At 39.3% G+C, this 72,089-nt stretch overlaps 3 protein-coding genes across 3 annotated transcripts; 1 reads left to right on the top strand and 2 right to left on the bottom strand.

Moving 5' to 3' along the window:
* Positions 1-13,928: 13,928 nt before the first annotated feature.
* LOC100929646 (zinc finger protein 454-like) lies at positions 13,929-45,294 on the top strand. The gene is made up of 6 exons (XM_031949171.1): positions 13,929-14,125; positions 15,029-15,080; positions 20,268-20,394; positions 21,842-21,937; positions 34,671-35,348; positions 45,038-45,294. The coding sequence occupies exons 2-6, from the start codon at positions 15,051-15,053 to the stop codon at positions 45,292-45,294; spliced, it is 1,188 nt and encodes a 395-aa protein (XP_031805031.1). The 5' UTR covers positions 13,929-14,125; positions 15,029-15,050.
* Positions 45,295-46,656: 1,362 nt separating this feature from the next.
* Positions 46,657-51,476, bottom strand: LOC100928722 (zinc finger protein 2 homolog). The gene is made up of 2 exons (XM_031949170.1): positions 51,417-51,476; positions 46,657-49,249 (listed from the first exon to the last, which is right to left on the bottom strand). Exons 1-2 carry the CDS (start codon positions 51,474-51,476, stop codon positions 48,482-48,484), a joined length of 828 nt encoding a protein of 275 aa, XP_031805030.1. The 3' UTR covers positions 46,657-48,481.
* Positions 51,025-58,809, bottom strand: LOC111719541 (putative protein ZNF720). Its single transcript, XM_031949082.1, has 4 exons — positions 58,528-58,809; positions 57,584-57,635; positions 54,330-54,456; positions 51,025-52,902 (listed from the first exon to the last, which is right to left on the bottom strand). The coding sequence occupies exons 1-4, from the start codon at positions 58,542-58,544 to the stop codon at positions 52,799-52,801; spliced, it is 300 nt and encodes a 99-aa protein (XP_031804942.1). The 5' UTR covers positions 58,545-58,809; the 3' UTR covers positions 51,025-52,798.
* Positions 58,810-72,089: the final 13,280 nt, after the last annotated feature.

The raw sequence follows: 72,089 nt of genomic DNA, 5'->3' as shown, positions 1-72,089 counted from the left end.
CAGAGAATCCACACTGGAGAGAAATTTTATGAATGTAACTAATGGAAAGGGTTTTCTACAAAAATGGGATATGTTACTGCCAGATCTGTAATGAAATGGAAAGGCATTAAAATAAGGAGAAAAATGAATTAGGGAGAGAACATTGGGGGAAGATGAAGTGCTGCTGATGTTTTCCATACTTAGCTTTCTTTCTACATATATGAAAAGTGAAGAAGGGAAAATGAAAGTGGCCTAAGGATAGCAGACAGCTTCTTAGGCATATTGGATCCTTCTTTTCTACCTGATCATCTACTTGAAAGGCAGCCTGATGGAATGGAAAGACTGCTACCTTTGGAGTCAAGAGAGCATGGGTTGAAATTCTGATTCTGTGCCTCTGTGAACTTGGCAAAGTAATTTAACTTTAACGATGTATTCAGGTTAGGATTGGGTCTCTTCCAGATCTAAATCCTTTGAGAAGCCAAAGAGGAGCTTGAAGATGAAACCTACCCTTCAATGCCACATTCCTGGGTCCTCAGCTTCAGATTAGATATAATAATGAGGTGAGTTCACTAAACTTTATGGGTATTACTGGCAATTTGGAGACTCTGCAAGATATGAGAAATTCTGAAATTAGATGTTTTTTTGAATTAGGAAACTAGCACATCAGTCCTAAATGAATGATTCTGTGCAGCTAGTAAAATAGGTTTCTTGTCATATTCATTTAGGCAGAAAATATTTTTCCTTAAGATGCTTTTAAGAATGAAAGATTTCAACTCTGAGGTTTCAACTTATATTCATTTTGGGGTCACAGTGATGACCCCAAAAGCTGGAAACAGTATTGAGGGTGTGTAGAATTAAAAGCCCAGCAATACAATGTATGTAATTTTGATTGATCCAACTGTTCTGAAAAGCCATTTGGTATTAGGATTTATTTAAAGGTGAGTAAATGCCCATATTTATTGACACATAGATCCTGCTGCAAGGCATAAAGTCTAAGGAAGTAAGGGAAAGAAAGATGCCAGTTACACTAAAATATTCATTGCAATGACCTTTTCTTGTTTCAAGTAGTAAAAAACAAATGTAGGTCTAAAAAAAACCAAAATAAAATAGATGATATTTAGTAGGAGAATTCTATACAAATTGATCTTGCCCATTTAAAATTTTGCTCTTTATCTGGGGAAATAGAAAATAGCTGAGTTTCTGTTCTACTAATAGATGGAAGAAGATGTGTGTGTGAGTGTGTGTATGTGCACACACATGCACATATGCAAATAGTGTCTATATTTGTTTTATTCTTTGTTGTCTTTTTTTTTTCCAGATAGAGAGATTAGACTTGAAATGAAGGAAAGTACTACAGAGAAAATCCTTTTTGTGGTAGAAACTTTCAAGCCAAGATTCATCAATGATGGTCCTGCTAACTTCACTTGGAAAAAGATTTGTGATAAATATGAGAAAAAAATCCTCATTGCAGAGAAATCTTATGAACATAACTACAATGGAAAGACTTTCAGAGAAAGGACAGCTCTTACTTGACATTTACATTGAATTTTCACTGGAAAGAAACCTTATGAAGGTAACCAGTGTGGAAAGACTTTTAAAGAATGGAGAACTCTTACTGGACATCAGAGAATCCACGCTGTAGAGAGATCTTATAAAGGTGACTAGTGTGGAAAGACCATTAGTCAAAACTCTTGTTGTACATCAGAGAATCCAAACTTGAAAGAAACCTTATAAATGTAACCTGTGTGGAAAGACTTTTAGACAAAAGGGAGGTCTTGCTAGACTTCAGAGAATCCACACTGGGTAGAAACTTTATGTATATACCCTGTGTGGAAAGGTTTTGCTAGAAAAGGGAAATCTTACTTGACATCGAGAATCTACACAGGAGAGAAACCTTGTAAATATAGCCCATGTGGAAAGACCTTTACAAAAAAGGGATTATCTTCCAATACATCATAGACTCCACAGTGTAGAGAAATGTGATAAATGTAACCAGTGTGAAGAGACTTTTAGACATAACAGTGTTCTTACTGTACATCAGAGAATACACACTAGGGAGAACCCTTAAAAATGCAAACAATGTGGAAAGGCTTTTCAGAAAGAGGCTTTTCTAGAAAGGGGAAATCTTGATCAACATCACAGAATGAATCTAAACTGGAGAGAAACCTTATGAATTTAACCAATATGGAAAAGCTTTTACCAAAAAGGAATTTCTTACTGGACATCAGAGAATCCCAAATGCAGAGAAATAATATGAATGTAACCATTGTGGAAAGGTTTTTAGAAAAAGGGAACTATTACTGTACATCAGAGAATCCACACTGGAAAGAAACTTTATAAATGTAACCAATGTGAAAACACTTTAATGTAAGCATAGTCTTATACATTGGAGAATTCACACTGAAGTGAACTCTTATAGATGTAATCAGTGTGGAAAGACTTTTACACAAAAGGGAACTCTTATTGATCATGAGAGAATCCATACCAGAGAGAAATCTTACAAATGGGATCACTGTGGAAAATATTTTGGATATAAGGGTTCTCTTATTGGACATCAGAGAATCCATCCTGGAGATAAACCTTTTGAATGTTACCAGTGTGGAAAGACTTTCAAATATAAGCATGGTCTCCCTGTACATCAGAGAATCTACAGTGAAGAGAAACCTTATGGATGTAAACAATGTGGAAAGGGTTTTATAAAAAAGTAGATATACAATGTAGAAAAATCTTACAAATGTAACCAATGTAGAAATACTGTTATAGAAAAGGGAACTCCTTCTATACATCAGAAAATCCATGCTGGAGAGAAACCTTAAAAATGTAACCAATGTGGAAAAGATTTTACAGAAAAAAAAGAGCTCTTACCAGACATCAGAGAATCCACACTGGAGAGAAACCTTACGAATGTAACTGATGTGGAAAGATTTTGAAATATAACAGTCTTCCTCTACATCAGAAAATCAAGGCTGGAGAGAAACTATGAATGTAACTAATCTGGGAAGATATTCAAATATAAATGTAGTCTTCCTCTTCATCATAGAGTCCATACTGGAGAGAAACCTTATAAATGTAATCAATGTGGAAAGACTTTTCAATATAAGCATAGTCTTCCTCTTCATCAGAGAATCCATACTTGAGAGAAACCTTATGAATGTAACCAATGTGGAAAGGGTTTTTACATTTAAAAATCTTGGCTTTTTTTTTGTTTTTGTCAGATTTATAATGAAATGTAAAAGCATCAAAATAAGGAGGAGACTGGATTGGTAGAGAACATTGGGAGAAAGTGATGTGCCACTGGTGCCTTCCATACTTAGCTTATAGAAAGGGCAAGGAAGGGAAAATTAAAAAATGCTTAAGGATAGCAGAAAAGCTTCTTAGCCATATTGCAGCTTTCTTTTCCACCTGGTCACCTACTTGACAGGCAACAGGATGGAATGAAAAGATCACTAGATTTGGAGTCAGAGGACCTGGGTGGAAATTGTGATTCTTTACCTCTGGCCTTGGGAAAGTAAATTAACTGAGGCCCAATGCACTCAGATTAGATTTAGGATCTTTTCCAACTCTAAATCCTTTGAAAAGCTAAAGAGAAGCTTGAAGATGAGCCTCACCCTTTAATACCCCTTATTCTTGGGTTTTCAGCTTCAGATTAGGTCAAATAACTCACATATTTTCACTAAGCCTTCTGGGTATGATTGGCAGTTTGGACAGTGAGCAAAATATGAGAAATTCTAAATCTAGAGCTTTTTTTTCTTCAGATATGTGCACATCATTCCTAAATGAACAACTCTCTGTGCAGCTAATGAAATAGGTTTCTTGTCATATTTGTTCAGGCAGAAAATATGTTTTCTTAAGATGCTTTTAAGAATGAAAGATTTCAGCTCTAAAGTTTCAGCTTACATCCATCAAATTGTCAGAGATGACCCCCAAAGCTGGAAATAATGTTGGGTGGGCTAAAGAATTAGAAGTGCAGTAATACAATATATTTAGCTAAAAGTTAGCCAACTGTTAGGATTTATTAAAATGTGATCAAATGTCCATATTTTGTAACACAGAGACTCTGCCCCGAGGCATGAACTCCAAGGAAATGAGGGAAAGACAGGTTCTACTACACTAAAATATTTGTTGTAATGGCTTTTTTTTTGGCAGAAAAACATAATGTAGATGCAAAAAAGAAACAAAATAGATGGTCTTTAGTAGGACAATGAGTAAACAAATTGTGATAATGAATATATTGGAGTAATGTATCGTGAGATAGTGGATACAAAGAATTCAGAGAAGCATGGGAATATATAAATGAATGGAGATATATTGAGGTGAGCAAAAGAAGAGAAACTATATACCTAATGACTTTTCAAATGCTCAGAAAGCCTAATCAGTGATCTCTTCAATTTGAAATGCCTTTCGACAAAGTACATGCATGTCTGTCTATCCATTCTCTAATTCTTGCCTATGTTTCACAGAAGGTCACACAGGATCTATCCAAAATGATGGAATCTTTCTTTATTTACTCCTACCAACTGAAGGGTTTTTGTCCAGTATTGTGGCTGTCTACCCATCAGTACTCTTCCTTACCATGTGACCAGCTAATCTCCACTTCTTGTTCTACAATTCTTTCATGTGAAGTATGATCAGTGTCAATTATCTCAACAGAGGACACCAAGAAATTTCAGAAAATACTTTGATCAGCCAACATGACTCCCTTGACAATGGAGAGAGGCAACTGCCAAAGATGACACCAATTGAAGTATAAATTAGCTTGTAAAATACTTTACTTTTATGATGTTTGTGTTAACAATGACAACTCTAGGATTTTACAAACTGTCATGTTGGATAGGTTTATACATTAGGCAGAAATGGGGACCATCACCAGTTGCCTTAGTCTGTCTTTTCCCACTGGGCTCAGATGACTCTTGATGTATGGAGTGAGGCTGTTGACTCTCCACAGTCTCACTGAAATCCAACTCACTTGCAAGTCAAGACCTCACCTGCTGAGGGCATCAGTGCTCTTTGAGAACAAAAGACCACCACCAACAAGCTTCACTTGAAGACACTCAGGAGTTCAAAAGTTACTTAGTGTTGCTCTCATTGCAAGAAATTCAATTTTTCCTCAGTCACTTTTACTTGAAGAGAAACTCTGAGCTAAGTTACAAGTGCAGCATTTTCATAAAACACTCAAATTCAAAAGGAATTTTTCTCTCTGTACCACTTATAAATGATTTCATGTCAAGGAAATATATTATATTCTGTATGTTTAACTGTTCTGATTCACTTGTAGACCATCCTTTGTTGACTGTACTAGTCAAAATGATACCATTCCTGGAAATACTGTCCCTAGATATTTTTATACAATTAGAGGAAATTTGTTATCTGTCAGTAATTTCTGCAAGATCCAGGTGTAAAGTATCAACATTTTCAAGATGAAAAGAGGGATTGTTAGCAGCTCCCATTTCAGACTTTCAGCCAATCATGTTGTCCCTGCCCCCAGGATGATGTCAGTCCTTTAAGCAATTATATTGTTTTTCCCACCTCCCAAATTCTGTTTTTTGTTCTATCCTTAAATGGGGACCAGGGTGACCTTTCATGCTCCAGTCTTTAGCTCCACAGTGAAGCCATTGGTCCTCTTTACTATTAAATTCATGCTTAACTAATAAACTGCCAGTGTTCAGAGCTTTGGGCTTCAATTGAGGGGACTGAACTTGTGACAACTGGGCCTGGTGCTTTTCTCCTGAAGGAAGGCTTAAGCTTATAGAATCTGTGCATGGAAGTCATTGTCATCCCATTAAACCTGATTGTTTTCGGGGCATCTCAGCAGTGTCACCTAGTCTGCTGCTCAGTCTCTTCAGTGGGAACAAAGATCTTCCAGTGTTTGTAGTTTCCTTCTTCAGCTCATTTTATAGAAGAGGGAAGAGACAAAACAGGGTAAGTGACTTGTCCAGGTCCAAACACCTAATCAATGCCTGATGCAGGATTTAACCACCTGAAGTTGAAGCTTCTTGATTCCCCAGCCAGGGCTCTGTGCACTATGGTGCCCCCTAACGCCCCTTGGTCTCACTTTGAGGGATACTGTGTGCTTGGAGATCATTTGTTATTATGGAGTTCTTCAATCATGTCCAACTCTTGAGGGCGAGCAAAATTATGTCATCCAAACAACTGCCAGAGCATCAACTTTACTCAAGGAAGAAATTCCATTTTGAATCCAGGTCAGAGACTACTGAGACTAAAGGTAGCTCAGAAATATGACTTTTACACAAACTCTTCCAGATTTGATTGTATAATTTTTATCATCAATGATCAATCTATCATTTAAAAATAATTTCTATATGAAAAATAAATGTCTCCAAGACCTTGAATACTGAGAGGTCTGTCATACTTAGTCAAAAATGGACACTTTTTAAAAATTGTTTTTTTAGCAACTCACCCTTCCCCAAGGCCTTAGTTATTTGTGACTTTTTCCAAAAAGTTCCTTTTAAATCCCAGGTCTTTGCACATAAGGGGAATTTACAAGTTCTTTTGTGCTTTTCCCAAATTCTAATCACTATTTGTTTTACAATAAAACAAGCTCAAATAAATGCTGGAGTGGATAACCCTACTCTTGAGTAGCTTAATTCATCATTTGATATCTAAATCCAAAGAGGAGTTTATTTTGTAAAGGCATAACTGCATTATCCTCTAGAAATCATTTGTTCATCAGTAACATTTATACACAAGAGTTTCCCCAAAATCCCAATACAAGTCATATTAGAAGATGAAAAATGATAAAATGGCATCAGTTCAGTCGAATGTATTTCCAAATCATGTGACATAGAAAATCAATGTCAATTACAAACCCTGGACTGATTGAATTCAGCAACCAGTGTAGCAGATATTTTTATTTCTTATTTTGACATTTCTAAATAGATCATCCTATAGATCATAAAGTAGAGAAGGCATCAATGAGTTGTCGAGAGATTTGTATATCTGTTTGTGAATCTGTGATATGTGTGTGTGTGAGGGTAAAAATAGAACAATGTTTAAAAAGAGCACAGCAGAGAAAAAATGAATAACATGTAAGGAAGTAAAGATGGACCTCATGAATATAATTTTTTTTACTATTGTATATCCTTTTTCCTCCTCTATGATTTCTTTGGGGTACAGACCCAGTAATGGTACTGCTGAGTCAAAAGGTATGCACAGTGTGATACCCTTTGATCCAGCAGTGTTACTACTGGGATTATATCCCAAAGAGATTATAAAGAAGGGAAAGGGACCTGTATGTGCATGAATGTTTGTGGCAGCCCTTTTTGTAGTGGCTAGAAACTGGAAACTGAATGGATGTCCATCAGTTGGAGAATGGCTGAATAAATTGTGGTATATAAATTATGGAATATTACTGTTCTGTAAGGAAATGACCAACAGGATGATTTCAGAAGGCCTGGAGAACTTACACAGACGTGCTGAGTGAAATGAGCAGGACCAGGAGATCATTATATACTTCAACAACAATACTAGATGAACCAGTTCTGATGGATCAGGCCATCCTCAGCAACGAGATCAAAAATCATTTCTAATGGGCAGTAATGAACTGACTAGCTATACTCAGAAAAGAACTCTGGAGATGACTAAAACCATTACATTGAATTCCCAATCCCTATTTTATCACACCTGCATCTTTGATTTCCTTCACAGCTAATTGTACAATAATTCAGAGTCTGATTCTTTTTGTACAGCAAAATAATGTTTTAGTCTATTATACTTATTGTGTATCTAAGTTATATTTTAATATATTTAACATCTACTGGTCATCCTGCCATTTAGGGGAGGGGGTGGGGGGGTAAGAGGTGAAAAATTGGAACAAGAGGTTTGGCAATTGTTAATGCTGTAAAGTTACCCATATATATATCCTGTAAATAAAAGGCTATTAAATTAAAAAAAAAAAAAAAAAAAAAAAAAGGTATGCACAGTGTGATACCTTTTGGGCATAGTTCCAAATTGCTCTCCAGAATGGTTGGATTATTTCCAAGTCCACCAGCAATGCATACCCTCTACAACATTTATCATTTTTTCCCCTATCATCTTAGACAATCTGAGAGTTGTGAGATGGTGCCACAGAGTTGTTTTAATTTGCATTTCTCTAATCATTTGTGATTTAGAGCATTTCATATAATTATAAATGTTATTAACTTCATCATCTGAAAATTGTTCATATCCTTTCATCATTTATCAGTTGGAGAATGGCTTGCATTTTTATAAAGTTGACACAGTTCTTTATATACTTGAGAAATGAAACCTTTATCAGACATACTGGCTGTAAATATTTCCCCCCAGATTTGTACTTCTCTATTAATCTTGTTTGTGCAAATCCTTTTTAATTTAATGTAATTGAAGCTGTCCATTTTACCTTGCATAATAATCTCCAGTTCTTTAGTTATAATTTCCTCCTTTCTCCAAAGATCTGATAGGTAAATTATCCATTGTTCTCCTAATTTGTTTATGGGATCATCATTTATACCCAAACCATGCATCCATTTTGAACTTATTTTGGTATGAGCCATGAGTGTAGGTCTATGCCAATTTTCTGATATATTTTCCATTTCCCCCAGCAATTTTTGTCAAAAAAGTGAGCTCTTATTCCAGAAGTTAGAGTTTGGAGGTTGATCAAATAATAGATTGCTATAGGCCTTGATTACTGCAGCATGTATAGTTAATCTGTTCTACTGATCCACCCCTTTATGTCTTAGCCAATAGGCTAAGACATAGTTTTGATGACTACAAGTTTAAAATATAGTTTTAGGTTTAATACTTCTAAGACACCTTCTTTTATTTTTTTCATTAATTCCCTTGATATTATTGACCTTTTGCTCTTTGATGAATTTTGTAATTTATTCTAGTTATACAAAATAGTTTTGGCAGTTTGATTAGTATGGCACTGAACAAGTAGACCAATTTAGGCAGAATTGTCAGTTTTCTTATAGTACTTTGGAAGCCTAGCCATGAACAATTGATATTTTTCCCAATTGCTTAGGTCTGATTTTATTTGTGTGAGAAGTGTTTTGTAATTGTGTTATTAGATTTCTTGGGATTGTCTTGGTAGGTAGACCCCCAAGTATTTTATTTTGTTTACATCAATTTTAAGTGGGATTTCTCTCTTTGTTGCTAGGGGACTTTGTCAGTAGTATATAGAAATTTTGATGATTTGTGTGAGTTTATTTTTTATCCTGCAATTTTGTTATAATTTGTTTCCAGTAAATTTTTGGATGATTTTCTAGGATTCTCCGTCATCCTATCATCTGCAAAGAATGATTGATTTATTTCTTCACTGCCTATTCTAATTCCTTTTATTTCTTTTTCTAAAGCTAACATTTTGGCTGAATAATAGTGGTGATAATGGACCTCCCTGTTTCACCCCTGATCTTACTGGGAATGAGTCCTGCTTCTCTCCATTACAAATAATGTTTGCTGTAGAATTTTGATACATATTGCTTATTATTTGAGGAAAGTTCTCTTTCTCCCTATGTTCTTTAGTATTCTTAATAGGAATGGGTACTATATTTTGTCAAAAGCTTTTTCTGCATGTATGGAGATTGTCATATGATTTCAGTTGGTCTTGTTATTCATATGATCAATTATAGAAATACATTTACTGCTCTTGAACCAGCCCTGCATTCCTGGCATAAATCCCACTTGGTCATAGTGTATTATCCTACCAATAAGTTCCATTAATCTATTTGGTAATATTTTATTTAAAATTTTTCATCAATATTCATTAGTGAGATTGGTCTGTAATTTTCTTTTTCCATTTTGGCATTTGGTTTAGGTATCAGTGCCATATTTATGTCATAGAAGGAATTTGGCAGTACTCTACCTATTTTTCCAGATAGTTTACATAATATTGGAATGAACTCTTCTTTAAATGTTTGGTAGAAATCACTTATGAATCCATCTGGCACTGGAAATTTTTTCTTAGGGAGTTCATTAATGACTTGTTCAATTTCTTTTTCTAAAATGGGACTATTTAAATACTTTATTAACTTTTATATTTTTGTAAATATTCATCTATTTCAGTTACATTGTCAGACTCGCTACCATAGAATTGGACAAAATAGCTCCAAATTATTGCTTTAATTTCTTTTTCATTGATAGTAAGTTCACTCCTTTCAGTTTTGTTACTGATGATTTGTTTTTTTTTTTTCCCCATTACTTTGTTTGATCAAATTAACCAAAAATATATCTATTTCATTGGTTTTTTCCATAAAACCAACTCTTAGTTTTATTTATTGGTTCAATTGTTGTCTTAGTTTCTATTTTGTTCATCTCTCCTTTGAGTTTCAAAATTTCTAATTTGATATTTATTTGGAGTTTTTATTTTTTTTGGTAGCTTTTTTAGTTGCATGCCTAATTCATTGATCTCTTCTTTCTCTATTTTATTTATGTAGCTATTTAGAGATATAAAAATTTCCCCAAGAACTGCTTTGGCCGCATCTCATAGATTTTGGTATGCTGTCTCATTGTTTGTTATTTCATTGGATGAAATAATGGATTATTTCTGTGATTTGTTTTTTTATTCACCCAGTCTCTATAATTAGATTATTGTTAAGGATCATGCCTAAGTATTAAGGGGCAGAATAATTCTTCTTAAGTCCCCACAGCTGTGAATCATAACACCTGAAAGAGTTGCAAAGGAGCCTTCACAGATGTTCCTTGTGGATTGGGGATGAAATAAATTGGAGGCAAGAGGGAAGAGAAGAGAGGTCAGAGAACACAACTGCCTCTCAGTCTCCTTATATCCTCCTCCTCCTCCTCCTCCTCCTCCTCCTCCTCCTCCTCCTCCTCCTCCTCTCACTTGAAAAGATCCATTCTACAGGTCTGAGTTAGATCTCCAGCAGCCACTGGAAAGTGGCTGCCATAGCACCACAGATTATTTAATTTCCCATTGGTTTTTATTCCATCTTTCCCTGGCCCTTTTTTGAATATAACTGTATTTCATTGTTGTCTGAAAAGGAATCATTTACTATTTCTGCCTTTCTGCATTTGATTGTGAAGTTTTTATGCTCTAATACATGGTCAGTTTTTGTGTAAGTGTCAGGTACTGCTGACAAAAAGATGTATTCCTTTCAGTCCTTATTCAATTTTTTCCAGAGATCAATCATATCTAGGATTCCTGGGATCGTATTAACCTCCTTAGTGTCTTTCTTGTTTATTTTATGGTTAGATTTGTATGATTCTGAGAGGGGAAGGTTGAAGTCCCCCACTAGAATAATTTTGTTGTGTATTCCTGTAATTGGCTTAAAATCTTCTCTAGAAATTTGCCTGCTCTACCACTTTGTGAATATACATTTAGTATCCTTACTACTTCATTATTTATGGCACCCTTTATTTATGTACTTTCCCTCTTTATCGCTTTTAATAAGATTTATTTTTTACTTTTACTTTATCTGAGATCAGAATTGCTATCCCTGCTTTTTTTTTTTTTTTTACTTCAGCTGAAACATAATAAATTTTGTTCCAGCCTTTTACCTCTACTCTGCATGTGTCTCTCTGTGTCAAATGAGTTTCTTGTAAAGAACATATTATAGGATTCTATTTTTTAATCCACTCTGCTATTTCCTTCCATTTTGGGGGGAGAGTTCATCCCATTCACATTCACAGTTATGATTACCAACTCTATGTTTCTTTCCGTTCTAGTTTCTCTCCTGTATATACTTTTTTTCTCTCTGTAGGGAATAGCTACCTTACAGAAAACACCCTGTGGAGATAGATTGATTTGTAAGGATTGGAGAGTAGTCATTAAAGGAGCTTCCCCATAAAGAAACCCATGAGCAGAAGGTTACATTGAGGGAAGTAAGTATTCAGTAGGTATTCAGTGAATTATCTGTTAGGCACTGACACTGAGTTCCTATGAAAGTAAATGTTATAATTATAAAAGAACTTTTATAATAATAGTAAATCTCCTGAGCTCTTTCTTCAATATCAATATGTCCCTTTCTGGGATGGCTGCCCCTTGGTTTGGGGGAGGCTCCAAACTGCATTGGGAAGGGTATACTGGACCCTACATGTTCCCTTCTCCACTGATTATAACTCTGCCTCCTGGATAGCAACCCCCCAATATATAACACCATCTGCTAAGAGGGACTTGGATGGAGAGCTTTGAGCAATCCCCTCAATGATCATTTTTCCCATCAGTGCTCCTATGTCCCTCATTTCTCCCACCACTGGTTCCACTTGGAGCCTGATTCCCACCCCTTCTACTGTTGTGCCACAGTTTCCTTTAATTGTTCTGAGTTTCCCTAATTGTTCTGTCTCAGTTTCCCTAATTGGTCCTGCCTTGATTTCCTTAATTGTTCTGCCTCAATCCCCTTAATAACACCTCCCTTCACCCCCCCCTTCCCCCTTCATTAATACTGGTATAACTCAGGGCTATTTGCTCTAAGGTTATAAATTGTCAATGTGTAAACTCAGAAAGGGGGACTTCAGACTTTGTGTCTGCAGTCAGACATTTTCTTAACTCCTACAGTGTTAGAATTTATGGTCCTACCCCCGAACCTGTCAGAACCGGATTTATGGTTCCTGCCTGGAGATTCCCAGATCACCAGAGTTTGGACTCCACTCCCCTGCCTTTGTTTAGCTACTGTATATAAATATGTCATTGAGAATTGGCATGGGCTGCTGGATGCTGGATTCTTGGAGACGATAGCCTCATTTAGTCCTGGGACCAAACTATGGATCCTAATTTGGTCCCAGCATATCTCTCCCATTCAAATAAAATATTAAAAACTCTTTAATCTCTATCTTCCCTCAGTTTCTCCGGCATTACATTACTCTATTCTCACCAGTTATCCTGAAATTCTGATCATTAATGATGAATTCATGCCATCCTTTTCTAATGGCTTCCTTTCCTCCTTTATCCCAACCAAACCTCTCCAATGCCTTTCAATACTCTGTCCTCCCCTCCCAATGTATGCTCCAGAATGCCTGCTTCCCAGTACAAAGAATAACTAACATAGTGGAGCCAACATGGCTGAGCATGGTGGGAACGCTACCAGATTCACCTCAGGTTATAAAATAATGCCTCAGAATGAATTCTGGGGAGTTGAACCAACATAAGGACAAGGTGAAATATGTTTCCATCCCGGAAATTCAGCAGGAAAGCTCTGTCTCACTGAGAAGGTTCTGTCCAGCACATGTGGCCCCAAGGCCAGAAAGGAGCAGACTGCACCCCAGCAAAGCAGGACTGAGAGCCCAGACCCAGACAAGCCACCAGCCAGACTCAAAATCCCAAGGCAAGAAGCTTGGAAAGGGTCCCCTTAGCCCCGGATCACAGCCCAGCTTTAACAGGAATTTTAGAAGTCATGAAATAGATTAGAAAAATGCACAGATACACACACATAGACCATAGAAAGATAGTATGATGAGAAGGAAGAGGAAAAGTGGGAAAAGATGAAGTCAAAGTTGGCTACCTGTAAAAAACCAAAGTAAATGTGATTCTGTGATTCGGGAACAGTTACTGGAAGGAGTTCCAGAGAGGGGGGAAAGATAGAAAAAAGGAGAAAATGTAATGCCAAAGGTTACTTTTAATGGGGTGACCAGTTCCTCCATTTGTCCTATTTCGTATTCTGCCTTAAGGTTATGACCGTCCCCTCTTAATGGTTGAGATAAAGGTGTTGTCATTAGAATATCAGTAACCTCCATCTATGAGGCTATCCCCACCTAGGTCTCTGCATTATGTCATTGTTCTTGTTTTTCCATAAAAGACTTGCTGTCCCGATAGTCGGGGCTAGACTCTTTGAGATGATAGTCTCGTCTCTAATCTCTGTCTTGCTCAGTTTCTTTTGGCATTATAAAAAGGGGGAGGAGGGAGAGGGAAGTGGGGAGGACTGGGAGGAGTTGGCAGCTGAAGAGACCATTGGGCCGGGGGCCGTAGCCTTCAGAACTGGTCCTGCTTGGGAGAGGAGAAGACTCCACCCTCCTGGGGGATGGACAGGGCCGGGCTCTGAGGAGCAAAAGAACCCTCCAGAGGAGGTTGGGGAAAGCCGGAAGTCTTGGAGCTGCGATCTTTTTGTCTGTCCCTCGGTCGTCCTCCCTTCCCAGGGAGTTTCGGGCTCTCTTCTTTTCCCGGGGAGCTCCTATCGCTTTGTTTTCTGGAAGCCGCAACCGTGCGTGCAGCTCTCAGGTAGGTCGGTGCCGGCGTTCCCAACACATGCTGGCTTCCGTGTACTGTCCCGCCCTCTGGGTCTCCTCCTCCTCCTCCTCCTTTGGCCTCGTGGAGAGTGTCCCCCAACTCTCCCGGGAGCGCCCCCTTAAGCCTTGCTGCTGGATGAGCTCCCCACCATTTGCCACACTTCCTGGCTCCTCCTATCCAGCTTTACCTCCCAGACTTCAGATTTTGCCCCTAGGATTCCGGGAGTCCTGATTTCAGCCTTCTGATCAGGACCAAGGCGTCCCTTCTCCCTGTCCTCTCCTCTTGCTTAGAAATTCAGTTTTTCCTTCAGACTCAAACACTTTAGGGATCCTCGAGTCCTGCCTTCCTACCCCCAGGACCCCCCCTTAGACCCATTGAGCAAAGCTCTTTCCTGCTTTCCCTTAACTGAACCCTGGCTCTTGGGCTGCGTCTCAGGCTTGTGGCTTCCTGTCTGCACGTTTCCTTTAGGGACGCCAGGTCCAAGCTCCACTGGAGTGAACCCGCAGTCATTCCCAGCTTTCCAATGCTCAACTGTCCCCCTGGAGCGTTTTTGTCCCAATAGTGGCCTTGATCTGCCGGGATCTCTATTGGCTTGTCTTGCCTCCCAGACCCTACCATTCCATCCCTGGCCCCTCTTCTCTGTGAACCCTCAGAACTCAATCTTAGCCTGGATTTTGTCTGGACTTTCCAGGTGACTCCAGACTGTCTCTGGCTCAGAAAAGCACAGAATTAAAAACCTTAGGTGCGACCTCTCTTATTCAGACCTTTGATAGTTGCTACATTGGTGGGGCCATAGAAGGTGGGACAGCAGGACTCTGAGGTGAAGAAAGACTAAGGGCCAGTTGGAGGAACTTTACAAAATGGAGTCAACTTGTTTACTTTTTCTTTGTACAGAGGGAGCCTGGAGCCAGAGTGAATGGGCCCTGGGAGCCTCAGACCTCCTCAGGTGAGTTCGATCCATACAGACCTGACCAACATCAACCATCAAACCATTTCCCTTGACATGGAGGATGGTGTATGAATCTGGCAATAACTTATGGATTTTTCCTTTACAAAAATATTTATTATATTAACACAGTAGGAACAACATTGCCCAGCTCTTCTGTGTTTTTGACTGATTCACTGAGATGTTAATTTTAATATCTTGTCATTTATCCTTGTTTTAGGTTTACCAATTTATTTTTCTAATTTTTTTGAATAGAGATATAGTTAATCTCTTTTTCTAAATGCTTAATGTGTGATTATAAGTCTGTGTCTCTTCCCCCCCCCCCCCCCGTCCCCCCCCAGCTGCTGCCGAGGTTTACTTTAGCTGAATCCTACAAATTTGGGGATATTGTTTAAACATTGTAATTTTTTTTCAATGTTATTTCTGAGATCTGTTCTCTGACCCAGTTATTATTGAATATGTGACTGGTAATTCTGCATTTATGTTTATATCTTTTGTCAATGATCCCTGAATCAATTTCAATTCTTATTTCCTTAGGGAATGAAAGGATGTATGAATTATTTCTGCCTATTTACCTTTGTCTGCAGTATCTCTATATCCCAGTGGTTCATTTTTATAGAAGTTCCATTTGTGACAAAGAAATATGCATATTTCTCTGTTGTCCCATTTAGAAGATGCCACAAGTTTTTTACCTCTGATTTCTTTAGACATTTGCTCATCACTTCTGTTTTCATTTAATTCTACATTTGTTCATCTCCCTTTTCTTTTTAGTTCTTTTGTAGCTTCCCTTCCTCTCTTGCCCTTCAACTACAGTTCTGTTCATCAGTTTTTAAATTTCATCCATTTTTCTTTTCCTTTCCAAGGAGGATTTCTCCCCTTCTCCTCATAGTCCATCTTCCCTTTCTGTTTTACTTACATTCTCATTCTCTCAGTCCTAGCTCCCCTCTCTCCTCCCTCCCCTACTCCTCTGGCCTTTCTCTTTCTCCTGTACACTTAATATAGTCAGAAGCCTCCAAGGTATCCACTCTGAGCTCTGCCCTCTAGATGCTTTCTGAGGTCAATCCCACTGATTCCTCTTTCCCCCATGGTGCCTTCCTTTCAGAATATTGTGTTTCACAGCAGGTGTCAGGGAGAACATGGCTCCATAGCCGGCAACATTGCCTCCTGATCTTTACCCTTTCTTGTTCCTTTACTTTTCTTCCACATTTTCCTAGAAATCTTAATCCTGCCTTTTCAGGGACTAAACCCCTAAGCCTCAGACTGAAGTCCCTTCTCTCTTCTAAGAATATCATCAATGGAACTTGTTCAGGCCTCCTTCTTTTCTGTACCTTTTCATTCTCTTTTGCTTCCTCCCCCACTTCTCAGGTGGTCTTCTCTTTCTAAGTCCATGGAACTCATCTCCTCAATTCCCATTTTTCTACCCTGTTCTCCAGCCTTTCACATTATTGATCACTCTGTCCTCTAAGATTCTGTCTTCTCCAAGTTTTTAGGAAATTACTCTCTCCTAGCTTCTATCTGACACCTTCTTCTCAGTCTCCTTTACTGGATGTTAGACTCCCCTTTACTATGGAATATTTACTTTTTGTCCCTTATTTTTTATCTCTCATCTGCAGGATAGGTCAACCTGGATTGCATCCTCAGCTTCACTAATCTCTGGAACCCATTGTTCTGTCCCTTCCCCTTATCTCCTTGGTTTGCATTTGTCTTCCACTGTTCCAATCTCAGTCAGTTCCATTGTATGAGAAGGTCTATCTCCTGTCTTGTAGGATCTTTTCCTTCTGAATTGCAATTTTTTAAAAATAACTTTTTATTGACAGTACATGTACATGGGTAATTTTTTGCAACATTATCCCTTGCACTCACTTCTGTTCCAACTTTTCCTTTCCCTCCCTCCACCCCCTCCCCTAGATGGCAGGCAGTCTTATACATGCTAAATATGTTATAGTATATCCTAAGTACAATATCCACTTCCATCAGAATATATCCTCATACAGAGGATTGTTGAAGTGTAATCTCCTGGTCCTGCTCATTTCACTCAGCATCAGTTCATGTAAGTCTCTCCAGGCCTTTCTGAAATCATCCTGCTGGTCATTTCTTACCGAACAATAATATTCCCTAACATTCATAAATCACAATTTACTCAACCATTCTCCAGTTGATGGACATCCATTCATTTTCCAGTCTGAATTGAATTGCTAAAGGTGACCACTGTCAGCCTTGCAGTTTGTAGCCCTGGGTTTTGTTTTTTCTGTTTGTTTGTTTCTGGGTTTGGTGTTCCTGTGGGTGATCTGCAGATTTTTTCCCCTTGGAATTTCATTTTCTCTGTCCAGAATTTCCTTCATGAATGGCTCCTTTTTTTTTTTTAACCTTGTCTTTCTGGGGAATCTGTTGAATGAAGTGAACTGTGAAAGCTGTCCCCCCCCTGTATAATGCAATTTTTCACCAATATGGTTCAGAAAACTGGAGGATAGGTAAGACCCCCAAAATAAAGTAATCAAGAAATTGAAGAAATGTATAAACTTTAGTGTGAGAAGCTTTCAACTGAAGAGGGGGGATGGAATGAAGTGAACTGTGAAAGCTGTCTCACAAGATGGAAACAGTGAGTGAGGCTCAGCTGTGGCCCAAGGCACAGTTTCCTCTCTCCAGAGTTCACGTGGTTTACAAGGATTGGGGGACCTTTGCTTTATGAGACTAAGCTGGGGCCACCTTAGGTTCAATGAACCTCCCATGTAAGATAATTCAGTAATTCTAAAGATGTGGTTGGGTTGAAACTTTTCCTCATTTATGACTTAGAATGGAAGGTCATTTATCCTGGCTAATTAGAGCAAAGATCCAGCCTATAGGGAGTGTTAGCCCAGGCCCCTACATAATTCTTGTCTGTTACCTGGGCCCTGCCTCTCCTTACCTAACTGTTTGTGGGGAGGGAGATGTCCTTTCTCTGGAGATCATAATAAAATGCCTTTCTGTTTTTGCTTTGAGAAATCTCCTTGATTTACTGATTTATGTGAGCCAGAGGTCTTGTCCCACACCCTGTCATCCTTAGGGTGTAAGTCCATGGGCAGGCTCTTTCCCTTCAGTATACTTTCCTTACGTCAGGGGCAGATTTTTTTTTGAATGTTAATTGTAATTTATTTCACTTTCCCCAGGCTGTCCTTCACTTCTGTGTATTTTCCTTCTCTGCCTACTTCTCTTTTGTTTTCTTTGGAAGGAGGTTCTCCATTCCCTTAATGTAGCAATTCACAAAAGAAGCCACAGGTCCCAGAAGGATGGAAAGGAGGCCTTCAATTCAAAGACAGAGTGGCGAGCTCAGCCAGAAAAGTCCCAAAGTAGAAATGAGGAGGTAACTGAGCTTTCTCCTTGAAAGCAGGTTGGGAGTGCATTAGCCCTACCTCATGTTGGTAAAGTGGGGCTATGGGATGCTTGTGAAGGAAAGAAATTTGTAATAGCTTCTCTTGGGGGGAGGTAAGGAATCAGAGATCAGTTATCCATCTGAATGGGATGGAGTGAGATCTCTCAGGAAATTGAGCAAAGCTCCTCCCACCTCAAAGCTAACACAGGCCCAAGTTTCACCTCCCATAGAATCCAGTGACTCACTGGAAAACCCCTCTACTCTCCATTGCCAAATCAGGTATTGCCTAGTAAGGGGAGATCTGAATTGAAAGGGAGATCTGGAGGGTTCTCTTAGGCCTGAAGCTCAGCCAGTGGGATTAAAGGGCAGCAGGGTGGGTGGGGAATTTTTGTGCTGGGGCTCTATAACACCTACTCTCAAACTTTGTATCCCAAATGAGGAGATATTCTTCTCAATAACATATAATAAACTTTTGTTTTGCTCCTAAAGATGGCTCCGGGTTGAATTAGAGTGCTCTCCATTTTATATCAAACAAGGCCTACTTGTGAGTCATCCTATGGTGGCTACTTTCCTTTGAATCAGTCAGTAGGGGCACTCTGCCTTTTGATGTTTTATTCCTTACTCCCCCCCTCCACCCTGTGTCACATGTTATCTCCCCTAACTTCCACTGCCTCCCAACTCCACTTCTTACAGATAACTCACCCTTTCAGGATTAGCCTTCCAGCTGAGGGCTTGCCCCAACCTCATGGGGGGGCCCCCCTTTCTACTGGGTAATTGTGAGTTCCACTGAGGAACTTGTCTTTTATAGGCTCTCCCACTCTATTTTATATTTGCCATATCGTATCCTGTGAAGATCGTGTATTTTAAAATCAGCCGGAGTCAGGAATTCAGGTAAGGGGAAAATCGTCAGTCTTTATTCTCAGTAAAGAAAGATCGGAGGTGAAAGAGAATGGGCAATAGCAATGTGTGTAGCTGAGTCAAGAAGCTAGCTAGACCAGCAGCCACATGACCAGCAGCTAGGAGTATGGAACCCAGGCCAATCTCTCCCAGCTTCTCTTTCTGTCTCTCTCTCTGCCTCCACCCACCAAAATCGTCATTTCCTATACAACACATCAGGACTTGCACAGAGAGTGGGCAGGGACCATTCTTTATCCAATCATGTATATTAATAGAGTATAGCCCAATTACTATTAAGCTTCACGTGCTTGGGACCTCAGCGCATCAACTCAAGCCTCAGCCCATTACAGTATCCCTTCACTTGGTCTGTAACCTATTCTCTCTCTCTTTTTTTTATTTTTTAAATTTATTTAATAGCCTTTTATTTACAGGTTATATGTATGGGTAACTTTACAGCAGTAACAATTGCCAAACCTCTTGTTCCAATTTTTCACCTCTTACCCCCCACCCCCTCCCCCAGATGGCAGGATGACCAGTAGATGTTAAATATATTAAAATATAAATTAGATACACAATAAGTATACATGACCAAATCGTTATTTTGCTGTCTGTAACCTATTCTCAATAAATCCTCCTTTTCCCAGAGAGAATGACCATGGTGAATTCTTCACGTGACTGAATCCCCACTTTTGGTGCCTGCCATTCCTTGGTGACAAACCCCACACCATCAGTCACACACTATAAAATGCTTTTGGCAAAATTCAGTCAGACTCTTATTGACCCTGGTTCCAGGAGCTGACTCTGACACTCTGAAATGGTCTGATCTTTGAGCAGATCCCTTCTCTGCTTTGTTTCCTGCTGTAAATTGAGGGTGAGGGTTCCCCTAATCCTAATTCTGAAGTGTCTCTGAGCTCTACATCTCATGACTTTTGCTGCTTTAGGAGTGGGTGACATTCAGGGATGTGGCTGTGGACTTTACCCAGGAGGAGTGGGGCCTCTTGGACCCTCCTCAGAAGGAGCTGTACAAGGGAGTGATGCTGGAGAATGCCTGGAACCTGCTTTCCCTGGGTAAGGACATTTGCCCTACTAACTGAATCTGCAGTCAAAAAGCATATTGTCATTTACTAGGATATAGTATTTGGGGGGGCAGTACCAGTTAGAAAGGAGAAAATGCTGGTCGGCTGTGTCCAAGCAACAGGGTCCTCCTGTATGTCTTTACATTGAATGATAAGAGCCATCTCAGAGATTATTTTGGCTGACTCTAACTGGACCCAAATTCATCTGCCAAATCTCTGAAAATGGCTCAGGCAGCTTTTCCTTACACGCCATTGCTCTTTGGGATGGGTCTAGCAATTGGAATATTCTTCTTTTTAATGGACATCAATTTTTAGCCCCTAGTTCCTAATTGTCCCCAGTACAGAAAGTTTGTCCTTAATCTTCCTTCTTATTGCCCTCACATTCTAGCACAAGTGGTGGGAAGGAAATGGGAGGGAAAAAGCATTTCCTCTGCCGCTGTGCCATATGCTTTCTGTACACCACTGTGGCAACAATGTTGTCTAAGAACAACTTCCAGCAAGTAAGTTGTTATTCTAAGTAACCAAATTAATGAAAAAGCACAAATGAGCAAAGATGCTATTTGCATCCAGAGGAAGAACTGATGACTAGGAATATGTAGAGCATAATTTGACATATATGTGTATCTGCATGGTTTCATAGGTACACCATATATATTTCTGTACAATGGCAGACTTCTCTAGGGTGGGGGCAGGAAAGTGAAGGAAAAAACATTTATAATTTTGTTGTCTATTTAAAAAGAACAGCAAGTTGTATATTGCAGATTTACTGTTTCATGGTCAATGATCTTTTTCATTTTACTAAATTTGGAAATGCTTGTTTGTAAAATTAAAGATAAAACAAAATATTATGTCTATTTAATATATTCATTTTGCAAGTTAGATGATGTTATCTCTATTTGAGAGTTAAGTAAACTGAGGTAAACATTTTAATACATTGAGCAAGGGATATATAGCTATTAACCATTCAAAGATTAGTTTAAACAGTGGTACTCATGCCTCTATGCCCATTTCTCCCTCTACCACCCTACCAGCTCCACCTAATTTCTAGATAATGGAACCTATGGAATGAGTCTGTCCTTCTCTGAAGAAGGGGTTCCAGGACTAAGATCCTTCTTGATCTGGCCGAGGCCACTCAGGCCCAAGAACCCTTTATGCCCAGGTATGGGGTTAGAAGTTTCAGCCATAATGTAACCCCACAGGATAGGAAGTGGTGGAAAAGCATTTGCCTCTTTCTCAGAACATATTGCATAACAGCATGATGGGGCAAACCCTATCATGCGTTACTAGGATACTAAGCACTAGTTGGTGACCAGAGACTCACGTTTGAACAGAAGGGGATGAATCTTAAAATGGAGCAGCTCTGAATCCTTACCCCCTTCCTTAAAGAGATCTAAATTTCAAGCTTTTCTCCTTCATCCCTAATTACTTTTCATGCCCAGGGCTTCCAGTTCCCAGAGAAGATGTGATCTCTTATTTTGAGCAAAGGGAAGTACCCTGGATGCTGCACTCAAAAGGCCTGAGGAGCTGTTCTCCAGGTGAGTGAAGAAAAAGCAGTTGTGGTTACAAGAGCCTTCAGGAGTTACCATGAAATAAAAACTTGGTTTGGGGGAGAAAACCCAGTCTTGGAATTCTTTTTTAGATATATTTTTTGTCAGTGGCTTCCCGGACTGGTCATTGAATTTCAGTTTCCCATCTATATAATGAGTGGCTTGCACTCCATGGACTTGTGGGTCCCAACTCCCAGTAATCATCTGTGAACTTATAAGAGTCATTGCTTGGAATCTGGGGCAATGGAATTCTCCTAAAAGTGCCGAAAGACAAATCTAGGTTGTCTGAGGTGAGCCATTTCTTAGGACTTCCAGTCAGCAAACATTATGGATCTGGTTCATGCAGGGCCCTAGGCTAAGCACCAGGAACAGAAAGAGATGCAAGAGACATCTGCTCTCATGGAGGTCACAGACTGTGGGGCAGACAATCTACCAGCAACTATGTAGAAACCCACTGTGGACCAGGAAAATTGTTTAAATTCAGAGCCTTACTAAATTACTAATTAGTGAGGTGAATAGTGATTTAAGGAAAGTATGTCTGATTCTTTTATTTTCCACATGTGTGACCATTTTCATCATATCAGTTTCAGAATTAGAATAGAGCTGATGGTACACTCAGAAATTGTTAATTAGTTCTTGAATCAGTAAGATTTGAGTTTTCTTCCCATCTCAGAAACGTGTTAGTCAAGTTACAGGATGTATCTTTTCTTCAGTTTATCTCTAAAATGAGATAGCACCTAAGTCGTAAGGTTCTCATGAGGATAACGTGAGACCATATTTATCCTCTACATGATACACAGTAAGTGCCATGTAAATGCTCACTGTTGTATTTTGACTATTTCTTCCCCAATTGTGCTTTCCTTTTTTGTAACATTGTTTAATAATGGAAAGCATCCTTTAAAAGGATAGAAATTCTTCAGATACTACTTTGTTATTTCTACCACTGGAGAGCGGGAATTTTACTTTGTAAAACTGTAACCACTCAAAATTATTTGCTAATTATTATTAAAAAGATTTGAATTTATATTGACTCATGACAAGTACAGGATTAATAATGTGCAAATTGCATTCAAAGGTCACTTGCAAGTATTCCTTTTAGTGTGTGTGTGTGTGTGTGTGTGTGTGTGTGTGTAACAGTGTTTAATAATGCAAAGCAACCTTTAAAAGAATAGCATTTCTTCAGATATTACTTTGTTTTTTCTACAACTGGTAAAGTGGCTACATTATCACTGACCAACACATGTTACCAACCAATGCCTTTGAAAAACTGCCAGATAGAAGAAGAGTAACATAAACGGAGGATATACCCAAATTAGAAAATGACCTTAGCATTTCAGTGAGTGGCATTTCAAGATCCATTTTTGTAGAAAGGATGTAAGACTTCCATGACAATTTCAGATGACTTCTACTCTGCATTGCTAGGGATCATGGTTTTCAAGTAGCCTGCCATCACTGCTGCAAGAATGGAAAGCCAGATAACCTCTAGATCTTGTCATTATCAGTTTGATGAGATATGATTACTAGGTAACCCAAGAATGAGAGAACAATTCTGGTACAGTCAGAGACTGCCACTGAGGGTCTTTTTATAACTATGGCCATTTGTACAAGATTGGCCAACCTTCCTGGAATTTTGGAAGCAACTAATGTCAAGTTGAGAAACTGAAAGAAGGTGTTGTACTTAGAAGCTCTCAGAGTTTGATGTAATTACTGCATGATCCCCCAAAGCAGCTTATACCTCATTATGATGATTTGAAATCACTGCAGAAAGATAGTTGTTAAGTTAGAAACATGCATATATATGTCCCAGAGGACAATTTACCACTTAAGGTGGCACTGATTAATTTTGGGATTAAATCCCTTTGATGGATTTTTTTTTAAAATTCTGTTTGTTAAAATGATATGTAGGGGAATGTGATGATAATTGTTTTTTTTTTTTTTTAATAAGTAGTGATTACATAAAAAAAGTAATACATAAAAACAAAATCACTTTTGCTTTAGATAAAATATGAAAAATCAACACATAAAAACCATTAATATTAGTGTTCTGAATGTGACCTCAGATAATGTAATAGAAAAAAAAATAAAATTGATAGTTATCACCAGTAAGTGACAGAAAAATTGACAGTGGATTTAACTTGTCAAGTACTATAGGCAGAGAAAGCCCATTCATAGGGGGTAAAATTCTGTCACAGTTCCTGGAATTTGGGTCAAGTTACTCAACTGTTCTGAGCTGATAGCCAGAGCTGTGCACCAAGGGAGAAAGGAAGGCACTTTGTGAATTGTCACAGGTTTAATGTGAGGATCCAATATATTTGTGCATGAAGGTCATTAGAAATTGAATCACCCTTGGCATTCGATGTAATGGGATTTTTCTCTTTAACTGGGGATTTAGAAAATAACTGAGTTTCTATGCTGCTGATAGAGGGAAGGGCATATAAATACGTGTATCTGTGTGAGCACATGCCTGTATGTGTGTGTAGTGTCTGTGTTTGTTTTATTCTTTGTTGTCTTTTTTTTTCCCCAGAAAGACAATTCAGGCTAGAAATAAAGGAACATGCTACAGAAGAAAGCTTTTTTGTGGTAGAAAGTCTCAAGCCAAGATTCATCAGTGATGGTTCTGCTTATTTCACTTTGAAAGATATCTGTGATAAATATAAAAAAATCCATATTGGAGAGAAATCTAATGAATGTAACCAGTGTGGAAAAACTTTTGCAGAAAGGGGAGCTCTTATTACACATCAGAGAATCCACACTAGAGGGAAAGCTTATAAGTGTAGCCAATGTAGAAAGGCTTTTGCAAAAAGGGAATCTCTTGCTGTACATCAGAGAATCCACACCAGAGAGAAACCTTATGAATGTAACCAGTGTGGAAAGGCTTTTAGAAGAAGAGAAGTTTTTATTATACATCAGAGAATCCATACTGGGGAGAAGCCTTATAAATGTAACCAGTGTGGAAAGGCTTTTAGACAAAAGGGAGCTCTTAACTGTACATCAGAGACTCCACACTGGGGAGAAGCCTTATGAATGTAACCAGTGTGGAAAGGCTTTCATAAGAAGGGAGTCTCTTGCTCTACATCAAAGAATCCACACTAGAGAGAAACTTTATAAATGTAACCAATGTGGAAAGACTTTCAAATATAAGCAGAGTCTTCCTCTACATCAGAGGATTCACACTGGAGAGAAACCTTATAGGTGTAATCAGTGTGGAAAGGGTTTTATACAAAAGGCAGCTCTTATTAGACATCAGAGTATCCACACTGGAGAGAAACCTTATAAATGTAACCAATGTGGAGAGACTTTTATAAGAAGGGGAACGCTTATTGAACATCTGAGAATCCACAGTGGAGAGAAAACTTATGGATGTAACCAGTGTGGAAAGACTTTTACAATAAAGGGAGCTCTTACTGTACATCAGAGAATCCATACTGGAGAGAAACCTTATGGATGTAACCAGTGTGGAAAGACTTTTGTAAGAAGGGGAGCACTTACTATACATCAGAAAATCCACACTAGAGAGAAACCTTATGAATGTAACCAGTGTGAAAAGGCTTTCATAAGATGGCGAGCATTTACTCAACATCAGAGAATCCATACCAGAGACAAATCTAATGAATGTAACTAGTGTGGAAAGACTTTTTTTCATAAAGGAGCTCTTACTGTACATTAGAGGATCCACACTGAAGAGAAACCTTACAAATGTAACCAATGTGGAAAGGCTTTTAGTCATAAAGGAGCTCTTACTATACATCAGAGAATCCACATTAGGGAGAAGCCTTATAAATGTAACCAATGTGAAAAAACTTTTATTCAGAAGGGTTATCTTTCTATGCACCAGAGAATCTACACTGGAGAAAAACCTTATGGATGTAACCAATGTGGAAACTTTTGTCCCACTTATTCCTGGGTCCTCAGATTCAGATTAGGGCTAATAATTCAGGTGACATCACTTAGCTTTCTGAGGGTGATTGGCATTTGGAAGACAGCATGATATGGGAAATCCTCAAGCTAGAACTTTGTTGAATGAGGAAACTTGAACATCATTCCTAAATATATAACTATGTGACTCATGAAATAGGGTTCTTGCCATATTCGGGCAGAAAATATGTTTTATTAAGATTCCTTTAGGAATGAAAGATTTCAACTCCAAAGTTTCAGCTTACATCCATCAAATTGACAGAGATAACCCTAAAAGCTAGAAATAAGTGTTGGGGGGTTACAGAATTAGAGGCTTAGTAATATAATGTATTTAGTTATGAATTGATCCATCTGATCAAATGTTCAGACTTTGTGACAGAGACTCTGCTACAAGGCTTGAACTTGAAGGAATGAGGGAAGTAAAAGTTCTAGCTACACTAAAATAATCATTGTGGTGTCTTTTGTTGTTGTTGTTTGTAAGGGTCTGGAGAGGAACCTCGCATAGTATAATGAAGTCAAGAGGCTTTGATGCCTGAGGCATCCAGATGTGACCTCTGCAGCTAGTAGGGACTGCCTTGTGAGCAGGAAGCTCTGGCCGCATTGAGAATTAATCATCAACAGGAGATGGCTCCTTCTCTTACTGGCTGTGTGTGTGACCTCATAGATCCAATATAAGTAGTGGGGACCTGGAAGTAGGTAGAGGCAGTAGGAGTTCAGTGGGAGTTCAGTGGGAGTGTGGGAGAGTGCAGGAGTGGTGCAGGATGTGATCACATAGAATAAGGCTCATAAGCCACTGTGTCTGGGTGCTCTGTTGGACAAGAGAACCACTGCTTGGTGAGGCAGTAGCTAGATGTAATGTTCTTCTTTTCTTTGGTTTCTTTGGGGGTCTCTGGAGGAGCCTTTGTTTCAGTTCAGTAAGCACCTCAAGTGCAGCCAGGTGTTAAAGTCCAAATCCTTTATTATCTCTTTCAAAGTCTTGTCTCCTTCACTTGGGGCTTGACTAGTTTTCTTAGAGCCCTATCTCTCTCCTTGGTTCTGAGAGCTTGAGCTCCTGCCTCCTTCTCTGCCCTCTGAATCTCTCTGAATGAATCCTAGCTGAGGCTCCTAGCTTATATGCTCTACAATGAGTATATACCAATCATTATGTCACTAAGAAACCATTATTTGTTGTAAGATTAAATCTGTCATACTGAACCATGCTAAAATAGATAACTATTGCCTCTATCAATTCCACTGACTTAGTACCTTATAAGAATTCTTTGTTTCAAGTTCAGAGTTCTGGCCCATAACATCTCCAGCTTTCTTTTGTTTTTAGAATATAGGTGGTCATGACCTCCCTGACTTCTCAAGGAGGTGCAAACTCCAAAACAGGAGGTGATCACACCTTCCCTGATTGCTCAAAAAAGGGGTGAAAACACCATAAAAGGAGGTGATCACACCCTCCCTGACATCTCAGGAAGGGAGATGAAAACATCAAAGGAAATGTGAAATCAAATCAGATTAGCGGGTTTCTGAAGGGTCTCATTTGACACAGGTATACATAAATCCATCAATTTGGGAGGTATTACCCATAATTACATAAGTTACATATGCATACAGTAACACAGGGTAGTACTGATATAACAAATAACATGAATCAACATGAGGAATTATACATGTCCATAAGTCCTAGAAATAGTCCAAAAGAACTTCATGTGTGTAGGAAATCCAATGATTCCTGCTGGTTTTGAAGTTCTGTAGCAGTCTCATTATCAGCCATGTTCTTTCAGTGTCAGATGTTTCTTAGGTCTTCTTTATTTCGAGGTTTTTCTCTTTTTCTGTCTCTCTGAACCAGGTGCTGTTGGCACCCATCTGATTCCTTTTCCATCTGTAGAAATACAAGCAAACCCTTTCTGTTATGGGCCAGAACTCTGAACTTGAAACAAAGGATTCTTACAAGTTGCTAAGTCAGTGGAATCAATAGAGACAATGGTTGTTTAGCATGATGCTTAAAAGTTCTTTAGTTCAGTATATGTATTTAGTACTTAATATAGTTCCACAAGATTCACACCTTTGATAAAAGAGCATATAAGCTGGGACAAACTCAGCCAGAATCAGAACTAGGCAAGACAGAGACCATGGTGGTGGTGGTCCTCCTGACTCCCCCACAGAAACCAAGATACATTCAGGAGGACCTCAAGAAAGCTGGCCCGGGCCCCAGGCAAGGAGTTAATAAAGGATTTGGACGTGGCTGAACACCTGGCTACACTTGTGTGATGATTACTGAACTGAAATAAAGGCTGCTCCCAGAGACCCCAAGAAAACCAAAAAAAAAGAACATCACCCCTTTCTCCCAAGCAGTTAACCTATCTAGTCCCTTCTTCTTCTTCTTCTTTTTTTTTTTTTTAACCACTTTCTAAATCTCTCCTCATCACCTGGCAATTACATTGGAGCTGCTTGCACTGGACACTGATCTTCTGTTGTGTTAAAAAGCCTATATTCTCTCCAATTGTAATCCCTTTCTCCCATCTGATTGCTTTTTGGGTGATCAGAGTCCTGAACTTCTAAGGACTCTCTGGGTGTAAACTCAGCTGCCATTATGCCCCACCTGTCTTTTGTATGATATCTTGGAGCTGGGCCCTTCCTCTCATTTCCCTGAATCAATCTATAGTCTGAGCCCCAGTGGAAGCCTCGGTTGCATTTTGGACATAGGGTTTTGGGTCTTATTCTTTCACCTTATCCTCTCACTCTATCTCTTTGCTCTCAGATGTCCATTTTTTTCACATTGAACATCTGTGCATCTCTCTAGAAGTCCCTTGCCAAGAGGGACCCTGTCTTTCCATTTTCATCATAGTCTGGATATAATAAGTACTTGTACCCACTGTGGCACAGCGTCTTACGATCTCCTCTAAAGGAGCATCTTTGTGTAGTCCCCATATAATTCTTCAAACCTTCTTAGCATTTTCCTTAGCCAGTTGTTCTAATCATAATTCCTGTAACTGCATTTTCTCCAATGGTTCTTGTGATAACTGTCTGCAGATGTCCCACAAAATCAGCAAAAGCTTCATTGGGATTTTGCTCTATTTTCATGAAGACTTCCCCTCGATCTTTTCCTGGGAGGGTGACCCAAGCTTTTATAGCAGCAGCAGCAATTTACTCATATGCTATCATAGGTAATTAATCTGTGCTAAATTGTCTGCATACTGATCTTTACCTTCCAGTTGGTCAAAGGTAATTTGTATATTAACTCCAGTTTGCCTATTTTGTTGGGCTTAAATCCTACATAATTCACCATACTCTGAAAGACACAATAAGTTTTGTCCAGATTTTAAACATGTCCTTGCTATGGATTTCCAATCACTAGGGGTTAAGATTTCATAAGCCAAATTCTTTAGTAACATCTTAACATAAGACGATGTACTACCATAAAGAATGCAACCCTTTTTCAAATCCTTAATTTTTTCCCGATCAAAAGGAGTGTATGTTCTCCTTTGTTGACCTGAAGAGTCAAACTCTTCAATCACAGAATATGCATTTATTAAATGAGATATATCCTGTCCTTTTTTAGCCTCAACCAGTGTCTTTTGTAATCTTGTCATAGGCTGCTTCGTGGGTGTTGATTGTGTTACTGCCTCTCCCCTTCCTTCTCCCTCCACCCATGAAGGGTTAATTGAGGGGGGAGGGTCATGAGATGGGGAATGTCCTAATGGCTACTGCTGTGAAGCACTATACTCAGAATTGTACTTAATTCCTTTCTTGTCTTTCATCATCCTTTTCACCTAGTTTGTCTGGATCCTCTTTCTCCTGCTCTTTCTTTTTTTTTCTTGTTTTATGACTTATGTAATTTCCTAAAGCCAATTGTATTAAGTTATATGTATAAAATGTTTCTTTGGAAATTGGGTCAGGTCCATTATCATTGTATGGTCACATGGTTGTTCTCCTACTAATTTCCACTTGTCTGGATTTAATTCTTTTTCCTTAGAGAACCAAGGAGATGTATACTGTACTGTTTCTAAAAGTTCAATGATCTGCTCCAAAGTTACAATCAAACCTTGGTTTTTCAAAAGTCTGACAATGCTTTCTACACATTTTCCTTTCGATGGAGAAATCTCCTTTCTAAACATTTGTCCTATTTTAGCTAAAATACTACTTTAGCCCTTAACAAAGTTTCCCTGTCTATTTTTGAACTTATCCTAATTTCTGGGTTGCGGAGACTTTTCCACTGAACTCAGTCAGGATCCTGTCAGCCCCACCCCATGTTGGGTGCCAAAATGTAATTTTCTCTTTTTCTTCGGTTTCCTTGGGGTTCTCTGGGAGGAGCCTTTGTTTCAGTTGAGTAATCACCATAAGTGCAGCCAGGTGTTAAAGTCCAAATCCTTTATTACCTCTTTCAAAATCTTGTCTCCTTTACTTGGGGCTTGGCTAGATTTATTTAGAGGCCTATCTCTCTACTTGGTTCTGAGAGCTTGAGCTCCTGCCTTCTTCTCTGCCCTCTGGATCTCTCCGAATAAATTCTAGCAGAGGCTCCTAGCTTATATGCTCTACACTGAGTATACACTAGTCATGTCACTAGGAAACCATTACTTGTAAGATCTATCATACTGAACCATGCTCAAGTAGATAACTATTGCCTCTATCAATTCCACTGACTTAGTACCTTGCAAGAATCCTTTGGTTCAAGTCCTGCATCATAACAACCAGAGATTTCTGAAGGCCTTGTATTAGGTAAGAGTAAGAAACACTGCTCAAAGAGGCAGTGGCCAGGGATTTCTGAAGGCCTGGGATTAGGCAAGACTGACAATCAGCAACCTTTGAGAGAGGTTACAGTTATTGTTTTACTTTGTATGATTTTTTTGGTAGCAAAACATAATGTAGGTACAAAAAAGAAACAAAATAGGTGTTGTTTAGTTGGAGAATGTCTAAACAGATTGTGATAATGAACATATTTGAGTGATGTGACATGAAAAACTGGATAGGAAGAATTCAGAGAAACCTGGGAATATGGAAATTAATGCAGATGGATTAACCCAACATCAGTGACTCTCTCAAATACCAGTGATCTCTTCTATTTGAAATTTCTTGCAACCATGGAGATTCATGACTGTGTCCATCCTGTGTGTTTCTTGCCTATTATGTTTCACATAAGTTCACAGAGGATCCATCCAATATGATGGAGGCTTTCTCTTACCATCTGAAGGGCACTTGTTTTGGCTATCCATTCATCAGTGCTCTTCCTTGCCATGTGTCCACCACATCTTCCCTTGGTCTACAATTATTTCATGTGAAGTATGAGCAATGTCAATTATTCCAACAAAGGACACCAAGAAATTTCAGAAAATGCTTGACAATTGGAAAGTCCAACTGGACTACAAATTAGTTTGTAAAATCTTTTAATTTTATGATCTTTTTATGCTAACAATGGAAAAAATACATCTCTGAGACCCTACAATTTGTCATTCTTAATAGGTTTATACATTAGACGAAAATGGGGGCCTTCACCAGTTGTCTGGGTCTATCTTTTGCCCCTGGGCTGACTGAAAGACTGAATGAGTCTGGTGACTTTGCAAGGTTCTGACTCACTTAAATCCACCTTACTTGCAGAGTAAGACATGAAAAGATCAAAGAACAAATAAGGAAAAAATAAATTCATATTTAAAAATGGCAGTGAGAAAGCATATCAGAAATTGGTGGGATGGAGCCTAATGTGCTCTAGCAAATGTCTAAATACTTCGTAGACTTTTTATATCCCCAAATGGCAACAGGGACTTACCACGTCCAAAGCAAAACCTATTACCTCTCCTCAAAATCATAACCCGCCCCCCCTTCCCAAATTTTCTTTCTTGAGGATGCCAGCACTCTGTCTCTGTCTGTCTGTTTCTGTCTCTATGTCTGTCTTTCTCTTTCATCACATGGCTCAGTTACTCTTAAGGCCATTATCCTCACTTCTTATAATTTGAGACAAATGTTAAGGAATTGCTTCTGGGTTCCACAGCTAATACACAGCCACCATGAAGTAAAAGCTTGGTTTGGGGGAGGAAGAACAGCCTTGGAATATTTTCAGATATGTTTTGGCAGTGGCTTCCTGGACTAGTCACAGAATCTCAGTTTCCCATCTATAAAATGAATGGCTTGCACTCCATGGCCTTGTGGGTCCCAACTCCCAGTGATCATCTGTGATCCTATAAGAGTCATTGCTTGGAATCTGGGGAAAATTCTCCAGAAAGAGCCAAAAGGGTTCAGGATGTCCGAGGTGAGCCATTTTATGTGCCTGCTCCATGCTGGGCCCTGAGCTAAGTACCAGGAACAGAAAGAGATGCAAGGGATATCTGTTCTCATGGAGGTCACAGACTGTGGGGCAGACAATCTACCAGCAACTATGTAGAAACCCACTGTGGACCAGGAAAATTGTTTAAATTTAGTGCTTTAGGAGGCTGCTAATTAGTGAGGATACTAGTAGTTTAAGGACAGCTGTGATGACTGCGTATTTTAAAATCAGCCAGTCAGGAATTCACGTTAGGGGAAAATAGTCAATCTTTATTCTCAGTGAAGAAAGATCGGAGGTGGAAGAGAATCAGCAATAGCAATGTGTGCAGCTGAGTCAAGAAGCTAGCTAGACCAGAAGCCACGAGACCAGCACCACCAGAGTAGAACCCAGCCAGCAATCTCTCCCAGCCTCTCTTCCTGTCTCTCTGTCTCCACCCACCAAAATCGTCATTTCCTATACAACACATCAGGACTTGCACAGAGAGTGGGCAGGGACCATTCTTTCTCCAAGCATGTATATTAATAGAGTATAGCCCAATTACTATTTAGCCTCACATGCTTGGGACCTCAGTGCATCAACTCAAGCCTCAGCCCATTACAAACAGCACACTGGGGAGAAAACAGCCCACATGAAATAAAAGTGAGCATGTGTACAACCCCTACTGTGTGTCATGCACTAGATAAATATAGTCTCATGTTATCCTCATGAGAACCCTAGGATTTAGGTGCTAATATTAGGCTCATTTTAATGATAAATTGAGGAAAGCAGAGGTCCTGTAACTAGACTAGCAAGCTTCTGAGATGTGAAGAAAACCCAGCTCTTACTAATTCCAACCATATGTACAGTTTTTCCACTGTCCTCTCAGCTCTATTCTGATTCTGAAACTGATATGATGAAAATGGTCACATATGTAGAAAATAGAAGAATCAGACAAAGTTTCATGGAGAGTTAGAATTTCACTTTGTAAAACTCTAACCAATCAAAATCATTTGCTGATTATTATTAAAAAGATTTAAAGTTCTATTGGCTTATGATGAGTATATTAACAATGTACACAAATGCATTCAAAGGTCACTTGCAAATACTGTTTTTTTTTTTTGTAATAATGTTTAATAATGCAAAACAACCTTTAAAAGGAGAGAATTTCTTCAGATACTACTTTGTTTTTTTCTAGCAGTGGTAAAGTGCCTACATTATCACTGAACAATCTTTGTTGCCAACCAATGCCTTTGAGAAACTGCCAGACAGAAGAAGAGTAACATAGACAGAGGATACACTCAAATTAGCAAATGACCTTAGCATCTCAGTGAGTGGCATTTCAAGGTCCATTTTTGTAGAAAGGTTGTAGACTTCCATGATGATTTCATGATGGCTTCTACTGTGCATTGCTAGGGACCATGTTTTTTGGGTAGCCTGCCCTCACTGCTGCAAGAATGGAAAGCCAGATAACATCTAGATCTGCTGGTTACTGGTTTGATGACATGTGATTATTAGGTAATCCAGGAATTGGAGAACAGCTCTGATGCAGTCAGAGCCTGCCACTGGAGGTCTTTTTATGCCTGTGGCCATTTGTACATGACTGGCCAACCTTCTTGGAATTTTGGAAGCAATTTTGTCCTAAGCTGAGAAACTGAAAGATGTTGCACTTAGAAGCCCTCAGAGTTTGATGTTATCACTGCATGATCTCATAAAGAGGTATATTTCTGATCATGGGCAGTTTGAAATCACTGCAGAAAGACAGTTGTTAAGGTAGATAGATGCACATACATGTCCCAGAGGACAATTTACCACTTATGGTGACACTGATTAATTTTGGCATTAAATCCCTTTGGTGGATTTTTTTAAAAATTGTGTTTGTTAAAAGGATAAGTAGGGGAATATGATGATAATTGCTTAAAAAAAATTAGTGATTACATAAAAAAAAAAGTAATGGATAAGAACAAAATCACTTTTGCCTTAGATAAAATATAAAAAATCAATGTGAAAAACATTAGTGTTAGAATTCTGAATGTGACCTCAGATAATGTAATAGAAAAAAAATAAAATTGATAGTTATCATCAGAAAGTGATGGAAAGATTGACAGTGGAGTTAACTCGTCAAGTACTATAGGCACTCAAGTACTATAGAGAAAGCCCATTCATAGGGGTAAATTTCTATCTCAGCTGCTGGGATTTGGGTCAAGTTACTCAACTGTTCTGAGCTAATGGCCTGAGCTGTGCACCAAGGGAAAAAGAAGACACTTTCTGTGTTGTCCCAGGTTTACTGTGAGGATCCAATGTATTTGTGCATGAAGGTCATTAGAAATTAAATTATTCTTGGAATTTGAGCAATGGAATTTTAAGTCATTGATTCTGCCTAGTTAGGATTTTTCTCTTTAACTGGTGAAATAGGAAATAACTGAGTTTCTCTTCTGCCAATGAGGGAAGGAGATATAAATATGTGTCTTGTGTGAGTGCATGCCTGAATGTGTATGTGTGTATGTGTGTGTGTGTGTGTGTGTGTGTGTATGTGTGTGTAGTGCCTGTATTTGTTTTATTCTTTGTTGTTTTTTTTTTTCCCAGAAAGAGAATTCAGAATAGAAATTAAGGAATGTACTACAAAGGAAAGCTTTTCTGTGGTAGAAACTCTCAAGCCAAGATTCACCTGTGATGGTTCTGCTAATTTCACATGGAATGATATCTGTGATAAATATAAGAAAATCCATATTGGAGATAAATCTTATAAACGTAACCAGTGTGGAAAAGCTTTTGCAGAACGGGATTCTCTTGCTGTAAATCAGAAAATCCAAACTGGAGAGAAACCTTATAAATGTAACCAATGTGGTAAAACCTTCAAATGGAAGCAGAGTCTTCCTCTACATCAGAGGATCCACAGTGGAGAGAAACCCTATGGATGTAACCAATGTGGAAAGGCTTTTAGACAAAAGGGAACTCTTATTGTACATCAGAGAATCCACACTGGAGAGAAACCTTATAAATGTAACCAGTGTGGAAAGACTTTTGGAGAAAGGGGAGGTCTTATAAGACATCAGAGAATCCATATTAGGGAAAAGCCTTATGAATGTAGCCAATGTGGAAAGGCTTTTAGAGAAAGGAGAGCTCTTACTGGGCATCAGAGAATCCATACTGGAGAAAAACCTTATGAATGTAACCAGTGTGGAAACACTTTTGGAGAAAGGGGAGGTCTTATAAGACATCAGAGAATCCATCTTAGGGAAAAGCCTTATGAATGTAACCAATGTGGAAAGGCTTTTAGAGAAAAGGGAGTTCTTATTGGGCATCAGAGAATCCATACTGGAGCGAAACCTTATGAATGTAACCAATGTGGAAAGGCTTTTAGAGAAAAGAGAGGTCTTAAAAGACATCAGAGAATCCACATTATGGAAAAGCCTTATGAATGTAACCAATGTGGAAAGGCTTTTAGAGAAAGAAGAGCTCTTATTAAGCATCAGAGAATCCACACTGGAGAGAGACCATATGAATGCAACCAGTCTGGAAAGACTTTTATAAGAAGGGCATCTCTTACTGAACATCAGAGAATCCATACTGGAGAGAAGCCTTTTGAATGTAACCAATGTGGAAAAACTTTCAAATATAAGCTGGGTCTTACTCTACATCAGAGCAAGCACACTGGAGAGAAATCTTATAAATGTAACCATTGTGGAAAGGCTTTCGCAAGAAGGCAAGTGCTTAGTGAACATCAGAGAATTCACACTGGAGAGAAACCTTTTAAATGTAACCCATGTGGAAATGCTTTTGCAAGAAGGGAAATGCTTATTGAACATCAGAGAATCCATACTGCAGAGAAACCTTATAAATGTAAACAATGTAGAACGGCTTTCGCAAAAAGGGGAGCTCTTAATGCACATCAGAGAATCCACACTGAGGAGAAGCCTTATAAGTGTAACCAATGTGAAAAAAGTTTTATTCATAAGGGTTATCTTTTTGTGCATCAGAGAATCCACACTGGAGAGAAACATTATAAATATAATGAGTGGGGAAAGGCTTTGAGAAAATGGCTTGCTGTTAATGGACATCAGAGTACCCACACTGGAGAGAAACCTTATGAATGTAACCAGTGTGGAAAGACTTTTAGTCATAAAGGAACTCTTAATGTACATCAGAGAATCCACACTGGGGAGAAGCCTTATAAGTGTAACCAATGTGAAAAAAGTTTTATTCATAAGGGTTATCTTTCTGTGCATCAGAGAATCCACACTGGAGAGAAACCTTATGAATGTAACCGGTGTGGGAAGGCTTTTTATCATAAAGGAGCTCTTAATATACATCAGAGAATCCACACTGGGGAGAAACCTTATAAATGTAACCAGTGTGGAAAGGCTTTTAATTATAAAGGATCTCTTAATGTACATCAGAGAATCCATACTGGGGAGAAACCTTATAAATGTAACCAATGTGAAAAAAGTTTTATTCAGAAGGGTTATCTTTCTGTGCATCAGAGAATCCATACTGAAGAGAAACCTTATGGATGTAAGCAGTGTGGAAAGGCTTTTAATCATAAAGTAGCTCTTAATGTACATCAGAGAATCCACACTGGGGAGAAACCTTATGAATGTAACCAGTGTGGAAAAGCTTTTACTCATAAAGGAGCTCTTACTGTACATCAGAGAATCCACACTGGGGAGAAATCTTATGAATGTAACCAACATGGCATAGGTTTTGTATGAACATCATGTACAAATGGCCACAGGCCTGAAAAGTCCCTTAGTGGCTGTCTCTATTTCTAGCAAATGGAATATTCTTTTTAGTAGCCATCAATTTGTTGCCTCTAGCACCTAGTTGTCTCCAGTAAAGGAAGTTTGTCTGTAATCTTCCTTCTTATTGCCCTCAAACTCTAGCACAAGTAGTGGGAAGGAAATGGGAGGGAAGAAGCATTTCCTTTGCCAGGTGCTGTGCCATATGCATTCTGTACAGCACTGTGGCAGCAATGTTGTTTAAGAACAACTTCCAGCAAGTACATTGTTATTCTAAGTAACCAAATTAATGAAAAAGTATAAACGAACAAAGATGCCATTTTCATCCAATGGAAGAACTGATGATTAGAAATATGTAGAACATAATTTGACATATATGTGCATCTGCATGGTTGTATAGGTATACCATATATATTTCTGTGTAATGGTAGGCATCTATAGGGTGAGGGCAGGAAAAGGAACACATATAACTTTGTTGTCTATTTGAAAGTAACAGCAAGCTTTAAAATGCAGATTTACCATTTTGTGTGCCTTACTAAATTACTAATTAGTGCGGTTAATAGTGGTTTAAGGCATGCACAATTGGGGAGAAAATAGTCAAAATTAAAGAAAACAGCATTTGTATGACACCTACTCTGTGTCATGCACTAAATATATATGGTCTCATCTTCATGAGAACCCTAGGACTTAGGTGCTAGTATTAGGATTCTTTTAGAGATAAACTGAGGAAAACAGAGGTCCTGTAACTTGACTAGCAAGCTTCTGAGATGGGAAGAAAACTCGGGTCTTACTGATTCAAGGGCTGATCAACAATTTTCCCACTGTACCACCAGCTCTATTGTGATTCTGAAACTGATATGCTGAACATGGTCACACATGTGGAAAGAATTAGATAAGCTGTTATGGAAAGCTGGAATTTCACTTTGTAAAACTCTAACCAGTCAAAATTATTTGCTAATTATTATTAAAAAGATTTAAATTTCTATTGACTCATGTCCACAATTGCATTCAAAGGCCACTTGCACATATTGCTTTTTCTTTTGGTAATAATGTTTAATAATGCAAAGCAGCCTTTAAAGGGAGAGAATTTCTTCATATACAACTTTGTTTTTTCTACCAATGGTAAAGTGGCTGCATCATCACTGAACAATCAATGTTGCCAACCAATGCCTTTGAGAAACTGCCAGACAGAAGAAGAGTAACATGAACAGGAAAATGACCTTAGCATCTCAATGAGTGGCATTTGGAGTCCATTTTTGTAGAAAGGTTTTTGTGATCATGGGAACCAATGTTAAGCCTGAGGGTCACAGGTAGTTGCTGGAGAGCAGGGATGCCTGAACAGAGCCTCTGGCCTGTGATTGAGCTGCTGGATTGCTGGATTGGCTCTCCTCCCATTGGCAGATACCATGCACACACAAAGCCCACGAGCTGCTTCTCTGAATGGTGACTGGGCATTGCCTACTGTCTATGCACTGATCACGCTTACAAAAATATATATCAACAAGGCTGTGAGGCATAATAAACTGGAGCTCTTTTCACACCCTTTGAGTCTCCCATTCCATCCATCTTGTCTCTGAGAACAAAGGGCTCATATGCCATGACCTCTTAAAAGACATCCAAAACAGCTGGCTCCTAGGAACAGGGATAGGAACCAGGAATGGTGCCAGAAGGAGAGCCTGCCGCGCTGCGCTGTTTCTGGACCAAATAGATTGTGGCAGAGGCCATTAAATAACCTAATAGGGAGAAAATAGGCACCGTCCTGCCTTCAGACAGGGAAGCGTATGTCAGGACTATATATAAATGCATAAAAGATCAAGGGTGCACAGTTCAATTAGGAGACATGAGGAAATTCCTGGACATTGCTTACAAAGTTTCTCCATGGTTACCTGAGGAAGACTGTTATTAATTGTGAGACAGATTGTTTTTGGTGAACAGCTCACCACTTATGATAAGCAATGCCCAGGAGAAATACAAAAAAAAGCCATTTTACCTTATATAATCTCATTAAACAAAGTCTGAAATCAGAACTAGAAAAGGAGATCAGGAAATTTATAGTTGGAACACAGACTGGTCCATCTCTTAGTAGCAGATGTCTTTGTCCTGAGCCTGAGGAGAATGATAGTGAATGGCCTCCCCCCACCACCACCTTCAGCCCCACCTTATTTTTGTGTCTATCTGGACCTATAGCTTTTCAAAGGCTCTCCTAATGTAAAAAATGAAATAAGAATGAAGGAAAAGCAGGATCAGAAATATAAAACAAAGACCACAGTGACACTTAGTGGACAAAAAGCAAAAGGTAATCAGTTATATTCTTTATCTTCACTTCAGAAATTTTTGCAGTTGGCTAGAGATCAAGGAAAAGACACAGAGGGGTGAGAAGAATTATATCCTGTTATAGAGGAGGATGACCCTTTTAACTAAGACATGAATCACTTCTGTTTAAAGTTCTAACCCAGCTTAAGGACTCAGTTCATAAATATGGGCCCATAGCACCTTTTGTTAAGTTACAACTTAGAACAATGGGGCAATTCTGTGTCCCAGTGATGGGAAGGCCCTCATTCGGGCAGTGCTGACCCCAGGCCAGGCAGTGTTTTGGATGACAGAATTCCCCTTCTCAATGCTCTCTTACTTGTGATGTATTCTCTTGTATAAAAACTGTGTATCTTTACTACTTCTTTAGCCCTCCTACCACCAGCTTTCTCTTTCTTATCTTGTGATGGGACAGCTCATCCTCCAGAGGTTTTAATAAACAACCTTTCTGCTTTCTCTTTTGAGTGATCTCTGAGTAGTCTTTTGGGTAAGGGTCTTCTACATCCCTCACAGGTATGAAAGTTTCGGGCCATATCCCTAAATTCTTTTGCCTAAAGTCAAAGTTTGAATTCTTAACACTAAATTGTATTTCAGGAGTGTGAATCAATAAATCTGATGTTACTTCTTCTCCTGGGTCACAGATCACACACTTTCTATCTATACTAGTGATTGAGACAGTAGCAGTTTCCTAAATCATTCTATAAATAAACACTGTTTTATAAATACTTGTAGTATAATGCCGGAGAAATCGAGGCAAGATAGAGATTAGAGAGTTTTAATATTTTATTTATTGGAGAGTTTAATTGATTGACTGGACAGGACTCTTGTCCCAAAGTATCCAATGGTAAATGTGAGAATCCCAGGTTGTTTTTTTTTTTAATTGAACTCTAGAAACAAAGGGAAAAAAGAGTGGGAAGTTCCAGGGCCATAAATTTGGTTCTAGCAAGATGGGGGGAAACTAGGAAGCCAGAGTCAGGATGTCAATGAGGTATCCGAAATAGTCTTATCTTTTGGAATATTTAGAGGGGGTAGTGCCATAAATTCTTGATGACAGAAGGAGTTAGGAGCCAGGAACTCTGAACTCCCCCTTATCTTGAGTCTCACATTAACAGTTTATAACCTTAGAGCAAGAGGCCCTCAGTCTTAATTAACCAGAGAGAGATTTTGCAAGTAAGGGAATTGAGGCAGAACAGTTAAGGAAACTGAGGCAGAATAATTTAGGGAAACTGAGGTAGAACCAATTAGAGAAACTGAGTCAGGACAATTAAAAAGAACTATGACACAACATTCCACACTCTCTCTTTTGAATATTCAAATAATTGAATCACCTTCCTCTAGATACCTGGAAGGTCTTAGCACCATAATTTTGACCAATCCAAAATAAAACTATTACAATGCAAGGACTTATGGCAAGGACAAGTCTTTCCCTGATAACCCCAGAGTTAACATCAGTACAAAGACTCCCTTGTTGCAAGCATGTCAGGTCCTCTGCAGTTAGGGCACCATCTCAGCCAGAGAATTCAGTTTGAGATGGACAGTTTACTGTGAGTTAGGTCTGTGGTCATTTGTGCACTTAACTCAGCCTCTGTTTATAGAGCAGCAGGTCTCAAGGGCTCAAGGCCCTTTCAGAGGGGCAGCACTCTCCAGGGGAGAAAGGTGAGACTTGGAATAGCTTCACCTGTCCCCACCCAGAGGAACAGACAGGGCTGCAGAAAGGATCAGATTTCTGAGCAGATTATCCACAGTTAGACCATCAAGGCAGGCAAACGCCGAACTTTTAGAAGCCTAATATCAAACTACAAGGTCCTTTGAGAATGCTGAAATACTAATTAATGAACTGGGGTTACAGGGCTGGAAAAACAGATTAGAGAGACTACCAGTCCCAAGACAGGTGCTTGATTTCTGGTTGTTTCTAAAAAAAATAACCCCCAAAACTGAATCTGCCAGGGCAATTCAAACAGAATAAGGGGTTCCGAAACTAAAGCATAATAAAAATGAAAAAAGGACTGTTTAAAAGACTTCCAAATTCAGTCTGAACTAGTGAGAAAGAGGGTGGAGCAGAAGTGCCTAAGACAAAATGAATAGGAGCTAGGGGTTCCCATTCTTTCAAGTATTTTGAGAAAAATATACCCGTTTCCCCAGTTTTCTATCTCTTCCTTCCTTTTTTTCTCACGGACAGGAATTATCAAATAACCATTCCATGTATAAATTCCAAGAGTGAATCAAAATTCCTATATATAACAGACTAGTATGGTAAGTTTCCCCAAAATACCTCAAATATAATAGAAATAGATACATACTTTTAACAAATCCCATCCCAAATCTTAAACACACAGGGATAGATGAACCAGTCAAGGTTGAACAGCCATTCATCACCTGTAATGTTCTCTTCTCTAAAATATAATTGTTCTCTGAGAGCAGGTTTCTTGGGGGCTTCTGGAGGCAGCCTTAGGTTCAGTTCAAAGTAATAATCACCTCAAATGCAGCCAAATCCTTTATCTCCAGCTTCTGCATCTCCTTGCTGGGTCCCGGTTAGCTTTCTTAGAGGCCTATCTCTCTCCTTGGTTCTGAGACCTCTTGCCGCTAGTCCTTTGTCTCATCCAGCTTTAGCCTCTCTTCTTCTGAATGCCTCCAGCCAGCACAAAGGTTGAATATGGAATGAATATGACTCCACCTCCAAGAGTGGGATTGTGGGCTTCTGTGTCAGACTTGTGAATCTTCTCAACTGAATCTGGCTTGTGAATATCCTAAAGTCTCTAGTTGGCTTGTGGGAGCTCCTCCTTATATATCATCTCTTAAAGGTGTGAACTCTAATGTGTGAACCCTCTTAAAGGTGTGAACTAAGTACATAAGCATTGTTTCTATCAATTCCAGTGACTTAGCACCTTGTTTCAAGTTCTGGCCCATAACAATCACCTATTCCCAAAGTCTCCCCTATTAGTCCATCAGGGGTAAGGGGACAAAGCTTCTCATTCAAATTGCTTCCTGCTGGGAAATGGTCAAAGGCTCTCATTCCATGCAGGGGGTGGGTGTGGCATTCTGACAAACAAAGGTGATCAAAGTCCCAGAAGCAAGTCAATATCTGTAATTTGACCCAAATCTAGAACAAAAAAACCCATAAATCTACAAAGGTTAGAATAGTCTGAGATAGAAAGACTCAGTTCACCAGACTGCTGCAAAATTTGGGGAGGCCAAAATAAATTGGCCAGCAGCTTCCTATGTGAAGAGATGAATTTGCTTTACAGGACAGGCAAATGGCTGTAGTCTCAAGTCTTAACAGCAGTTACATCTCACAGACCACTATTAATTTTCCTCTTATCATTTAGAAACCTTAAAAAAAAAAAAAAAAACAAATATCCAGTAACAGACAGATGACCAGGCTAAAATCTTATTTGCCTAAGCATTAGGATACAATAATTACATATAATCAGACTGAAAATAGCAAGGTATGACATAATTGAATTGCATTAATTACTTATTGACCATTACTCTGATCATAGCAATCAGTTACAGGAGGAAAAAATTGCAAGAACATAACTATAATATAACATAAACAGTCAAAACTCAACCTTCAGCACATATGGGATAAAATAGCTTTAACCCAGTTTTTTACCAATCAATTGTCCCACTGTCAGAGGATGGAGCTTTACTAAGTAAGCAGGAATGAGAGAACCACTCTAGTGCAATGAGAGACGGCCACTAAGGGTCTTTTCATGCCTGTGGCCATTTGTACATGAATGTCCAACCTTCCTGGAATTTTGGAAGCAATTTTGTTCCACGCTGAAAAAAAATGAAAGAAGACGTTGCACTTAGAAGCCCTCAGAGTTTGATGTATGATCCCCAAAAGCAATGTATTCCTGGTCTTTGATACTTCCTGATACTTTGAAATCACTGCAGAAAGATAATTGTAAAGGAAGATAGATGCACCTAGGAATTGTCCTAGAGGCCAATTTACCACTTAAGGTAGCACTGACAAAAGTTTGGGTCAAATCAGGACCCAGGTAAAGAAGAACTCTAACTAATGAAACTCATAGTTTAAGTAAAGTTGCAGATTACAAAATCAATCCTCAAAAGTTAATAGTATTGCTAGATAATGAAAAAGAAAAAGTAGGAATAATTGAAAGCGAAATCCATATATAGATATAGATATAGATAGATAGATATCTATCTATCTATCTATATATCTTTCTAGCCAACCAGAGGGTGCCCCCTATCCTGTACCAGAAACAGAACTCCTTAATCTGGCCCTCACCCCTTAATCTGGATCACCCAAGGCTTGATGATTCCAGGGCCCACAAGGATAGTTCAAGGGCACATTAACAGTGTCTGTATGGATAAAGCATCCTTGAGTTATGTGGCTCTCTTATCTGGGCTTCATCTTCGAAGACTTGTATGCCTTCTGTTTGTATCTGAGGGTCTCTCCTAGGCCCATTCTTCACAGAAAGGGAGGCTGAGAACCTGATCTCAAGGTCGGTTAGAGAATGCAACCTGGTGCCTGCCTTGAATCAGGATCCCAGCCATCTCTCTGGGAAGCCAGATCCAGGCTGAGCCCCCATAAAGTGTGTGGGAAAGGTTGATATAAGACCCCCTTTCCCAATTAACTAATCAGAGCCATCATGAGGTACAAAGAAAAAGCATTTATTTAATCCCTGCAGGGAGTGGTCCAGACACACGTGGGAGCCATCCCAACTCTTCCACTGAGTTGCTTCTCAGTATAAATCCATCTTAGCAAAAGTCCTAACATGAGTTTGCCTGCTGAAAAAGATATTTTTCAGTGTAAATAAACCCATTCTTACCACAAACCTCCAGCCTGTATTCACTGAGGTTTGTGAATTCTTTTGCAAAGCCTGCAGACTAGCCAGGAGATCCATTGTGGTCAAGGGATTTCTCAATCCTCATTTTTCACACATCAACACTTCCTTCCTTCTCTTCCTTACCTCCCTCCAGCTGTCCTCTCCTCACTTTCTCTCCTCTCTCTGGCTGTTCCTTCCTTCCTTCCTTCCTTTGTCCTTCTCTCTCTCTTTCCTTCCTTTCTTGCCTCCTTCCTTTCTTTTCTTTCTATCTTACACCTCACTGACCTTAAATGCTTACTAGCTGTGGTACCCAGAAGCAATTCCTTAACATTTGATTCAACTTATGAAAACTCAGGATAATGGCTTTGGAGTGACTGAGCCATGTGTTAAAAGAGACATAGAGGCAGAGAGAGGAGAGACAGAGACAGAGAGAAGAGAAAGAGAGAGGGCATAAGAAAGAGAAGAGAGAGAGGCAGAGAAAGAGCTAGAGGGGGAGAGAGGAAGAGAAAAAAGGGGATGGATGGGACTGATTGGATGAAATATTTCTCAGTATTGAGAATAAGTCACATGATCCCTATTCCCAGGCCTTGAACCCTGGGATGCAGGAAGTTAGAGGAAGTGACATGACCTGTGGGAAGCAAACATTGGTGACCATTGATCAAGGATGGTTATGTCCTTTTAGTCTATCCAATGAAAAGGCTTCAGTCTTTTATTTAAACCTGAGAAGGTGGAAGCTAGTCAGTTTCCAAGAGCTGCAGGAGTTAGGATGACTCCCAGGCCTCTCCTTGCAGGGATTAAATAAATGCTTTCTCTGAAGATGTCTCTGATTACTTAATTTAAGAAAGAGGTATAGCACCCACCCCACACATGGAAATAGAGAGAAAGAGGGAGAGAGACAGAAAGACAGAGAGAAGACAATGCTCGTGGACTCCTCTCCACAAACTCCTAAGGGATCTGGACAATGTAGGAGATTGAATTGTGAGGGGGAAACTCAGAAAATGCAGAGTCCTTGTTCTAGCTCTTTGCAGGGGAAAAGGGGAGGTCTGCAGCCCTTGGGGGAAAATCTAAGGAGAAAGATCCAGCATTTGTGCCATTAGAGCCTGTGTTCCAGGGCAAGAAGGCTCTGAGCAAGAGGGAGGCTTTGCAGACCCAACAGAGAACGTCATCATTGATCCTGGAGGTGATGGTTATTGCAGTAACCAAGTAGGGAGATGCCGTTGGGTCCTACGTTGTAGGAGCATCCCTGTGGCTGCTCATTGGAAGAGCTGCAGTGGAGAGGTCTGTTCCAGGAGCCCAGTTCCACCCCAAGTGAAATGTGCTAAGAACCTGAATGAGAGTGGCTGCCGTGTGAATGAAGGGCTGACATAAAGGATAAAGTGGTCCTAGAAGTAACTGAACTTGGCCCCGATTAGATATGAGTGTTGAAAAAAAGGGAGTTTAGAATCAATCTGAGCTGCTGAATTTGGGTGACTGGAGGAGTGCTGGCATCCTCAAGTCAGGAAATTTGGGAGGGGGGTATGATTTTGAGGAAAGGTAATAGGTTTTGCTTTGGACATGGTAAGTCCCTGATGGCAGTTGAGGATCTTATTCAAAATGTCCCCTAAGTATTTAGATATTTGCTAGAACACATTAGGCTCCATCCCTTTTAATTTCTGGCATGCTGTCTCAGCCATTTTTAATTTAATTTTTTAATGGCTTTTTCTTTACACGTTATATGCATGGGTAATTTTACAGCATTTACAATTGCCAAACCTTTTGTTCCAATTTTTGCCCTCCTTCCCCCCACGTCCTCCCCCAGGTGGCAGGTTGACCAATACATGTTAAATATGTTAAAGTATAAATTAAATACAATATAAGTATACATGTCCAAACAATTATTTTGCTGTACAAAAAGAATTGGACTTTGAAATAGTGTACAATTAGCCTGTGAAGGAAATCAAAAATGCAGGTGGACAAAAATAGAGGGATTGGGAATTCTATGTAGTGGTTCATAGTCATCTCCCAGAGTTCTTTCGCTGGGTGTAGCTGGTTCAATTCATTACTGCTCTATTGGAACTGATTTGGTTCATCTCATTGCTGAAGAGGGCCACGTCAATCAGAATTGATCATCATATAGTATTATTGTTGAAATATATAATGGTCTCCTGGTCATTTCTCAGCCATTTTTAAAAATGAATTTATTTTTTTCCTGATTTGTTCTTTGATCTATTCAGTTTCCAATTAATTTAGAAAAAAAAAAACTGATATTATTCCTCACCCTCCCCACACTTATTTACAATCAGAGGTACAGATAGTTTTCAACACTCATTTTTGTAAGATTTATGTTCCAAATTTTTCACCCTCTTCTTATTCCTCGTCCCTTCCCAAGAAAATAAGCAATTTAATATAGGTTATACATGGACAAACATGTTAAGCATATTTCCACATTAGTCATATTGTGAAAGAGGAATCAGAACAAAAGGGGAAAGAAATGTGAAAGGAAAAAATGAAAAACAAAATCAAAGAGAAAATAGTATGTTCATGCCACATTCAGACTCTGTAGTTCCTCCTTTGGATCTAGACAGCGTTTTGTAACATGGATCTTTTGGAATTGTCTCAGATCACTGTTTGCTTAGAATAACAAAGTCTATCAAGGCTGATTGTCTCCACAACAGTGCTGTTACTGTCTACAATGTTCTTGTGGTTCCAACATCAGTTCTTGTAAGGCTTTCCAGGTTTTTCTGAAATCTCTTTGTTCTCATAGAGCCCTAATGGCATCAGAGGCTCATGTTTTGCTTTACAAGTCAGTTAGATTTAAGTGAGGCAGAACTATGCAAAGTCATCAGCCTCACTCTGTCCTTCAGTCAGCCCAGGGACAAAAGATAGACCCAGACAACTGGTGAAGGTCCCCATTTCTGCCCAATGTATAAATCTATTGAGAATGACAGATTCCAGGGTCTCAGAATTGTGTTTGTCCATTGATAGCACAAAGAGATCATAAAATTAAAAGATTTTACAAGCTAATTTGTAGTCCAGTTGGTATCATCTTTGGCAGTTGCCTCTCCAATTGTCAAGGGAGTCATGTGCTGATCAAAGCATTTTCTGAAATTTCTTGGTGTCCTCTGTTGGGATAATTGACATTACTCATACTTCACATGAAAGAATTGTAGAACAAGGGAAGATGAGGTGGACACATGGGAAGGAAGAGCACTGTTGGATGGATAGCCAGAACAAGTGCCCTTCAGATGGTAGGAGAAAGTAAGGAAGGACTCCATCATATTGGATGGATCCTCTCTGAATTTATGTGAAACATAATAGGCAAGAAACACACAGGCTGGACACAGACATTGATCTCCATAGTTGCAAGGGAATTCAAATTGAAGAGGTCACTGGTATTTGAGGGAGTCACTGATGTTGGGTTTTGCTCCCTTCAATTCCATATCCCCATGCTTCTCTGAATTCTTCCTATCCAGTTTTTTATGTCACATCATTCAAATATAATCATCATCACAATTTGTTTAGACATTCTCCAACTAAAGAACACCTATTTTGTTTCTTTTTTGCACCTACATTTTATCTTGCTATTTAAAAAAAAAAAAAAAAAGCCACTGCAAGAATTACTTTAGTGTAGCTAGAACCTGCGCTTCCCTCATTCCTTAGAATTCAAGTCTTGCAGCCAAATCTCTGTGTCACAATGTCTGATTATTTGGTCAACTTTCAATAAATCCTAATACCAAACGACTTTTCAGAACAATTGGACCAATTCATAGCTACATTCATTATATAATTGTGCCTCTAATTTTAAAGCCCCCCCCCCCCGCACTATTTTCAGCTTTTGGGGTTATATCTACCAATTTGATGGATATAAGCTGAAACCTCAGAGTGGAAACCTTTCATTCTGAAAGCATCTTAATAAAAGTATTTTTTTTTTTTTGCCTGAACATGGCAAGAAATCTGTTTCACAAGCTGCATAAAGTTATTTATAGGAATGATGTACAAGTTTCCTCATTCAACAAAGCTCTAGCTTGAGAACTGCCCATATCTTTCTGAGTCTCCAAACTGCCAATCACTCCCAGAGAGCTTAGCAATGTCACCTGAATTATTAGCCCTAATCTGAACCTGTGGACCCAGGAATGTGGCAATGAAGGGTAGGGTTCATCTTCAAGCTCCTTTTTGGCTTCTCAAAGGATTTAGAAATGGAAGAGACTTAACCCTAATCTGAATGCACTGTTAAAGTTAAATTACATTCCCAAAGCCATAGAGGTACAGAACCAGAAAATTAACTCATGTCCTCTGACTCCAAAAGTAGTAATGTTCCCATTCCATCAGGATGCCTTTTAAGTAGATGACCAGATGAAAAGGAAGGCTCCAATATGCCCAAGAAACTGCTATCCCCGAAGGCAACTTTTACTTTCCTTTCCTCACCTTCCCTACAGGGTTATAGCAAGACAAGGCTAATTATGGAAGGCATCAGCACCACATCATCTTCTTCCAGTATTCTGTCCCTAATTCATTTTCTTCCTTATTTTAATGCCTTTACATTTCATTACAGAACTAGTAAAAACCAATCAGATTTTTATACAAAAGTGTTTCCACACTGGTTATATTCATAATGTTTCTCTTCAGTGTGGATTCTCTGATGTCCAGTAAGAGATGCCCTTTTTCTAAAAGCCTTTCCACATTGGTTACATTTATAAGGTTTCTCTCCAGTGTGGGTTCTCTGATGTACAGTAAGAGATTCCCTTTTTGTAAAAGCCTTTCCACATTGGTTACATTTATAAGGTTTCTCTCCAGTGTGGATTCTCTGATGTACAGTAAGAGGTCCCCGTTTTCTAAAAGTTTTTCCACATTGGCTACATTTATAAGGTTTCTCTCCAGTGTGGATTCTGTGATGTTCAGTAAGTGACTGCCTTCTTGTAAAAGCCTTTCCACATTGATTACAATCATAAGGTTTCTCTTCGGTGTGGATTCTCTGATGTACAGAAAGACTCTGCTTATATATGAAAGTCTTTCCACATTGATTACATTCATAAGGGTTCTCTCCAGTGTGGACTCTCTGATGTCCAGTAAGACCTCCTCTTTGTGTAAAAGCCTTTCCACACTGGTTACATTTATAGGGTTTCTCTCCAGTGTGGATTCTCTGATGTGTAGTAAGAGCTCCCTTTTGTGTAAAAGTCTTTCCACATTGGTTACATTCATAAGGTTTCTCTCCAGTGTGAATCCTCTGATGTGCAGTAAGAATTTCCTTTTTCCTAAAAGTCTTTCCACACTGGTTACATTCATAAGGTTTCTCTTCAGTGTGGATTCTCTGATGTACAATAAGAGTTTCTTTTTTCCTAAAAGTCTTTTCACACTGGTTACATTCATAAGGTTTCTCCCCAGTGTGAATTCTCTGATGTACAGTAAGAGCTCCCTGATTTGTAAAAGCCTTTCCACATTGATTACATTCATAAGGGTTGTCTCCAGTGTGGATTCTCTGATGTGCAGTAAGAGTTACCTTTTGTGTAAAAGTCTTTCCGCACTGATTACATTCATAAAGTTTCTCTTCATTGTGGATTCTCTGATGTATAGGAAGATTATGCTTATATTTGAAAGTCTTTCCACATTGGTTACATTCATAGGGTTTCTCTCCAGTGTGGATTCTCTGATGGACAGGAAGATTATGCTTATATTTGAAAGTCTTTCCACATTGATTACATGCATAAGGGTTTTCTCCAGTGTGGATTCTCTGATGTACAGTAAGAGCTCCTCTTTCTCTAAAAGCCTTTCCACATTGGTTACATTTATAAGGTTTCTCCCCAGTATGGATTCTCTGATGTCCAGTAAGAGCTGCCCTTTTTGTAAAAGCCTTTCCACATTCGTTACATTTATAAGGTTTCTCCCCATTGTGGGTCCTCTGATGTACAGTAAGAGATTCCCTTTTTGTAAAAGCCTTTCCACAAAGGTTACATTCATAAGGTTTCTCTCCAGTGTGGATTCTCTGATGTACAGTAAGAGCTCCCCTTTGTGTAAAAGTCTTTCCACACTGGTTACATTTATAAGGTTTCTCTCCAGTATGGATTCTTTGATGTACAGTAAGAGCTCCCCTTTGTGTAAAAGTCTTTCCACACTGGTTACATTTATAAGGTTTCTCCCCAGTATGGCTCCTCTGATGTACAGTAAAAGCTCTCTGATTTGTAAAAGTCTTTCCACACTGTTTACTTTCATAATGTTTCTCTCCAGTGTGAATTCTCTGTAAATGTCTAGTAAGAGCTCCACTTTCTGTGAAAGCCTTTCCACTTCGGTTATGGTCATTAGATTTCTCTCCAATGTGGATCTTCTCAGGTTTATCACAGATCTCTTGCCAAGTGAAGTTAGCAGGACCATCACTGATGAATCTTAGCTTGAGAGATTCTATCACTGAAAGGCTTTGCTCTATAGTATGTTCCTTCATTTCAAGTCTGATCTCTCTTTCTGGAAAAAAAAAAAAAAAAACACAACAAAGAAGAAAACAAATACAGACACTACACATGCACACATGCATGCATGCAGTCATGTGCTCACAGAGACACACTCAAACCCACATATTTATTTCACCTTCCTTCTATCAGTAGAAGAGAAACTCAATTATTTTCTATTTCCTCAGATAAAGAGCAAAATCCCAAGAGGGCAGAATCAATCATTTAAAAATCCCATTACCTGACATCTCAAGGATGATTGAATTTCTAATGAGCTTCATGCACAAATATATTAGATGCTCACAGTAAATCTGTGACAACAAAGAAAGTGCCTTCATTCTCACTGGGAGCACAGCTCAGGCCATCAGCTCAGAATGCTTGAGTGACTTGACTCAAATCCCAGCAGCAGAGACTGGAATTTGCACCCTGTGACTGGAAATGCTCTGCCTACAGTACTTGACAAGTTAACTGCATTGTCAACATTTCCTGTGACTTTTTTGCAATCACTTTCAATTTTATTTTATTTTTTTTTCTTTATACTATCTGAGGTCACATTCACAATACTAAGACTTTTTTTTTTTTTGCATGTTGATTTTTTATATTTCATCTAAGGCATAAGTGATTTTATTCTGATTCATTACTCTTTTTTGCTGTAGCCACTAATTATTTTTTTAAACAATTATGATCATATTCCCTTACTTATTCTTTTAACAAACACAATTAAAAAAAAAATCCCCAAGAGATTTACCCGAAACATTTAACAGTGCCACCGTAAGTGGTAAATTGTCCTCTGGGACATGTATGTGCATCTATCTATCTTAACAACTATCTTTCTGCAGTGATTTCAAACTACCATGATCAGAAATACACAGCTTTATGAGATCATGCAGTGATTACACCAAACTCTGAGGGCTTCTAAGTGCAACACATTCTTTCGGTTTCTCAACTTGACATTAAATTGCTTTCAAAATTCCAGAAAGATTGGATATTCAAGTACAAATGGCCACGGGCATGAAAGGACCCTCAGTATCTGTCTGTTATTGCATCAGAATAGTTCTCTCAATCCTGGGTTACCAAGTTATCACATCCATCAAACCAGTAGCCACCAGATCTAGATGTTATCTGGCTTTCCATTCTTGCATCAGTGAGGGCAGGCTACCTGAAAACCATGGTCCCTAGCAATGCACAGTTGAAGCCATCATGAAATCATCATGGAAGTCTACAACCTTTCTACAAAATGGACCTTGACATACTACTCACTGAAATGCTAAGTTCATTTTCTAATTTGAGCATATCCTCTTTTTATGTTACTCTTCTTCTGTCTGGCAGTTTCTCAAAGGCATTGGTTGGCAACATGGGTTGGTCAGTCATAATGTAGCCACTTCAGCCATGGTAGAAAAAACAGAAAAATATCTGATGAAATTCTATCCTTTTAAAGGTTGCTTTGCATTATTAAACATTGTTACAAAAAAAAGCAATATTTGCAAGTGACCTTTGAATGCATTTGTGTACATTGTTAATGTACTTATAATTTTGACTGGTTAGAGTTTTATAAAGTGAAACTCCATCTCTCCATGATACCTTGTCTGATTCTTCTATTTTCCACATATGTGACCATTTTCATCATATCAGTTTCAGAATCAGAATAGAGCTGGGGGGACAGTGGAAAAACTGTGCATAGGGCCTAGAATCAGTAAGAACCGAGTTTTATTCACATCTCAGAAGCTTGCTAGTCCAGTTACAGGACCTCTGTTTTCCTCAGTTTATCTCTAAAATGAGGCTAATACTAGTACCTAAGTCCTAGGGTTCTCATGAGGATAAAATGAGACCATATTTATCTAGTGCATGGCACACAGTAGGTGTCCTACAAATGCTCACTGTTTTATTTCATTTTGATTATTTTCTCCCCAATTGTGCTCTCCTTAAACCACTATTATCCTCATTAATTAGCAACCTCCTAAGGCAATAAATTTAAACAATTTTTCTGGTCCACAGTGGGTTTCTACAGAGTTGCTGGTAGACTGTCTGCCCCACTAGGCTGTGACCTCCATGAGAACAGATGTCCCTTGCATCTCTTTCTGTTCCTGGTGCTTGGCCCACAGTCCTGAATGGAGCAGGTCCACAATGTTTGCTGACTGGAAGTCCTAAGAAATGGCTCACTCGGACATTCTGAGCCCCTTTGGCTCCTTCGGGAGAATTCCACTGCCCAAGATTCCAAACAATGACTCTTATAGGGCCACAGATGATCACTGGGAGTTGGGACCCACAAGGCCATGGAGCGTAAGCCACTCATTTTATGATGGGAAACTGAGATTCAGTGACAGTCCAGGAATCCACTGCCAAAACATATCTGAAAATATTCCAAGGCTGTTCTTCCTCCCCCAAACCAAGCTTTTACTTCATGGTGGCTCCTAGAAGTCTCTTGTAAACACAACGCTCATATCCCTGCTTTCTCCTCACTCACCTGGAGGACAGCTCCTCAAGCCTTCTGGATGCAGTTTCCAGGGTACTTCCCTTTGATCAAAATAACAGATCACATCTTCTCTGAGAACTGGAAGCCCTGGGCATGGAAAGCAGTTAGGGATGAAGATGGAGAGAAATTTGTAATCTAGTTCTCTGCTCCATTTAGAGGTTTATTCCATTACATCCAAATAAGTGAGTCTATGGTTACCCACTAGTGCTTGTAATGCTAGTAACCTGTGATAGGGTTTGCCCCATCATTTTGTTGTACGAGGTGTTCTGAGAAAGAGGCAAATGCTCCTCCCCCACCTTCTATCCTGCTGGGTTCCATTGTGGCAGAATTTTCTAACCCCATACCTGGGTATAAAGGGTTCTTAGACTTGAGGGGCCTTGAGCCAAATCAAGAGGGAAATTAGTCCTGGAACCCCTTCTTCATAGAAGGAAAGACTTATTCCAGAGTTTCCATTATCCAGAAATTAGATGGAGCCAATAGGGTGGTGGAGGGAGACATGGGCATAGAGGCAGGAGTACCTAAGTTAAAATTAAGCCTTGGATAGTTATTAGCTGTATGCCCCTTGGTAAGTACATTAAACTGTTTGTCTCAGTTTCCTCTAATCTAAAAAGGGAGTAACAACCTAGATTGCAAGCTTAATATGTTAAACAGACATAATATTTTGTTTCATCTTTAATTTGCAAACAAGTCCACATTATAGTAAAATAAAAAATGATGGACCACAAAATGGTAAATTTACAGTATACAACTTGATATTCCTTTCAAATAGACAACAAAATTAGAGATACGTTTCCTTCCTCCTGCCTCCACACTGGAGATGTCTACTATTACACAGAAATGTGCAAGCACAGACAGCATATGTATACATCTATCCAGAGACACATATATGTCAAATTATGCTCTATGTATTTCTAGTTATCAGTTCTTCCTCTGGATGCAAATAGCAGCTTTGCTCATTTGTGCTTTTTCATTACTTTGGTTACTTAGAATAACAATTTACTTGCTGAAAGCTGTTCTTCCACAGTGCTGTATTGTTGCCACAGTGCTATATAGAAAGCATCCAGCACAGCACCTGACAAAGGAAATGCTGCTTCCCTCCCATTTCTTTCCCACCACTTGTGCTAGAAGTTAAGGGCAATAAGAAGGAAGATTAAGTACAACTTTCTGTACTGGAGACAACTAGGTACTAGGGGCTAAAAATTGATGTTCATTAAAAAGTAGAATACTCCAAATGCTAGACCCATCCCAAAGAGCAAGGGGTGTAAGGGAAAGCTGCCTGAGCCCTGTTCAGAGCTTTGCCAGACAAATTCGTGCCCAGTTAGAATCAGCCAAAATGATCTCTGAGATATGCTGCTATCATCCAATGTAAGGACATATAGGAGGATCCTGTTGCTTGGACACAGTTGACCTGGACTTTCTCCTTTCGAACTGGTACTTCCCTCCCTGCCCCCAAACACTGTACCCTAGTAAATCTTCAATTGCAGATTCAGAGTTAGCAGGGGAAATGTCCTTACCCAGTGACAGCAGGTTCCAGGCATTCTCCAGCATCACCCCCTTGTACATCTCCTTCTGAGGAGGGTCCAAGAGGCCCCACTCCTCCTGGGTAAAGTCCACAGCCACATCCCTGAATGTCACCCTCTCCTAAAGCAGCAAAAGTCATGAGATGTAGAGCTGGGAAACACTTCAGAATTAAGTTTGGTGAACCCTATCCTTTAATTTACAGCAGGAAATAAAACAGAGAAAGGATCTACTCAAAGATCAGACCATTTCTAAATGTCAGAATCACCTCCTGGAACCAGGGTCAGTAAGAGTCTGACTGAATTTTGCCAAAAGCATTTTATAGTGTGTGACTGATGGTGTGGGGTTTGTCACCAAGAGATGGCAGGCACCAAAAATGGGGGTTCAGCCACATGAAGAATTCACCATGGCCATTCTCTCTGGGAAAAGGAGGATTTATTGAGGGGAATAAGTTACAGACCAAGTGAAGGGATACAATAATGGTAAATGTGAAATACAGTGGGAGAGCCTGTGAAAGACAAGGTCCTCAGCGGGACTCACAATTACCCAGTAGAAAGGGAGCCCCCTCATGAGGCTGGGGCCTGCCCTCAGCTGGCAGGGTAATCCTGAAAGGGTGAGTTATCTGTAAGCAGAAGTGGGGTTGGGAAGCAGTGGAAGTTAGGTGAGATAACATGTGACATTGTGAGGTAATGGATAAGTCACCAAGAGGCAAAATGCCCCTGCTGACTGAACTAGGGGCAGTCACAGGATGTCCCAAACGAGGTTTTGTCTGGTATAAGACAGAGATGACTCTAACCCAATATGGAGCCATCTCTAGGAGCAAAGGGAAACTTTCTTATATGTTCTCCAGAAGAGTATTTCCCCATTTGAGCAATCCACGTGGGGAGACAAAAGTGGATACAAAGGCCTAGAGTCAGGGTTTATAGAGCCCAGCACAAAAATCCCCCACCCACCCTGATGACCTTCAAGCCCATTGGCTGGGCTTCAGGACATAGAGCCAAAGTGAGGCAATCTGCCCGGGAAGCAAAAGGCTTCCAATTAATTCAAACCTCCCCTTACCTGGCAATGGAGAGCGGAGGGATTTTCCAGTGAATTATTCGATTCTATGGGAGGTGAAACTTGGGCCTGTGTTAGCTTTGAGGTGGGAGGAGCTTTGCTCAATTTCCTGAGAGATCTCACCCCTTCCCATTCAGATGGATAACTGATCTCTGATTCCTTATCTCCTCCCTCTCCCTCTCCCCCAAGAGAAGCTATGACAAACCTTAAGCATCCCACAGTCCCTCTTTAGCAATATGAAGTGGGGTAATGCACTCCCAATCTGCTTTAAAGGAGAAAGTTCAGCTGTCTCCTCATTACTCACTGGCTCTACTTTGGGACTTTTCTGGCTGAGCTCTCCAGTGTGTCTTTGAATTGAGGGCCTCCTTCCTATTCCTCTTTCCATCCTTTTGGGACCTATAGCTTCTTTTGTGAATTGCCAAGTTAAGGGGATAGAGAACTTACTCTTCCCAAAGAAAATAAAAGAAAACAGGCAGGGAAGGAAAATACACAAAAGTGAAAGACAGCCTGGGGAAAGTGAAGTAACCTACAATTAACATTCAAAGAAAATCTGTCCCTTGCTGAAAGCAAGCACACTGGAAGGAAAGACATTTAGACCCCAAGGATGACAGAAAGACATAAATGGCTTTAAAAAATGGACCCAATCAGGAAGAAATTCTGGACAGAGAAAATGAAATTCCAATGGGAAGAATCCACAGATCACCCTCAGAAACACCAAACCCAGAAACCAAAAACAAAACCCAGGGCTACAAACCGCCAGGCTGGCAATGGTCACCTTTAGCAAATCATTCAAATGGAAAAAGTCCTAAAAGCCATAATACAGACCTTCTCATACAATGGAACTGACTAAGTTTGGACCAGTGGATGACAAATGCAAACCAAGGAGATAATGGGAAGGATTGGAAGAATGGGTTCCAGAGCACAGTGGAGCTGAAGGTGCAGCCCAGGATGACCTATCCTGAAGATGGGAGCTGAAGAATAAGGTACAAAAAGTAAATATTCCACATTATGGGTGTGTGGGGGGGAGTGTCTTAACATCCAGTAAAAGAGACAGAGAAGAAAGGGTTGGATAGTAAGAGAGAGTTGTTTCCTAAAAACTTAGAGAACAGAGAATCATGGAGAAGAGAGTGAAAGGCTGGAGAATTGAATAGAACACTGGGAAATGTGTACATGAAGTCTATGGATTTGGAAAGAAAAGCGCACCTGGGGAGTGAGGGACGAAGGTGGAGATTGAAAAGGTGGAAAAGGGTAGAAGCTTGACTTGGAGATGGGAGGGGGTTCCACTGATGAATATTCTTAGAGGAGAAAAGGGGTTTCAACCTGAGGCTTAGGGGTTTTGTGCCTGAAAAACCAGGACTGAGATTTCTAGGAGAATGTGGAAGAAAGGTAAAGGAAGAAGAGAGGGCAAATATCAGGTGGCAATGTTCCCAGCTATGGAGCCATTTTCTAGCTGACAGCTGCTGTGATACACAGTATTTTGAAAGGAAGGCATCACAGGAAAGAGGAATCTGTGGAGTTGGTCTAGAGCCAGTGGCAGAAAGCATCTACAGGGCAGAGCTCAGAATGGATACCTTGGAGGCTGTTGATGAAGTGTCCAGAGAAAGGAGAGCAATCAGAATAGTAGAGTGGCTATGACTGAGAAAATGAAAAATTAGGGAAAACAGAAAGGGAAGATGGACAATGAAGGTAAGGAGAGAAATCCGCCTTGGAAAAGAGAAGAAAAATGGATGAAATAAAAAATGAACATTGAAGGGCAAGAGAAGAAGGGAAACTACAAGAGAACTAAAAGGAAAGAGGGAGATGAAGAAATGGAGAATAAGATGAAAGCAGAAGAGATGAACAAATATCTAAAGAAACTGGAAGTAAAAGACTTATGGCATCTACGAAATGAGGCAACAGAGGAATATGCATAATTTTTGTCACATTTTAAAAAAAGATTAACTTATCTGAATTATTAAAAAAAAATAGAAAAATAAACTAATAAACCCAGAACAAGTATAAATGTCAAGATATTAAAATTAAAACCTCAGTGAATCAGTCAAAAACAAAGAAGAGCAGGGCAGCATTGTTCCTACTACTTTTATAAAGAGACAATCCATAAATTAGGTATTACCAGCTTCATACACTATACCCCATGTCAAGGGAAATGGTTGGGATGGTTGATGTTGGTCAGGTCTGGATGGCCCGCACTCACCTGAGGAGGTCTGAGGCTCCCAGGGCCCATTCCCTCTGGCTCCAGGCTTCCTCTGTACATAGAAAAGTAACCAAGGTGACCATTTTGTATTCCTCCAACTGGTCTCTAGTCTTTCTCTACCGGAGAGTTCTGCTGCCCCCACCCTTTATGGCCCCATCAATGTAGCAACCATACTAGGTCTTAATAGAGAGGTGGCACCTCAGGTTTTTAATTCTGTGCTTTTCTGAGCATGAGACAGCCTGGAGTCACCTGGAAATTCCAGACAAAATCCAGGCTGGGATTGAGTTCTGAGGGTTCACAGAGAAGGGGGGCCAGGGACAGAAGAGTAGGGTCTGGGAGGTAAGACAGACCATTATAGGTCCGGGCAGGTCAAGGTCGCACAAAAGTGCTTCGGGGGGCAGCTGAGATTGGGAAAGAGCTGCGGAGGACTGCGGGCTCGAAACACTGGGGCTCGGGCCTGGCGTCCCTAAAGGAAAAGTGCAGACAGGGAGCCACAAGCCGGGGACCTGATGGGAAGCAGCCCAAGAGCCCGGGTTCAGTTAAAGGGGAGCAGGAAAGAGCTTTGGTTAATAGTCTAAGGGGGGTTCCTGGGGGTAGGAAGCGGGACTCGAGGATCCCTCAAGGGATTGAGTCTGAAGGAGAATCTGAATCTCTAACCAAGAGGAGAGGACAGGGAGAAGGGACGCCTGAGTCCTGCTCAGAAGGCTGGAATCAGGACTCCGGAATCCTAGGGGCCAAGTCGGGAGGTAAATCTGGGCAGGGGGAGCCAGAAGTGTGGCAAGTGGTGGGGAGCTCTCCAGCAGTACCGCTTAAGGGGGCGCCCCCGGTAGACTTGGAGGGCACTCTCCGCGTAGTCAGAGGAGGAGGAGGAGTGAGATGGACAGCCCGCGGAAGCCCTCCCTGTGTGTGCGGGGCGGGGGGAGGGAACGCCGCCTCCGACCTACCTGGGAGCTGCACGCATTCTTGCGGCTTCCCGAAGACAAAGCGATCGGAGGTCCCCGGAAAAAAAAAAGAGAGAGAGAGAGCCCGTAGGACCCCGGGAAGGGAGAACGACCAAGGGGCAGGCAGAAAGATCGCCGCTCCAAGACTTCCGGCTTCCCCCAACCCCCTCTGGAGGGTCCTCTTGCTCCTCAGAGCCCCGTCCTGGTCATCTCCCAGGAGGGTGGAGTCTGCACCGCTCTACAGCAGAGCCAGCACTGCAGGCTACGGCCCCCGGCCCAATGGTCTCTTCCGCCGCCAACTCCTCCCAGACCTCTCCACTTCCCTCTCCCTCCCTCCTCCCCCTTTTCTCCTTTTTTCTGTCTTCCCCCCCTCTCTGGAGCTCCCTCCAGTAACTTCCCGAATCACAGATTCACATTTACTTTGGTTTTTTACACGTAGCCAACTTTGATTTTATCTTTTCCCACTTTTCGTCTTCTTTGTCACCATACTATCTTTCTATGGTCTACTCCTTTTTTGGGTGTGTGTGTGTGTGTGTGTGTGTCTGTTCATTTTTCCAGTTTATTTCATGACTTCTAAAAAGCTGGGCTGTGATCCGAGGCTAAGAGGACACTTTCCCAAGCTTCTTGCCGTGGGGCTTGGGGTGTGGCTGCTGGCCTGTCGGGGCCTGCTTTGCTGGGGTACAGCCTGCTCCTTCCTGGCCTCAGGAGCCACCTATGCTGGACAGTACCTTCCCTTGTTCTCAGTGAGACAGAGCTATCCTGCTGAACTTCTGAGCTGGAAAAAATGTTTCACCTTGTCCTTATGTTGGTTCTCCCTCCCCGGAATTCATTCTGAGGAATTATTTTATAATCTGAGGGGAATATGGCAGAGTTCCCACCATGCTCTGCCATCTTGGCTCCACCATGTTGATTATTCTTTGGACTGGGAAGCAGGTGTTCTGGGGCATATATTGGGAGGGGAAACCGAGTAAGAAGAGGGCATTGGAGAGGTTTGGTTGGTATAAAGGAGGAAAGGAACCAGTAGAAAAGGAGGACATGAATTCATCATTAGTGATCAGTTTCAGAATAACTGGTGAGAATAGAGTAGAAGGGGTCGGAATCAGGCTCCAAGTGGAAGCAGTGGTGGGAGAAATGATCACTGAGGGAGACTAATCATTACTGCTCAATGCTCTCCATCCAAGTCAGCTTTGTGGCAGTTTGTATTACACATCTGTGAGTCTGCTATCCAGGAGGCAGGGTTGTAAGTGGTGGAGGAGGGAAACAGGTAGGACCCAGTATGCCCCTCCCAATGAAATTTGGAGTTTCCCTCAAACCAAGGGGCAGCCCTCCAGCAAAGAGACATGTTGATACTGAAGAAAGAGTCCAGAAACTTTACTATGATTATAAAAGTCATTTTATATATATTACACACACACACACACACACACACACACACACGTATAGTTTACTTTTATAGTGATATAATGTGGGGTGGCAGCCAGATAATTCACTGAATACCTACTTCCCTAAATGTACCCTTCTGCTCATGGGTCTCTTTATGGGGCAGCTCCTTTAATGAACACCCACCATCCTTACAAATCAATCTTTCTCCACAAGGTATTTTCTGTAAGGTAGCTGTTCCCTATCCCCTCTCCCACCCCCCATCATGGGAAGCATAATTTTTTTGAATGATTTTTAAGGAAGAGTGGCAATCATCTTTGTCCCATACCTTGCTTATTTGGAACTTAATGATATCATTGCTAATCTTAAAGAGACCTTTGAGGAAATCAGCGGGAACAAATCCCAGACCATCAAAAATCTCCAAATAGCCTTTGATTCCTTGGCCAATGTAGTCCTAAACAACTGCATTGCTTTGGACCACCTCCTTCTGACCAACATTTCCTGTTGTGTTTACATCAACACCTCCCATCAAATTGAACTACAGGTTGGAATCCTTGAGAAAGCCTAATGGATGTGTGATTTTCATCATCAGCTATTTTTAAAATGATTAATTTTTCTAAATGCAGGTAAAGATAGTTTTCAACACTCATTTTTAATTATAGCTTTTTATTTTCAAAATGCATTCAGTGATGGTTTTCATCATTCATCCCTTCAAAACTTAGTTTCATTTTTTTCTTTTTCTTAGACAGCAACTAAGCCAATGTATGTTGAACATCTGCAGTGCTTCTAAACATATTTCCACATTTATCATGCTCCACAAGATAAATCAGATAAAAAAGAAAAGGAAAACAAAAGGCAAGCAAACAGCAACTCTAAAGGTGAAAATACTATGTTGTGATCCTCATTCAGTACCCACAGCCCTCTTTTTCAGTGCAGATGACTGCATCACAAGTCTTGGAATTGGCCTGAATCATCTCATTGTTGAAGAGAGCCACGTCCATCATAAGTGATCATCAACTAATCTTGCTATAGTGTTCTCTTGGTCATACTCACTTCACTTAGCATCAGTTCATGTAGGTCTATCCAGACCTTTCTGAAATCATCATCCTGATAATTTCTTATCGAACAATAATATTCCATAACTTTCATATGCCATAACTTCTTCAGCCATTCCCTGTCTGATGGGCATCCCTTCAGTTGCCAGTTCCTTGCCTCACATTTTTGCATATGTAGGTCCTTTTCCCTTTTTTTATGATCTCTTTGGGATATAAGCCCAGTGGAGACACTGCTGGATGACAGGATATTCACTGTTTGAGAGTCCTTTGGACAAAGTTCCAAATTGCTCTTCAGAATGGTTTGATCAGTTCACAACTCCACCAACAATATATTGATGAAATTTGCAATTTCATGTGCAATCATTTTTGTTCTACTATGTTATGCTTATTTTATTTTATAAGTTCAAAATAAAATAAGATAAAACAAAAAAACAAACAAACAAAAAAAAAACAACCCACTATATTGATGTCTGTTTTCCTATAACTCCTCAAACATTTATCATTATATTTTCATGTCATGTTGGCCAACCTGAGAGGTCAACACTCATTTTGTAAAAGTTTGTATTCTAAATTTTTCTCCCTCCCTCCCTTATATTCGCCTCCCCAACACAGCAAGCAGTGTGATATATGTTAAATATGTGTAATTCAACATAGTTCCATATTTGTCTTCTTGTTCAAGAAAACTCTTACCAAAAAGGGAAAAAAGATCAGGAGATAGAAAACAAACCAAGAAACAAAAATGTGGACATACTATACTTTGATCCACATTCAGTCTTTATAATTCTCTCTCTGAATGAGATTGGCATTTTCCTTCCCAAGTCTTTTAAAATTGCCCTGAATAAATATAAATTAAAAATAAAGGATTAGAGGGCCTGGAATACCATATTCTGGAAAGCAAAGACCTGAGGTTACAACCAAGAATTAACTACCCAGCAAGATTCAGCATCATCTTTCAGGGGAGGAGATGGAATTTCCATGAATTAAGAGACTTTGAAACATTTTTACTGAAAAACCAGAGCTAAACAGAAAACTTAATCTACAAACACAGGACTCAGGAGAATCCTAGAAAGATAAACAGGGGAAGTTATTTCCCCCTGTTTTTCTTTCTATGATTTTCTATCTTTCACTGAGGTAGACAGACAAGGGTATCATATGGACTGAGGGTGTTGTTGTGAATGGTCCCTGATGTGATGACATTTAAGAAAAAGACATTAAGTGTTGAGAAAAGGTCTGTACTGGAAAAAATAGAAAAGGGGAAGTATCCTACCTTCTGGAATAAGAGCTCACTTTTTGACAAATATTGCTGGGGAAAATGGAAAATACATCAGAAAATTGGCATACCAAAATAAGTTCAAAATGGATGCATGGTTTGGCCATAAATGATGATACCATAAACAAATTAGGAGAACAAGAGATAATGTACTATCAGATGTTTGGAGAAGGGAGGAAATTATGACTAAAGAACTAGAGATCATTATGAAAAGCAAAATGAACAACTTTGATTACATTAAATTAAAAAGGTTTTACACAAACAAAACCAATAGAAATAATATTAAGAGAGAAGTTCAAATCTGGGAGGAAATATTTACAGCCAGTATGTCTGATAAGGTTTCATTTCTCAGATATATAAAGAATTGTGTCAAATTTATAAGAAAAACCCTCATGATTTGAGACCCAATGAAATTGGCAAATGGATGTGACCCATTATAAATGTTTAGGTCATCTTTTATCCATGTTGTAGGAGACACCTTTTCAGGATTTACTTTTGCAATACCAGCAGCAAAAGAGACAGTCTGAGTGGTCACTGAATTCCTTTTACAAGCTTTTGCAATGATGGGTGTGCCAAAAGCAATAAAAACAGATAATGGACCTATATATACTTCTAAACAATTTGCACACTTTTATGCATAGTATCAGATACTACACACCACTGGTATATGTAATGTCCTACCCTGGTTTGTTTTCTGGAAGTCTCTGGACCAGCTTTCATTTCAGCGGAATAATCACCATGAGAATAGCCAGAGATAAAGTCCAGAAATCTTTATTGTCTCCTTCACCATTTTGTCTCTTTGCCTGGGGCCTGGGCCAGCTTTCTGGAGGTCCTCTGGAATGTGTCTTGTTTTCTGTGGGGGAAGCAGGAGGACCACAAAGATGGTCTCTGTCTTGAAGTCTCCTTGAGTCCAAGGGCTTGTGCTCCAGCCTCCAGCCACCACAAAGGTGGGAGATGGAATGAATGACTCTGGTTGTGCTTATCCCAGCTTATATGCTCTATTATAACTACATCATCATAGGTGTGAATCTTGTAGAATTATATTAAATACTAAGTGCATATACTGAACTAGAGAACTATTAATCACCATGCTAAACTAGATAACCATTGTATTATCAATTCCACTGAGTTAACACTTTGTAAGAATTTCGGCCCATTACAGACATACATTTAATCCTCAAGGACAGGCAATAGTAGAGAGGAGAAACAGAAACATCAAGATGCTCCTCCAAAAAACAGAAGAAAGGAGATCCATAGATAATCTGAGAGAACTTTTAAATTTAGCTCTATGTACTATTATTATTATTATTTTGATAAAGATGCAATGGCTCTGGCAGACAGGTTTTATAACCCACTGGAAGGGTAGTGCCCACTGTGAGCAGTTCCACTATCTTTAGATAATCACCAGGTGATGTGGAGAGATCCAGAAAGTGGTGAATAGAAGGGAACAAATCGGTTAACTGCTTGGGGGAGAGGGTTTGCTTGTATTTCTACAGATGGAGAAGGAATCCATTGGGTGCCAATGAGCTGTATTCACTTTGTCCATTGGAGAGAGGCAGGGAAGATCCTTGAAACGAAGGAGAAGACCCAAGAAACATCAGATGGCTCCATAGCTGACTGTGCCCACCACTGAAAGAGCATGGCAGTTATGGTAATTGACCTATGAACATCAAAAATTGTTGATAAGATTGATGCAGAATTTAAAAAACCAGCAGGAATCATTGGATTCCCTGACACATGAAGTAATGGACAATAGGTTGTTTTGGACTATCTCTTGGCTGCAAAATGAGGTGTATGTGTGATTGTTATTTGTATACCCTCCTTCTTTTTTTTTTTTTTTTAATTTTTTTTATTTAATAGCCTTTTATTTACAGGATATATACATGGGTAACTTTACAGCATTCAATTGCCAAACCTCTTGTTCCAATTTTTCACCTCTTACCCCCCCACCCCCTCCCCTAGATGGCAGGATGACCAGTAGATGTTAAATATATTAAAATATAACTTAGATACACAATAAGTATACATGACCAAAACATTATTTTGCTGTACAAAAAGAATCAGACTCTGAATTATTGTACAATTAGCTTGTGAAGGGAAATCAAAAATGCAGGTGTGCATAAATATAGGGATTGGGAATTCAATGTAATGGTTTTTAGTCATCTCCCAGAGTTCTTTTTCTGGGTATAGCAAGTTCAGTTCATTACTGCTCCATTAGAAATGATTTGGTTGATCTCGTTGCTGAGGATGGCCTGATCCATCAGAACTGGTCATCATCTAGTATTGTTGTAGAAGTATATAATGATCTCCTGGTCCTGCTCATTTCACTCAGCATCAGTTCGTGTAAGTCTCTCCAGGCCTTTCTGAAATCATCCTGTTGGTCATTTCTTACAGAACAGTAATATTCCATAATTTTCATATACCACAATTTATTCAGCCATTCTCCAACTGATGGACATCCATTCAGTTTCCAGTTTCTAGCCACTACAAAAAGGGCTGCCACAAACATTCGTGCACATACAGGTCCCTTTCCCTTCTTTATAATCTCTTTGGGATATAATCCCAGTAGTAACACTGCTGGATCAAATGTATACCCTCCTTCTAGGACTCATGGAAATCTTTTACAATACCATGTTGATTCACATTGTTATATCATTATTTGCCTGTGTGATTCCTCTCATGCTGTTTTGTTTGTACTTTTGGTAGCAAACAGCAAATATAGGTCTAAACCCCCCCCCAAAAAAAAAATAGATGATCTTTAGTTGGAGAATGTCTAAACAAATTGATTTTGCCTATTTAAAATTTTGCTCTTTATTTGGGGAAATAGAAAATAGCTGAGTTTCTGTTCTACTGTTAGTTGGAAAAAGATGTGTATATGAGTGTGTGCACACACATATGCAAATAATGTCTATATTTGTTTTATTCTTTGTCGTCTTTTTTTTTTTTTTTTTGTCCAGATAGGGAGATTAGACTTGAAATGAAGGAAAGTGTTACAAAGCAAATCCTTTCTGTGGTAGAAACTCTGAAGCCAAAATTCATCAATGATGGTCCTGCTAATTTCACTTGGAAAGAGATCTGTGATAAATAATAGAAAATCCTCATTACAAAGAAATCTTTTGAGCACAACCAAAATGGAAAGACTTTCAGAGAAAAGGGCAACTCTTATTAGACATTTACAGAGAATTTTCACTGGAGGGAAACCTTATGAATGCCACCAATGTGGGAAGGCTTTTAAAGAATGGTTAAGTCTTATTGGACATCATAGAATTTGCATTGTAGAGAGACCTTATAAAGGTGACCAGTGTAGAAAGACTTTTAGTCAAAAGGGAGCTCTTATTGTATATCAGAGAATCCACACTTGAAAGAAACCTTATAACTATAACCAGTGGGAAAAGATTTTTAGGCAAAAGGGAGATCTTACTAGACTTCAGAGAATCCACACTAGAGAGAACCCTTATGAATACAATGTGGAAAGACTTTTATAGAAAAGGGCTTTTCTAGAAAGGGGATATCTTACTTAACATCAGAGAATCCAAAGTGAAGAGAAATCTTAGGAATGTAACCAATATGGAAAGGCTTTTACAAAAAAGGAATCTCTTACTGGATATCAGAGAATCCCAAATGTAGAGAAACTATATGAATGTAAACATTGTGGATAGGCTTTTAGAAAAGGGGAATCTTTTAGTTTATCAGAGAATCCACACTGGAAAGAAACTTTATAAATGTAAACAATGTGAAAACATTTTCAAATATAAGCATCATCTTATACATTGGAGAATCCACACTGGAGTAAAACCTTATGAATGTAATCAGTGTGTAAAGCCTTTTACACAAAAGGGAATTCTTATTGTTAGAGAATCCACACTGGAGAAAACCTTACAAATGGAACTACTGTGGAAAACTTTTTAGATATAAAGGTTCTCTTATTTTACATCAGAAAATCCACACTGGAGAGAAACCTGATGAATGTTACCAGTGTAGAAAGATTTTCAGATATAAGCATAGTCTCCCTGTCCATCAAAGAATCTACAGTGAAGAGAAACCTTATGGGCGTAAACAATGTGGAAAGGATTTTATTAAAAAGTAGAGCTCTTACTGTATAGCAGAAGATCCACAATGTAGAAAAATCTTATAAATGTAACCAACGTGGAAAGGCATTTATAGAAAAGGGAACTCCTTCTATACATCAGAAAATCCATGCTGGAGAGAATCCTTAAACATGTAACCAGTGTGGAAAGGATTTTACAGAACAAAGAGCTTTTACCAGACATCAGAGAATCCACACTGGAGAGAAACCTTATGAATATAACCAATGTGGAAAGGGTTTTTACATTAAAAAATGTTGATTTTTTTGTTATTGTTAGATTTGGGACAAAATATAAAAGCATCAAAATAAGGAGGAGACTGGATTGGTAGAGAACATTGGGAGAAGATGATGTGCCACTGGTGCCTTCCATACTTAGCCCTCTCTAGCTATATAACCTTATAGCAAGGGTGAGGAAGGAAAAATTAAAAATGCCTAAGGATAGCAAAAAAGCTTCTTAGCCATACTGGAGCTTTCTTTTCCACCTGGTCACCTATTTAACAAGCAGCATGATGGAATGAAAAGATCACTATATTTGGAGTTAGAAAACTTGGGTGGAAATGGTGATTCTTTACCTCTGGACTTGGGAAAGTAAATTAACTGGGGCTTAATGCACTCAGATTAGATTTAGGATCTTTTCCAGCTCTAAATCCTTTGAAAAGCCAAAGAGAAGCTTGAGGATGAGCTCCATCCTTCAACACCCCCTTTTCTTGGGGTTTCACCTTCAGATTAGGTCAAATCACACATATTTTCACTAAGCCTTTTGGGCATGATTGGCAGTTTGGACAGGAAGCAAAATATGAGAAATTCTAAATCTAGAGCTTTGTTTTCTTCAGATATGTGCACATCATTCCTAAATGAACAAATCTTTCTGTACAGCTAGTGAAAAATGTTTATTGTCATATTAATTTAGGCAGAAAATATGTTTTCTTAAGATTCTTTTAAGAATGAAAGATTTCAGCTCTAAGGTTTCAGCTTACATCCATCAAATTGGCAGAAATGATCCCAAAAGCTGGAAATAATGTTGGGTGGGCTAAAGAAGTAGAAGCACAGTAATACAATATATATAGCTATAAGTTAATCAAGTGTTCTGAAAAGGCATTTAGTGTTAAGATTTATTAAAATGTGATCAAATGTCCATATTTTGTGACACAGAGACTCTGCCCCAAGGCATGAACTCCAAGAAAATGAGGGAAAGACAGGTTCTACTACACTAAAATATTTGTTGTAATGGCTTTTTTTTTTTTTTTTTTTTTTTGCAGAAAAACATAATGTAGATGCAAAAAAGAAACAAAATAGATGGTCTTTAGTAGGACAGTGTGTAAACAAATTTTGATAATGAATATTGTGGACTAATATATCATGAGATACAAAGAATTCAGAGAAGCATGGAAATATGTAAATGAATGCAGTTAGATTGAGGTGAGCAAAAGTAAGAGAAACTATATACCTAATGACTTTTCAAATGCTCAGAAAGCCTAATCAGTGATCTCTTCAATTTGAAATGCCTTTCGACAAAGTACATGCATGTCTGTCTATCCATTCGCTAATTCTTGCCTATGTTTCACAGAAGGTCACACAGGATCCATCCAAAATGATGGAATCTTTCTTTATTTACTCCTACCAACTGAAGGGTTTTTGTCCAGTGTTGTGGCTGTCTATTCATCAGTACTCTTCCTTACCATGTGACCAGCTAATCTTCACTTCTTGTTCTACAATTCTTTCATGTGAAGTATAATCAATGTCAATTATCTCAACAGAGGACACCAAGAAATTTCAGAAAATACTTTGATCAGCCAACATGACTCCCTTGACAATGGAGAGAGGCAACTGCCAAAGATGACACCAAATGAAGTATAAATTAGCTTGTAAAATACTTTACTTTTATGATGTTTGTGTTAACAATGACAAATCACAACTCTAGGAGTCTACAAACTGTCATGTTGGATAGGTTTATACATTAGGCAGAAATGGGGACCATCACCAGTTTGCCTTATTCTATCTTTTCCCACTGGGCTCAGATGACTTGATGTATGGAGTGAGGTTGTTGACTCTCCACAGTCTCACCGAAATCCAACTCGTCAAGACCTCACCTGCTGAGGGCATCAGTGCTCTTTGAGAACAAAAGACCACCACCAACAAGCTTCACTTGAAGACACTCAGGAGTTCAAAAGTTACTTAGTGTTGTACACTTAGTGAGTACAAAAGAACTCATTGCAAGAAATTCAATTTTTTCCTCAGTCACTTTTAGTTGAAGAGAAACTCTGAGCTAAGTTACAAGTGGAGCATTTTCATAAAACACTCAAATTCAAAAGGAATTTTTCTCTCTGTACCACTTATAAATGATTTCATGTCAAGGAAATATATTATATTCTGTATGTTTAACTGTTCTGATTCACTTGTAGACCATCCTTTGTTGACTGTACTAGTCAAAATGATACCATTCCTGGAAATACTGTCCCTAGATATTTTTATACAATTAGAGGAAATTTGTTATCTGTCAGTAATTTCTGCAAGATCCAGGTGTAAAGTATCAACATTTTCAAGATGAAAAGATGGATTGTTACCAGCTCCCATTTCAGACTTTTATCCAATCATGTTGTCCCTGTCCCCAGGATGATGTCAGTCCTTTAAGCAATTATATTGTTTTCCCCACCTCCCAAATTCTGTTTTTTGTTCTATCCTTAAATGGGGACCAGGGTGACCTTTCATGCGCCAGTCTTTAGCTCCACAGTGAAGCCATTGGTCCTCTTTACTATTAAATTCATGCTTAACTAATAAACTGCCAGTGCTCAGAGCTTTGGGCTTCAGTTGAGGGGACTGAACTTGTGACAACTGGGCCTGGTGCTTTTCTCCTGAAGGAAGGCTTAAGCCTATAGAATCTGTGCATGGAAGCCATTGTCATCCCATTAAACCTGATTGTTTTCGGGGCATCTCAGCAGTGTCACCTAGTCTGCTGCTCATTCTCTTCAATGGGAACAAAGATCTTCCAGTGTTTGTAGTTTCCTTCTCCAGCTCATTTTATAGAAGAGGAAAGAGACAAAATAGGGTAAGTGACTTGTCCAGGTCCAAACATCTAATCAATGCCTGATGCAGGAGTTAAACACCTGAAGATGAGGCTTCTTGATTCCCCAGTCTGGGCTCTATGCACTCTCAAGCCCCCTAACTATCCCTGGTCTCACCTTGAGGGACACTGTGAGCTTGGAGAACATTTCTTACTGTGGAGTTCTTCAATCATGTCCAACTCTTGAGGGTAAACAAAATTATGTCATCCAATCAATTGCCAGATCATCAACTTTTCTCAAGGAAGGAATCCCATTTTGAATCCAGGTCAGAGACTATTGAGACTAAAGGTGGTTCAGAGGTATGACTTTCACATTAAATCTTCCAGATTTAATCATATAATTTTTATCATCAATGGTCAATCTATCAGATAAAAATTATTTCTATGTTAAAAATAAATATCCCAACACCTTGAATACTGAGAGGTCTGTCACACTTAGTCACAATTGGACAACCTTTATTATTATTATTATTTTAGCAACCCCTTCCCCAAGGCTAATAAGTAGTTTGTGACTTTTTCCAAAAAGAAGACCCCAAAGCTCCTCTTAAATCCCAGGTTTTTTTCCCATAGGGAGAATTGCAAGTTCTTTTGTGCTTTTCCCAAACCCTAAGGTATCATTATTTGTTTTAAAATAAAACAAGCTCAAATAAATGCTGGAGTGGATAACCTACTCTTGAGTAACTTAATTCATCATTTGATATCTAAATCCAAAGAGGGGTTTATTTTCTAAAGGTATAACTGCATCACCCTCTGGAAATCATTTTCTCATTGGTAACATTTTGTACACAAGGGTTTCCCCAAAATCCCAATACATTAGAAGATGAAAAATGATAAAATGACATCAGATCAGTTGAATATATTTCCAAATCATGTGACATAGAAAATTACTGTCAATTACAAACCCTGGACTGATTGAATTCAGCAACCAATGTAGCAGACATTTTTATTTCTTATTCTGACATTTCTAACTAGATCATCCTTCTGAAATTAAGCATATTTTGCATTCAGCTCTGCCCTACCTATATAAAGTCAAGTTTTACAATTATTCTAATACTCATTAATTATTCACTAATCTGGGTTGATTCTCACCTATCTGGAGCACCCCATTTTTGAAAGGTATTGAGTTATTCAGAGGTGTTAGAGGACAACTCATCAAAGATAAACCTTATTCCCTTCACTGCTTAGACACAGGGTGGCTCCATTTCAGCACTTCATTGTTTCTTTCTCTCTAGTGAGACTACAACAGCTTGAGAAATAAGCCCATGGCTAGGAAAGTCTTACATCTTCCTCTCTTTCTTAGCTAAGGAGACCAACTTCTGCTTAATTAAAGGCTTAGTGTTAGCTGATAAGTGCTGGTTGAACAAATGTGCCCAATGAGACTTCCTCCATTTGAGGTGGCTTCCTAAAAGTCCTTTCAGCATCTTCTGATGCTGCCTGGGATTCTCAGCTCCACTTATAATTTATCTCCCTTGTCTATATCCTCTGGACAGCTCATTGATGCCTTCTCTACTTCACTTCAATATCCATTAGGTCGATTCTAAATCTGCTTCTCTCACCGTCACCTCTCCCCAATACAACTCAATCATTCTCAGCTTTGAAGGCTCATTCTAAAACGTAGATTTCTAACCTCCCCCTTTCCCTGAGCTCCCTTCCCTCACTCCAGCTATTTGTTAGACATTTCTACTTCAGTGTTCTGCCAGTAACATGAAGTCAACAAATGGAAAATGAACTACTGAAGTTCATCTAGGAGGCACAGTAAATACAGTCTTGACTTGGGGTCACAAAGAACTGAGTTCAAATTCAACTTCAGAAATATACCAAGTAGTTCACTAACTCTCATTAGTAAAGTATCAAATACTATTATTATTATCCAGCTTATTCCCCATTTTGCCATTACAAATGTTATTTATGATCCCACAATTCTGATGACCCATGAGCTTCATCTCTCTTTTCTTTACCTTTCATTGACAATAATTGTAGGCCTTAAACTGAGAGCCTTTACTTAGGGGATTTACCATCTGTCAGAATAACCCATTTCATTTTGGGCTATTTCACAGAATAGTCCATACATATCTTTGGGTAAATATATATATATATATATATATATATATATGTGTGTGTGTGTGTGTGTGTGTGTGTGTGTGTGTATCCTGAAGGATATACCAGTCTCCAAAATCAACAAAGAAATAAGGAGAAGGGAATGGTAGAGGGGAATGCAAAAAAGGAGGGGAAGATAGAGTCAAGATCCATGGGGAAGTGGGGAGGTTAAGTAATAGCAAGACAAGTTAAGGAATAAAATTAAAGTTGAAGATTTAGCAGAGATAGAAAAGATGTGCTTAAACCCTAAGATACAGATCAGGGGTCAAATTTAATAGGAAAAAAATACAGCCAGTAGTCCTTTATCTTAGATACAGTCAAGCTTGAAGATTCATTTAAGAGAAAAACATTGTATATCACCTATACTAATATTATTTTAGATGCATTTTTACATATGGATAAATGTGTGTGTGTGTGTTTTGTATACAAATATGTGTGTGTGTTTGAGTATATGTAGATATATAAGCATTTTACTTTATGTGTGTATAGATTTGTGCATCTGTTTGTGAGTCTATGATATGTGTGTGTGTGAGATCAAAAATAGAATAAAGTTTAAAAATTGCACAGCACAGAACAAAAGAACAGCCTGCAAGGAAATAAAGATTGGCCTCATAA

The sequence above is a fragment of the Sarcophilus harrisii genome, chromosome 1 (assembly GCF_902635505.1).
Source record: "Sarcophilus harrisii chromosome 1, mSarHar1.11, whole genome shotgun sequence".
In the NCBI taxonomy this organism is placed as follows: Eukaryota; Metazoa; Chordata; class Mammalia; order Dasyuromorphia; family Dasyuridae; genus Sarcophilus; species Sarcophilus harrisii.
This window is presented reverse-complemented; position numbering and strand designations above follow the sequence as displayed.

What these genes read in the sequence shown, in the direction of transcription:
- LOC100929646 (XM_031949171.1), top strand. Translation starts at nt 15,051, where the DNA reads ATGGGCCCTGGGAGCCTCAGACCTCCTCAG. An exon ending in CCTGAGGAGCTGTTCTCCAG is followed by an intron (nt 21,938 to 34,670) that starts GTGAGTGAAGAA and finishes TTTTTTTCCCAG; the next exon opens with AAAGAGAATTCAGAATAGAA. An exon ending in GCCTTATGAATGTAACCAAT is followed by an intron (nt 35,349 to 45,037) that starts GTGGAAAGGCTT and finishes CCTGTGTTCCAG; the next exon opens with GGCAAGAAGGCTCTGAGCAA.
- LOC100928722 (XM_031949170.1), bottom strand. Translation starts at nt 51,476, where the DNA reads ATGGAAAGCCAGATAACATCTAGATCTGGTGGCTACTGGTTTGATGGA. An exon ending in TTGATGGATGTGATAACTTG is followed by an intron (nt 49,250 to 51,416) that starts GTAACCCAGGAT and finishes CAGTGTGAAAAG; the next exon opens with ACTTTTAGGAAAAAAGAAAC.
- LOC111719541 (XM_031949082.1), bottom strand. An exon ending in GGAGCCTCAGACCTCCTCAG is followed by an intron (nt 54,457 to 57,583) that starts GTGAGTGCGGGC and finishes TTGCTGCTTTAG; the next exon opens with GAGAGGGTGACATTCAGGGA. An exon ending in CTGGAACCTGCTGTCACTGG is followed by an intron (nt 52,903 to 54,329) that starts GTAAGGACATTT and finishes TTCCATGCCCAG; the next exon opens with GGCTTCCAGTTCTCAGAGAA.